The sequence below is a fragment of the Oncorhynchus gorbuscha genome, linkage group LG16 (assembly GCF_021184085.1).
Source record: "Oncorhynchus gorbuscha isolate QuinsamMale2020 ecotype Even-year linkage group LG16, OgorEven_v1.0, whole genome shotgun sequence".
NCBI lineage: Eukaryota > Metazoa > Chordata > Actinopteri > Salmoniformes > Salmonidae > Oncorhynchus > Oncorhynchus gorbuscha.
In genome coordinates this window covers 14,555,379-14,627,011 of record NC_060188.1, presented here as the reverse complement: position 1 = coordinate 14,627,011, position 71,633 = coordinate 14,555,379, and the positions used below count along the sequence as shown (strand labels likewise).

The 71,633-nt window shown below is 43.5% G+C and overlaps 1 protein-coding gene across 1 annotated transcript; it reads right to left on the bottom strand.

The window, feature by feature from the left end:
* Positions 1-20,991: 20,991 nt before the first annotated feature.
* On the bottom strand, positions 20,992-68,275 carry LOC123999525 (forkhead box protein K2-like). The gene is made up of 9 exons (XM_046305402.1): positions 67,762-68,275; positions 50,049-50,237; positions 46,519-46,669; positions 35,703-35,849; positions 34,171-34,364; positions 24,755-24,951; positions 24,357-24,638; positions 23,927-24,124; positions 20,992-22,869 (listed from the first exon to the last, which is right to left on the bottom strand). Exons 1-9 carry the CDS (start codon positions 68,052-68,054, stop codon positions 22,655-22,657), a joined length of 1,866 nt encoding a protein of 621 aa, XP_046161358.1. The 5' UTR covers positions 68,055-68,275; the 3' UTR covers positions 20,992-22,654.
* Positions 68,276-71,633: the final 3,358 nt, after the last annotated feature.

Below are 71,633 nucleotides of genomic sequence, written 5' to 3'. Positions count from 1 at the left end.
CTGGATGTGGAGTGGGTGAACTGTGATAGGCCACTGTGTCATCGGTCTGTCACTGTCAAAGCCCCCTGCTACTGTCCTCATAGTAAAGGGAAACCCTAGCAGGCCTATCCCTAACCTCCTCACATGTAGTACTATATCAGGGCCAGGAGTTTTTCCTGCTCAAGACTCATGTCACATTTGAGAGATACTGTACCTGCTAGAGATACTGTACCTGCTAGAGATACTGTACCTGCTAGAGATTTTAATTTTAATTTTATTTTATTTCACCTTTATTTAACCAGGTAGGCAAGTTGAGAACAAGTTCTCATTTACAATTGCGACCTGGCCAAGATAAAGCAAAGCAGTTCGACACATACAACGACACAGAGTTACACATGGAGTAAAACAAACATACAGTCAATAATACAGTATGAACAAGTCTATATACGATGTGAGCAAATGAGGTGAGATAAGGGAGGTAAAGGCAAAAAAGGCCATGGTGGTGAAGTAAATACAATATAGCAAGTAAAACACTGGAATGGTAGATTTGCAGTGGAAGAATGTGCAAAGTAGAAATAAAGATAATGGGGTGCAAAGGAGCAAAATAAATAAATAAATACATTAAATACAGTAGGGAAAGAGGTAGTTGTTTGGGCTAAATTATAGGTGGGCTATGTACAGGTGCAGTAATCTGTAAGCTGCTCTGACAGTTGGTGCTTAAAGCTAGTGAGGGAGATAAGTGTTTCCAGTTTCAGAGATTTTTGCAGTTTGTTCCAGTCATTGGCAGCAGAGAACTGGAACGAGAGGCGGCCAAAGAAAGAATTGGTTTTGGGGGTGACGAGAGATATACCTGCTGGAGCATGTGCTACAGGTGGGAGATGCTATGGTGACCAGAGAGCTGAGATAAGGGGGGACTTTGCCTAGCAGGGTCTTGTAGATGACATGGAGCCAGTGGGTTTGGCGACGAATATGAAGCGAGGGCCAGCCAACGAGAGAGTACAGGTCGCAATGGTGGGTAGTATATGGGCCTTTGGTGACAAAACGGATTGCACTGTGATAGACTGCATCCAATTTGTTGAGTAGGGTATTGCAGGCTATTTTGTAAATGACATCGCCGAAGTCGAGGATTGGTAGGATGGTCAGTTTTACAAGGGTATGTTTGGCAGCATGAGTGAAGGATGCTTTGTTGCGAAATAGGAAGCCAATTATAGATTTAACTTTGGATTGGAGATGTTTGATATGGGTCTGGAAAGAGAGTTTAGAGTCTAACCAGACACCTAAGTATTTGTAGTTGTCCACGTATTCTAAGTCAGAGCCGTCCAGAGTAGTGATGTTGGACAGGCGGGCAGGTGCAGGTAGCGATCGGTTGAAGAGCATGCATTTAGTTTTACTTGTATTTAAGAGAAATTGGAGGCCACAGAAGGAGAGTTGTATGGCATTGAAGCTTGCTTGGAGGGTTGTTAACCTGTTACTCCTACCCCCTACTTTTTAGAACATTCTGTTAAAAATCGCGCAACATTTCAGCGCCCTGCTGCTCATGCCAGGATATAGTATATGCATATGATTAGTATGTGTGGATAGAAAACACTCAGACGTTTATAAAACTGGTTAAATCACGGCTGTGACTATAACAGAACGTGCGTTTCATCGAAAAGCGCAGGAAAATCTGATCACTGAAAATGGGAAAATATATCAATGCGCCACTTTCATGTATTGTCTATGGGAAAGCAAATTACCTGGAGCCGACTATACTAGTTATTTTGTTTACGTCCCCTGCGGGTCTTTTGGGGTGTTACATGCTATCAGATAATAGCTTCTCATGCTTTCGCCGAAAAGCATTTAAAAAATCTGACTTGTTGCCTGGATTCACAACGAGTGTAGCTTTAATTCAATACCCTGCATGTGTATTTTAATGAACATTTGAGTTTTAACTAGTACTATTAGCATTTAGCGTAGCGCATTTGCATTTCCAGATGTCTAGATGGGACGCCTGCGTGTCAGGTAGGAGCAAGAGGTTAAGACTGTGTCCAAAGAAGGGCCAGAAGTATACAGAATGGTGTCGTCTGCGTAGAGGTGGATCAGAGACTCACCAGCAGCAAGAGCGACATCATTGATGTATACAGAGAAGAGAGTCGGTCCAAGAATTGAACCCTGTGGCACCCCCATAGAGACTGCCAGAGGTCCGGACAGCAGACCCTCCGATTTGACACACTGCACTCTATCAGCGAAGTAGTTGGTGAACCAGGCGAGGCAATCATTTGAGAAACCAAGGCTGTCGAGTCTGCCGATGAGGATGTGGTGATTGACCGAGTCGAAAGCCTTGGCCAGATCAATGAATACGGCTGCACAGTAATGTTTCGTATCGATGGCGGTTAAGATGTCGTTTAGGACCTTGAGCGTGGCTGAGGTGCACCCATGACCAGCTCTGAAACCAGATTGCATAGCAGAGAAGGTATGGTGAGATTCGAAATGGTCAGTAATCTGTTTGTTGACTTGGCTTTCGAAGACCTTAGAAAGGCATGGTAGGATAGATATAGGTCGGTAGCAGTTTGGGTCAAGAGCGTCCCCCCCTTTGAAGAGGGGGATGACCGCAGCTGCTTTCCAATCTTTGGGAATCTCAGACGACAAGAAAGAGAGGGTGAACAGGCTAGTAATAGGGGAGGCAACAATTTCGGCAGATAATTTTAGAAAGGGTCCAGATTGTCTAGCCCGGCTGATTTGTAGGGGTCCAGATTTTGCAGCTCTTTTAGAACATCAGCTGAATGGATTTGGGAGAAGGAGAAATGGGGAAGGCTTGGGCGAGTTGCTGTGGGGGTTGCAGTGCTGTTGACCGGGGTAGGAGTAGTCAGGTGGAAAGCATGGCCAGCCGTAGAAAAATGCTTATTGAAATTCTCAATTATGGTGGATTTATCAGTGGTGACAGTGTTTCCTATCTTCAGTGCAGTGGGCAGCTGGGAGGAGGTGTTCTTATTCTCCATGGACTTTACAGTGTCCCAGAACTTTTTTGAGTTAGTGTTGCAGGAAGCAAATTTCTGCTTGAAAAAGCTTGCCTTGGCTTTTCTAACTGCCTGTGTATAATGGTTTCTAGCTTTCCTGAACAGCTGCATATCACGGGGGCTGTTCGGTGCTAATGCAGAACACCATAGGATGTTTTTGTGTTGGTTAAGGGCAGTCAGTTCTGGGGAGAACCAAGGGCTATATCTGTTCCCGGTTCTAAATTTATTGAATGGGGCATGCTTATTTAAGATGGTTAGGAAGGCATTTAAAAAAAAATATCCAGGCATCCTCAACTGACGGGATGAGATCAATATCCTTCCAGGACACCCCGGCCAGGTCGATTAGAAAGGCCTGCTCGCTGAAGTGTCTCAGGGAGCGTTTGACAGTGATGAGTGGAGGTCGTTTGACCGCTGACCCATTACGGATGCAGGCAATGAGGCAGTGATCGCTGAGATCTTGGTTGAAGACAGCAGAGGTGTATTTAGAGGGCAAGTTGGTTAGGATGATATCTATGAGGGTGCCCATGTTTAAGGCTTTGGCGAGGTACCTGGTAGGTTCATTGATAATTTGTGTGAGATTGAGGGCATCAAGCTTAGATTGCAGGATGGCTGGGTTGTTAAGCATGTTCCAGTTTAGGTCGACTAGCAGCACGAGCTCTGAAGATAGATGGGGGGCAATCAGTTCACATATGGTGTCCAGAGCACAGCTGGGGGCAGAGGATGGTCTATAGCAGGCGGCAACGGTGAGAGACTTGTTTTTAGAGAGGTGGATTTTTAAAAGTAGAAGTTCAAATTGTTTGGGTACAGACCTGGATAGTAGGACAGAACTCTGCAGGCTATCTTTGCAGTAGATAGCAACACCGCCCCCTTTGGCAGTTCTAACTTGTCTGAAAATGTTGTAGTTTGGGATTAAAATTTCAGAATTTTTGGTGGTCTTCCTAAGCCAGGATTCAGACACAGCTAGAACATGCGGGTTGGCAGAGTATGCTAAAGCAGTGAATAGAACAAACTTAGGGAGGAGGCTTCTAATGTTAACATGCATGAAACCAAGGCTATTACGGTTACAGAAGTCATCAAAAGAGAGCGCCTGGGGAATAGGAGTGGAGCTAGGCACTGCAGGGCCTGGATTCTCCTCTACATCTCCTCTACATCGCCAGAGGAACAGAGGAGGAGTAGGATAAGGGATAAGGATAACAGCTAAAAGCAATAAGAATTGGTCGTCTAGAACGTCTGGAACAGAGAGTAAAAGGAGGTTTCTGGGGGCGATAAAATAGCTTCAAGGTATAATGTACAGACAAAGGTATGGTAGGATGTGAATACAGTGGAGGTAAACCTAGGTATTGAGTGATGAAGAGAGAGATATTGTCTCTAGAAACATAATTGAACCCAGGAGATGTCATCGCATGTATGGGTGGTGGAACTAATAGTTTGGATAAGGTATAGTGAGCAGGACTAGAGGCTCTACAGTGAAATAAGCCAATAAACACTAACCAGAACAGCAATGGACAAGGTATATTCACAATAAGGAGAGGCATGCTTAGTCGAGTGATCGAAAGGGTCCAGTGAGTAGAGAGGTTGGTTGGGGTCACGGCGATTTAGACAGCTAGCCGGGCCATCGGTAGCAAGCTAGCATAGGATGGAGGTCTGTTATTAGCCACCTCGTGCGTTTCCGTCGGTAGGATTCGTGGGGTTCCGTGTGGTAGAGGGGATGAATCCAAATCACACAAAAAACAATAGATATGGTTACAGAGGCCCAAGAAAAAATTGAATAAATCAAATAAATAAATTGTCCGATAAGTCTATTCAGATAGCAGCCGATAAGACCGCAGATGGGCGTTCAGGTAACGTCGCGACGGAGGAGCCAGCCGGATAACTCCTTCGGTAGATAACGTCGGTAGTCCAGTTGTGAAGGCCTGTTCGGTCTCCGCATTGGCAGTAAAAAGGGTCCGGATAGGTGATTGTAGCCCAGGAGTGATTGATGGAACTCTTCAGGTGTCTAGCTCCAGAATAATTGATGTTGGCTCCGGAATTGACGAAAGCCGATAGTCACACAGATAGCAGCTTGCTAGCTGCGAGATCCAGGTATGAATGTCCAGAGTTAGCGATACAGTACCTGATAGAGATACTGTAGCTGGTAGAGTAAGTAGGCTAAAAATCAGTCGATCCTGCACAAATCATTTGATCACAAAATGGTACATCCTGTACAAATGTATGTTCTGACCTGACGAAGAACAATCCTCAGACATCTCCCAGGTGGTATTACAAATGTTATAGTGTGCCAGCTTTTTTGTCTTCTTCAAATCCTTTTCTCTATTCACAAAGATGTAAGACACCTCAGACTATAGACTTAGACTTGTGTTGAGGAACCCTGGTGTTCCTCAAGGTTCCGGTTTAGGACCACTATTGTTTTCATGATATATTTTACCTCTTGGGGATGTCATTCGAAAACATAATGTTAACTTTCACTGCTATGCGGATGACACACAGCTGTACATTTCAATGAAACATGGTGAAGCCCCAAAATTGCCCTCACTAGAAGCATGTGTTTCAGACATAAGGAAGTGGATGGCTGCAAACTTTCTACTTTTAAACAGAGATGCTTGTTCTCGGTCCCAAGAAACAAAGAGATCTTCTGTTGAATCTGACAATTAATCTTAATAGTTGTACAGTCGTCTCAAATGAAACTGTGAAGGACCTTGGCGTTACTCTGGACCCTGATCTCTCTTTTGAAGAACATATCAAGACCATTTCAAGGACAGCTTTTTTCCATCTACGTAACATTGCAAAAATCAGAAACTTTCTGACCAAAAATTATGCAGAAAAATTAATCCATGCTTTTGTCACTTCCAGGTTAGACTACTGCAGTGCTCTACTTTCTGGCTACCCGGATAAAGCACTAAATAAACTTCAGTTAGTGCTAAATACGGCTGCTAGAATCCTGACTAGAACCAAAAAATTGGATCATATTACTCCAGTGCGAGCCTGCCTAAACTGGCTTCCTGTCAAGGCAAGAGCTGATTTCAAGGTTTTACTGCTAACCTACATAGCATTACATGGGCTTGCTCCTACCTATCTCTCTGATATGGTCCTGCCGTACATACCTACACGTACGCTATGGTCACAAATAAACTGCAGTTAGTGCTAAATACGGCTGCTAGAATCCTGACTAGAACCAAAAAATTGGATCATATTACTCCAGTGCGAGCCTGCCCACACTGGCTTCCTGTCAAGGCAAGAGCTGATTTCAAGGTTTTACTGCTAACCTACATAGCATTACATGGGCTTGCTCCTACCTATCTCTCTGATATGGTCCTGCCGTACATACCTACACGTACGCTATGGTCACAAGACGCAGGCCTCCTAATTGTCCCTAGAATTTCTAAGCAAACAACTGGAGGCAGGGCTTTCTCCTATAGAGCTCCATTTTTATGGAATAGTCTGCATACCCATGTAAGAGGCGCAAACTCGGTCTCAACATTTAAGTCTTTACTGAAGACTCATCTCTTCAGTGGGTCATATGATTGAGTGTAGTCTGGCCCAGGAGTGGGAAGGTGAACGGAAAGGCTCTGGAGCAACAAACCGCCCTTGCGGTCTCTGCCTGGCCCGTTCCCCTCTTTCCACTGGGATTCTCTGCCTCTAACCCTATTACAGGGCCTGAGTCACTGGCTTAGTGGGGGTCTTTTATACCGTCCCTAGGAGGGGTGCGTCACTTGAGTGGGTTGAGTCACTGATGTGATCTTCCTGTCTGGGTTGCCACACCCCCCCCCCCCTTGGGTTGTTCTGTGGCGGAGATCTTTGTGGGCTATTCTCGGCCTTGTCTCAGGATGGTAGGTTGGTGGTTGAAGATATCCCTCTAGTGGTGTGGGGGCTGTGCTTTGGCAAAGTGGGTGGGGTTATATCCCTCCTGTTTGGCCCTGTCTGGGGGTGTCCTCGGATGGGGCCACAGTGTCTCCTGACCCCTCCTGTCTCAGCCTCCAGTATTTATGCTGCAGTAGTTTATGTGTCGGGGTCAGTTTGTTATATCTGGAGTACTTCCCCTGTCCTATTCGGTGTCCTGTGTGAATTTAAGTATGCTCTCTCTAATTCTCTCTTTCTCTCTTTCTTTCTCTCTCTCGGAGGACCTGCGCCCTAGGACCATGCCTCAGGACTATCTGACATGATGACTCCTTGCTGTCCCCAGTCCACCTGGCCATGCTGCTGCTCCAGTTTCAACTGTTCTGCCTTATTATTACTGGACCATGCTGGTCATTTATGAACATTTGAACATCTTGGCCATGTTCTGTTATAATCTCCACCCGGCACAGCCAGAAGAGGACTGGCCACCCCACATAGCCTGGTTCCTCTCTTGGTTTCTTCCTAGGTTTTGGCCTTTCTAGGGAGTTTTTCCTAGCCACCATGCTTCTACACCTGCATTGCTTGCTGTATGGAGTTTTAGGCTGGGTTTCTGTACAGCACACAGATATCAGCTGATGTACGAAGGGCTATATAAATACATTTGATTTGATTTGATTTGACTGGAGATGATTGTCTGAACTCACTAACCAAGGGACCAGCTGCTGAATAAGATGACCACCAGACTAGGTCTGAACCATGGAGGAATAGGGCCTAGTGTGTCACTGAGGGATATACAAGTCAAGGACAAGTTTCATTAGTCACATGCACCGAATACAACAGATGTAGCCCTTACCGTGAAATGCTTACTTACAAACCCTAAACCAACAGTGCAGTTCAAGAAATACAGTTATAAAAAAATATTTACTAAATAAACTAAAGTTTTAAAAAATCCAGTCAATCAAAAGGTAACACAAAATATGTACATACTGTACATACTGTAACAATAACAAGGCTATATACGGGGGGTCCCGGTACCGAGTCAATGTGCAGGGGTACAGGTTAGTCGAGGTCATTTGTGACTACGCATAGATAAATAAACAGCGAGTAGAAGCAGTGGAAAAACAAAGGGTCAATGTAAATAGTCCGGGTGGCCATTTAAAAACTGATTCAGAACACTTCCCAGTGTGTGGTGGGAGCTCAAGGGCTCTCTAGGGCGGACTGTGAATATCATTAAAATACACACAGAGTGGAATGCTACCCAATGATGAAAGGGGGGCATGAGTGAAAAGGTTTGGTAAAAACTGACCTAATGTACTGTAATGTTAATGAACATAATTGCAAAGATTGACGCCCTGACTATGGCAAGATTTTCTGATAAGGTAGAGGGTAACATTATTTTTTATTTTATTTATTTTATTTCACCTTTATTTAACCAGGTAGGCTAGTTGAGAACAAGTTCTCATTTGCAACTGCGACCTGGCCAAGATAAAGCATAGCAGTGTGAACAGACAACACAGTTACACATGGAGTAAACAATTAACAAGTCAATAACACAATAGGAAAAAAAAGGGGGGGAGTCTATATACAATGTGTGCAAAAGGCATGAGGAGGTAGGCGAATAATTACAATTTTGCAGATTAACACTGGAGTGATAAATGATCAGATGGTCATGTACAGGTAGAGATATTGGTGTGCAAAAGAGCAGAAAAGTAAATAAATAAAAACAGTATGGGGATGAGGTAGGTAAAAATGGGTGGGCTATTTGCCGATAAGACTATGTACAGCTGCAACGATCGGTTAGCTGCTCAGATAGCTGATGTTTGAAGTTGGTGAGGGAGATAAAAGTATCCAACTTCAGCGATTTTTGCAATTCGTTCCAGTCACAGGCAGCAGAGAACTGGAACGAAAGGCGGCCAAATGAGGTGTTGGCTTTAGGGATGATCAGTGAGATACACCTGCTGGAGCGCGTGCTACGGATGGGTGTTGCCATCGTGACCAGTGAACTGAGACTAGTTGTTTGCAGTCAGGCACAGTCAGGTGTGGTCTAAACTCTCCTGCTATAAAAGGTACAGTGATATTATATGGCTTTACTGAGATAAGGACGGGTAGCCCTGGAGACATGATGGCACAAACTCAGGTCCATGCGGCCATGTAACCCTGTGGTTACTCAGTTTTCCTCAACTGAGCAATAATAGGACGTTTTCTGTGTGGGAAAAGCCTCTACCGTCTCCAAGCAGTGTTCTGAATCAGTTCATGGAGGGCATTGATTCTACACTGAAGAAAAATATAAATGCAACATGCATTTATATCACAGTTCATATTAGGAAATCAGTCAACTGAAATACATTCATTAGGCGCTAATCTATGGATTTCACATGACTGGGAATACAGATATGCATCTGTTGGTCACAGATTCCTTAGAAAAAAAGGCAGGGGTGTGAATCAGAAAACCGGTCAGTATCTGGTGTGACCACCATTTGCCTTATGCAGTGCGACACATCTCCTTCACATTAAGTGGATCAGGCTGTTGGTTGTGTCCTGTGGAATGTTGTCCCACTCCTCTTCAATGGCTGTGCGAAGTTGCTGGGGGGATTGGAATACGCTGTCATACACGTCAATCCAGAGCATCCCAAACATGCTCAATGGGTGACATGTCTGGCAAGTATGCAGGCTATGGAAGAACTGGGACATTTTCAGCTTCCAGGAATTGTTTACAGACCATTGCGACATGGAGCCATGCATATGCCATATGCTGAAACATGATGTGATGACGGCGGACGAATGGCACTACAATGGGCCTCAATATCTCGTCACGGTATCTCACATCTCATCATGGTATCTCTGTGCTTTTAAATTGCCATTGATTAAATGAAATTGTGTTCGTTGTCCGTAGCTTATGCCTGTACATACCATAACCCCATTGCCACCATGGGGCACTCTGTTCACAACGTTGACATCAGCAAACCGCTCGCCCACATGACGCCATATACACTGTCTGCCATCTGCCTGGTGTAGTTGAAACTGGGATTCATCCATGAAGAGCACACTTATCCAGCGTGTCAGTGGCCATCGAAGGTGAGCATTTGCCCACTGAAGTCGGTTACGCCGCCAAACTGCAGTCAGGTCAAGACCCTTGTGAAGACGGCGAGCATGCAGATGAGCCTCCCTGAGACGGTTTCTGACAGTTTGTGCAGACATTGTGTAAATCAATAGTTACATCAGCTGACCGGTTGTGTAAACCCATAGTTAACATCAGCTGTTCGGGTGGCTGGTCTCAGACGAAGTCGGATGTGGAGGTCCTGGGCTGGCGTGGTTACACGTGGTCTGGATTTGTGAGGCCGGTTGGACAAACTACCAAATTCTCTAAAATGACATTGGAGGCGGTTTATGGTAGAGAAATTCGCATTAAATTATCTGGCAAAAGCTCTGGTGGACATTCCTGCAGTCAGCATGCCAATTGCCCGCTCCCTCAAAACTTGAGATATCTGTGGCATTGTGTTGTGTGACAAAACTGCACATTTTAGAGTGCCATTTTATTGTCCTCAGTACAAGGTGCACCTGTGTAATGATCATGCAGTCTAATCAGCTTCTTGATATGTCACACCTGTCAGATGGATGGATTATCTTGGCAAAGGAGGAATGCTCACTAACAGGGATGTAAACAAATTTGTGCACAAAATTTGAGGGAAATAAGCTTTTTGTGCATGTGGAACATTTCTGGAATCTTTTATTTCAGCTCATGAAACATAAGACCAACACTTTACATGTTGCGTTTATATTTTTCTTCAGTATATATTTACTATATGGCAGATTGTTATCAAGATCATTCACCAACCAGCCAGAGTGTAGAACAATTGTTTTTCCAATTCCACTTCATCTACAGTGTGAAACATGGGAGACTAAGAGTGCTACCTTGGCGTTAGCTACAAGAGGCTGTTGCAGTGTGAAATAGGTCTTACTGTTTCCTTGGGAACAGTAGACAGGCTTTCCATCTGTAAGGCCTGTCAGAAGCAGAGTGGTGGGGGAATAAAACTGATAACCAATTAGAACACTGAAGGACTGGTGGCTTTGTGCCTCTCAGACGCCCTGCACAAATGACCCAGCATAAAGCCTTTTCAATCACTTTACTGAAGAATGCAATTAAAATGCATGCAGAGAATTTGACACAAAATATTAACCATTGGAGATTTTGATGGCTTTTATTGTGCACAAGAATATCCAAATATTTAAGTACCACTTTTTTTGAACCACTTGTGCATAATGAATGCTCTATTCTATTCTATCACCTCATGCATTTACCCACAGGTTGAGTTGAACATTACAAAACTCGCTATGAGCGTACGTAAGAGTTTATAATCACATCACACACAGGTCGCTCATAAAATAGCTACCAATATTTCTCTAGTCTACAGAGACAATTTGTCCAGGTAAAACATTAATAAAAAGTACAATGATGACATATTTGGAAAATATTCTAATGAGAGTAGCTACTATACTTGAAAGGTAGCCTAACTAACAACACAAAGACAGTTGTGAAAGCCTCCTCCAGTAATTAACCCAGCAGGAAACAGCTCTCACAACATGAGATGAGGCAAAATCAGCAATATCTCCCACTGCTCTTTTTATGTTGTGTGACTTTATGTAATTCTAACCAGAATCAATTACAGCTAATGAGATCTGTCATTCCCTACCACCAAACAGTCTTTCGTTGAGTCATTAGAAAAAGCATCCACAAATATCCAACTAAACAGGTATTTTTGTCAGGTTCTTGATTTGAAGTGAAGTACATTCGATCGATCAGGATGCAGGGGCAACATCTGCAACACTGCTGCCAATCCAAAAAATGACTAGCAGGAACCTCTTGTTAACTTTCTCATAATGTGTCTATACCCACATGGTGAGACATTGCTGTCCTCAGTACACCAACACAAGCTTTCACCCACAGCACCTTGCACCTGCAGCACCTGTCAGGAGTCATTTACTCTCAGTCAAAACACCACTTCCTAACCTTGGTATGCACTGTACTGTTCTTATGGTACAGATTCCAGCCTGTTCTTGTGCATGGGCAAATACACTGAGTGTACAAAACATGAAGGACACCTGCTCTTTCCATCACATAGACTGACCAGGTGAATCCAGGTGAAAGCTATGATCTCTTGTTGATGTCACTTGTTAAATCTACTTCAATCCGTGTAGATGAAGGAGAAATTGAGGATTTTTAAGCCTTTAGACAATTGAGACATGCATTGTGTAAATGTGCCATCCAGAGGGTGAATGGGCAAGAATGGTGCAACTCAATATTAGGAAAGGGTTCATGTTTTGTATACTCAGTGTATTTGTGAATGGGCCAAGACATGGGGTGCTGCTGGTTAGTGGTCAGTTTTGATATTTTGACAGGGATGTTTCTGGCCACAGGGGACTATGTGTCCCCTCCCTACAACATTCCTCTCTGGCTGTTGCCTGTAGTTCTCATGCCGTGGCTAGAGGAGTGGACACAGCCCCTATGCTTCTGTCCAACCCAGAGATGAAAGCTCCAGGCCTTTCTGCTGCACACACTCACTGAGGGCTAGGTGTATGTGTTGGGGGGGGGGGGGGGCTAACATGATTGAGAGTAGTGACAAAATAAATGGTGGGGAATAGCCATGATTTAGTCATTCTAAACCACTTCTTCACCCATGACACGGTCCTCTTTCTCTCTAATAATCTATTGATAAATAGCACACCCATTTTCACCTACCTCATCCCCACAGTTTTTATTTATTTACTTTTCTGCTCTTTTGCACACCAATATCTCTACCTGTACATGATCATCTGATCATTTATCACTCCAGTGTTAATCTGCAATATTGTCATTATTCGCCTACCTTTTGCACACATTGTATATAGACTCCCCTTTTTTTCTCTGTGTTATTGACTTGTTAATTGTTTACTCCATGTGTAACTCTGTGTTGTCTGTTCACACTGCTATGCTTTATCTTGGCCAGGTCGCAGTTGCAAATGAGAACCTGTTCTCAACTAGCCTATCTGGTTAAATAAAGGTGAAATAAAAAATAAAAAAAAATAAAAAAATACTTTACAAGGGTTTTCTGTGACATTGGAGTTATTTGAGTTATTGCCCTAACAAACAGAGTAGTGATACTTTGAATTTTTTTTTTTGACATGGTTATGGTTCACAAAAGTAAATAAAAACAGGTTGTTTTATTGTCACGTTGTTTTACAGGGTCAACTATAGTAGTACGGCACCCCTGGAGCAAATTAGGGGACACTGGGAAACATTCCACAAAGTAATTATACTGAACAAAAATATAAACGCAACATGTAAAGTGTTGGTATCATGTTTCATGAGCTGAAACAAAAGATCCCAGAAATGTTCCATGCGCACAAAAGGCTTATTTCTCTCAAATGTTGTGCACAAATGTGTTTACGTCCCTGTTAGTATTTCTCATTTGCCAAGATAATCCATCCACCTGAGAGATGTGGGATTTCAAGAAGCTGATTAGACAGCACAATTCCTGGAAGGCATCACCTCATGTCTCATCATGTTTCAGCATGTAAATGCACAGCCCCATGTCACAATGATCTGTACACGATTCCTGGAAGCTGAAAATGTCCCAGTTCTTTCATGGCCTGAATACTCACCAGACATGTTACCGATTGAGCATGTTTGGGATGCCCTGAATCAACATGTATGACAGTGTGTTCCAGTTCCTGCCAAAATCCAGATACTGACTGGTTTTCTGATCCACATCCCTACTTTCTTTTTAAAGCTATCTGTGACCAACATATGCATATCTGTATTCCCAGTCATGGGAAATCTATAGATTAGGGCCAAATGAATTTATTTCAGTTGACTGATATCCTTATATTAACTGTAACTCAGTAACATCTTTGAAATTGTTGCACATTCCAAAAGGATTGTAAGAGGTTGTTCTGTGTTTTACACAGTGGTGCCTTTACATTTTCACAGTCAGTGTATTCGCGGTTTTTCATTGTTGTTACTCTAATAGTCACAGACCCAATGCATTCTGTGAGCATTACAAAAGAGCATAAAAACGTTATAAGAGCCTGACTAACAGGCCCATGTGGAGCTCGTAATGTTCAGACCGTGATGACCCAGAAGCACTGCTTGACAGACAGCCTTCCAGTAGAGCGCAGACAGCCTTCCAGTAGAGCGCAGGATGCTGCAGAGCGCATGTCAGAACCTAGTCAACCATGCTCCCCATTACCAAGAGAGGACCAGAATGACTCAGCCAGTAAAGCACTACAATGTGGAGTCAGTCAAAACATGGTAACAAACCTCCTCATACTTCACATTTCTAGTGTAAAGGGCTCCACTATAACATGGTTGGTCTAATACAGAGTACACTCAATACATTACTCAAGGCCCTTAGGCTCATTGAGGGATGGTCATTGAGTTCTCTTAGTGCCCATCTCTGGGTGTTGTGAGGGCATATTTAAACTCAGAGATGTATGCAATCCTGCATCTAGGGCTTTAGGATTTTGTCCAGGTCAGTTGGAGAGTCGCCTTTTTACCCAGGGCCCGTAAAACAAGATCAGAGGCAGCCATCTACTCTAATCTCCAAACCGGTTTCTGGCAGGGTTCTTCAGAGGGCTTGATGACCGAGCACACCCACACAAACTCCCCATCTCTCCACTGCATCTCTACCCACTCACCGATCTCTCCCTCTGTTTCTCATGGGTGAAAGACATGTATCGAGGATCTAAATACAATTTTGAGATTAGGCTGAGATACATGTTCTTGGCACTTTCACTGTGGGTGATGTGTTCTAAGCACTGTCTATATGCTGTTATTTGGGTGTATGTGAGTGTGTGTCAATGGGTTTGAGAAAGACAGAGTGCACACAGCATGATAGATATTGTGACTCTGCACATGGATGTAGGTCAGACAGGCGTTTGTGTACCTTGCTCTGCACTGCCACCATGTGGTACAGGGAGGAACTGCAGCCCGATAGACCCTGTGCTGTGAGGTTGCCCTCAAATCAGGGAGAATGCATTATAAAAATCCAACAAGTGGTTGCAAAGAAAGTTGACTTTCTCTAATGACAAGAACAAACAAAAAAACTTAAATGCCAGGTGCCAAAACCAGTTAGCATGAACTTATCCTCATAATAGCTTAAATCTGTTATGTAATCTCAACAACATCCATTTGAACAACCAACTAGTCTTGACCAGTTGGTTCTCTGATCTTGGAGCTCTCTGAATGCCGTCTCTCGCTGTGAATTCCAGAGAATTACATGGCGCTCACAAAAGGGATTATTGTTCTGCATTCGTTACCTCACAACAAGAACCCCAAGTGAATAATTGGATTGTATTTTAAAATAGCAGGATCACAATGAAAACTCCATGAAGCTGATAGTGCTTCTACCATTACAAACACATCGAACAGTAAATCATTCGTCTGAATGCTGGATGTGATTATTTGTTTAATTAATCCTATCACCGTTGGTTTAGAACCATTGTGCATAACAAGGTTTTATTTTCCACCATAATTTGCAAATAAATTAATTTAAAATCCTACAATGTGATTTCTGGATTTTTTTTCTCATTTTGTATGTCATAGTTGAAGTGTACCTGTGATGAAAATTACAGGGCTCCCTCACCTTTTTAAGTGTAAGAACTTGCACAATTGGTGGCTGACTAAATACTTTTTTGCCCCACTGTAGGTGAATCTGACTTCCAGGATCTATTTTTCAGACGACTTCCCTCCATCAATCAAATCCCATATCCATCCCCCAACTAAAATGACAGTGGATCACATGTTCAATAAAGCAATTCCTCCAAGCTCCCGGTTTCTATGGAAACACCTCCTCCACAGCCAGCTGAAGCACAGAGATGTGTTGATTAAACTGTAACTCTGTTGCTTTGAATGCCCTTGGTGCCCACCCGTCTCTGCACTGACATTTGACAAACACTGCCAACCTATAGTGCTAATTAAAAAGTAGTTTATTTGTCACGTGCGCTGAACCTTACAGTGAAATGCTTACTTACAGGCTCTAACCAATGGCGGAAAAAAGGTGTGTTTGTGTGTGTGTGTGTGTGTGTGTGTGTGTGTGTGTGTGGGTAAGTAAAGGAATAAAACAGTAAAAAGACATTTGAAAAAAGATAAGCAAGGCTATATACAGACACCTGATAGTCAGGCTTATTGAGGTAGTTATACAATAGTTAGATGATTATCACCATAGGCAATTATATACAGACTATTACACCTGATTGGATTTCATTTGAATTACTGGGGAGCTCTGTGTCAAAGACATTCATAACTGCACTCCACCTTTTGGTCTACACATTTGTGAACTCTCTCTTTCCTTAGGAGGCAGAACCAGAGGATGTGATCTCTGGTCTGGTGCTCATGCTCATTAAACAACCTAGCAAAACTAGGATAGGCCTATGGTATAACATTTGTTCCGACATCATAAAATGATCAAGTAACTTTGTGTCAATCCTTTCTTGAATAGAGATAATACTCATTAAAAGATATATATATTATGAAGTTATCAAAATGTTAGTTTGTTTTATTCAGATGCAGATTGTCTTTTGCCAAAGCAACAGTTATTGTTCCTGGGGTGCACACCTAGTTACTTACACCACAGCTCTCTCTGCCTAACCTGAAAAAGGCCTATTCTGGGAGGCCTGGTTTGCATTACGTGAAATGAAACCACTGACATACACATGGACAATCAAGAAGTGCAACTCCGAACACAACAGCCATTACCCTCCTAAAATCATTGGGTCACATTTGATAAGACAACATTCCAGGATAGTGAAATGCAGTTTGTTCTCTTTTTCATTGAATTATCAGTGACCTTTAAGGTTATGAGTCCCAAAAAGACCAAACCGACTTGTTTTGTTCTCTCTGAGCCCTCAGTAGACTATGTATACAAAAGTAACATTTTGCATCACAAGGACATATCTAAGCTCATTGTTTTCTTTTTATCATTTCATGAGGTTGTTAGTTTGTAAACAGCATCTGTTAACACTGCCTATTAAATTACAAGCGTTACAGCTGAGGAAACACTGCGGTCCCAGCAGCCTAAACGATCACAGTCACAATCCTTTTACAGCAATGAGTGCTTTTACCAGTTGGTAGTATGTACATGAAGCCCATATCCTCATGTTGTTTTGACCACTGCATCTTCAAGACAAACCACTTTTTTTTGAGACAGCTAATCATTTGAGATTAGTAGTGCTATTTGTATGAAAATGTGAGTAGCTAGAGGTTCACTCACATCACTGAACCAACTATTCCTTTCAGTGTGTTTCACCATAAATAAGTTCAGTAGTGTTAGCCTGTGTGCCAGTCAGATGTGCTCTTACCAACTACATTGCTGAAATTGTAAAGCCAAAGTTTGGCATGACAATTATTGACAGGGAGTTGGCATGATAGCACAAAAACACTGGCACTCAGGCTATAGTAGTGTCATGTCAACAGTAAGAGTTGATAGAAGAATGTGTATGTTTAAGATAATGACTAAAGTATTCCACCCTGAAACCATATAATTGTATGAAATGTGTTAGTCATAATCCAATAATGTGTGTGACTAGGCCATTGTGTTACTATTTCACAATATGAGCTGGGTATAGTTGAGACATTCAAGGACAACTGAACTATCGACTTGTGATAACGGCGAAACTAATACCTGGAAAGAGAACTCCCCACCCTAGGGAGGAGAAAAAAAACTGTTAGAAATGGCTTGCAGAAGATGAAACATGTGGCAGAAGGGTGATAAACAATGCATGTGAACTCTGGAAAAATACAGCCCACCTAAAGAGAGGTGGAGTTTCTACTGATGTGAGTTAATTTGTGTGTGTGTGTGCTACAAAAAGATTGTGTTCTCCTTTTGAAGACAGAGCGCTCTCTGAATAAAGTATTGATCTATTGCAGAATCTGAGACTTTGTCTAATTCTTCATTAACCAGAGCCTTACAACCTCTGGGAATTGGTAAAAGCTATAAAATAGTTTAGAACATTGGGATAGAAATTATCGTAACAGTCTTCTAGAATCCCTGTGTTCTATGTGGAATCATCCATAGATTCAGCTCCATGTCTGTTTTATCATGCAAATCAGTCTTCTCATGAGGTCATTAATAAGTAACATTTTTACATAGTACCTGTGTTGTGATGGTGTGCTGCAGGCAGAGGGGTGTACTAGACCAAAATCAGGCAAACAGGGAACATCATCTCAAGTCATGACGTCCGATCTGTGGGAATGCCACTTACAGTGCATTCAGAAAGTATTCATACCCTTGGACTTTTTCTACATTTTGTTACGTTACATCCTTATACTAAAATGTATTAAATGGTTATTTTCTCTCGTTAATCTACACACAATACCCATAGTGACAAAGCAAAAACATTTTTGCAAATCTATTAACCCCCCAAAAAATGAAATATCACTTATTTTACTTTATTCAGACTCTTTACTCAGTACTTTGTTAATGCACCTTTGACAACAATTACAGCCTCGAGTCTTCTTGGGTATGATCCTACAAACTTCGCACACCTGTATTTGGGGAGTTTCTTCCATTCTTCTCTACAGATCCACTCAAGCTTTGTCAGGTTGGATAGGGAGTGTCGCCGCACAGCAATTTTCAGGTCTCTCTAGAGATGTTCGATCAGGTTCAAGTCCGGGCTCTGGCTGGGCTATTCAAGGATATTCAGAGACTTGTCCCAAAGCCACTCCTTAGTTGTCCTGGTGAATCTTCTCCCCAGTCTGAGGTCCTGAACGCTCTGGAGCAGGTTTTCATGAAGAATCTCTTTGTACTTTGCTCCTTTCATCTTTCTCTCGAACCTGACTAGTCTCCCAGTCCCTGCCGCTGAAAAGCATCCCCACACCATGATTCACCATAGGAATGGTGACAGGTTTCCTCCAGAAGTGACGCTTGGCATTCAGGCCAAAGAGTTCAATCTTGGTTCCATTAGACCAGATAATGTTTCTCATTGTCCGAGAGTGCTTGAGGTTCTTTTGGCAAACTCCAAGTGGGCTGTCATGTGCCTTTTACTGAAGAGTGGCTTCCATCTGGCCAATCTACCATAAAGATCTGATTGGTGAAGTGCAGCAGAGATGGTTGTCCTTCTGGAAGGTTCTCCCATCTCCACAGAGGAACTCTGGAGCTCTGTCAGTGACCATCGGGTGACCAATTCCTTCGACCTCTTGGCTCGGTTTGTGCTCTGACATGCACTGTCAACTGTGGGACCTTATATAGACAGGACATTAATTGGAAAGACACACCTATCAATTGAATTTACTGCAGGTGGACTCCAGTCAAGTCATAGAAACATCAAGGACTATCAATGGAAACAATATACACCTGAGCTCAATTTAGATTGCTATTACAAAGGGTCTGAATACTTACGTAAATAAGGTATTTCAAAAAAATGTTTTTTTGCTTTGTCATTATGGGGTAGTGTGTGTAGATTGATGAGGGGGAAAAATGATTTAATCAATTTTAGAATGAAGCTGTAACGTAACAAATGTGGACAAAGTCGAGGTCTGAATACTTTCCGAATGCTTTCACTGTATGTAGGTAAATATTCTCTTCAATTCACTAAAATGTCTAAAAACAACAACAAAAAAAAAATCCATTTTGAATCAACTCAAAATGTGGACTAAGTCAAGGGGCATGAATACTTTGAAGGCACAGTATCTAGAACCTGCTTGATAACCTATATTTCCAACTTGCACTCCTGTTTGAGTTGGCTTTGCTATTAGGATGATTTCATTTAGCATGAGTGTCATGACTGCATTAACTGTTGCTTGTGAAGTCATACAAATCGGACACGAGCATTCTGGGGGCATATGGTCAGAAAGAAAGTAAAGCTAAATAGAAATCACAAACACACACACACACACCTAATACCAAGCTGGAATTCTAACAAACCCCGGCTATGACAATGGAACAATGTCATGCCAAATAGAGTATGACAGAATCATACTAATGAGTGCAGCATTTTAGTCCAGCATGCAAATGTTGCTTGTTTTACATGTTTGACACCAGGTCACACAGTGTGTACATATCCTTAGGAACATCTGCTCTTTCCATTACAGACTGACCAGGTGAATCCAGCTGAAAGCTAAAATTCATTAATTGAGGTCACTTGTCATCTACTTCAAATCAGTGTAGATTAAGGGGAGGTGACAGGTTAAATAATATTTTTTAAGCCTCGAATCAATTGTGACACAGATTGTGTATGTGTGCCATTGAGGGTGAATGGGCAAGACAAAATAATTAGTGCCTTTGAACAGGTTATGGTAGTAAGTGCTAGGTTTGGCTACCAGTTTGTCAAGAACTGCAACGCTGCTTGGTTTTTCACACTCAATTTCCCATGTGTATCAAGACTAGTCCACCCCCAAAAGGACATTCAGTCAACTTGACACAACTGTGGGAAGCAACTGTGGAGTCAACATGGGCCAAATCAAATCGTATTGGTCACATACAAATTTAGCAGATGTTATTGCGGGTGTAGCGAAATGCTTGTGGAACCCCTGTGGAACGCCTTCGATGCCTTGTAGAGTGCATGCCCTAATGAATTGAGTCTGTTCTGAAGGCAAAGTGCTGGGAGGGGGTTCCGCAACGCAGTATTAGGAAGGCGATCTTGTTTTGTGCACACTTATGTGAAGACAGGTTTGGCTTACCATGCCAATAACACCCCTCGGTGGTCAACAGGGGCACTTTCAAAATCCTAATTCACACAATGACCAATACAATAAAAGGGGTTTAAAAGAAAGCATGTCTAATTTTGCAGATGTTGAATTTCCCTACGGAAGCTGTCAAAAGGCAACAAAATAACTCTTCAATCACAAGTGAATGTCTGGTGTGCTAAATGGCAGATCCTCAGCAAAAGAGGCCATGGTGTTACATTCTCTAGTTATATTGTTAGGGGGGGAGGGGGCACCAGAAAGATTAAGGGCTAAAAGGAACGGGTGGCATGATCTGTTAGCAATCACCTGCTAGGTGTTGATGAAAAGCAGCGATTCAACATGTATAACTGGAGGACAATCTGGTCAGAGGAAATAGAATGGCCATGAGGTGCTTCTAAGTAGTCTGCCATCAGCTGCTCTAGCGTGTTGTCTCTGAAACATCTGTGAATTAAATGCATACTGAGAGCAGAAGATCTGATCACTGTTGTGGTGAAATCTTTGGACAAGTAAAATAGAGAGTGAAAGGTTTTAAATTAATTTATATAAAATAAAAAAAAGCATTTATCCACTGAAGCGGAACAAATATCCATCACTTGTATCTTCTTTAGTTTGGAACATATACCATCTGAAGACAGACTCGTCAGGTTGTTGGAACAGAATTCAATAATCAAGCAAAGGGTCTGTCCACACACCGAAGTCACCACAGCCAAGGATAAGAACAAAAAAAACATTTTACCAACTGCAGATGTAGTCTGGTTTTAAGCAGCTCTTTTCTTCTGTTAAATGTACAGTTAAAGCTAGAATCCTTAGTTGCTACATCCATTTTCTGACTTAAATAAATGATATATACCCATCTAATCTTGAATAATAACTTAAACGCCTAATGAGCTTACTTCAACTCTCGTACCCCATCAAAATATAAACTTGTTCTTACGCCAATGTTTGTAAACAATGTAAATGTAAAGCACGGTATAGTCTCAAAACATGGTTAAAACCACAATTCTGATATCATGGATAATCAGTCCTTGATGTCAATCTGAGAGTGGTTACATTTCTCCAGGCCCATCCCTCAGCTTTTGACCAAACACAGGCGGAGTGACCACTTTTGGTACAGTTTCAACTAAGGATTCAAGCGTTAACGGCTCGGGTACTTTTCTGTAGTCTGTTACATGAAAGCTCGATGAGGAGGCATCTGACCAACTACACATGGAATTAATATGTTTATATCTTACTGGTTATCTGTGCAAGTATGAAAATATGTAAGTGTAACAAAGGAAATGGATTTGGATATGACAGAACGTGGATTTGACAGGGGGGGGACACACACACACACATGACGGAGGGGGGGACACACACACACACATGACGGAGGGGGGGGACACTCCATTGATAGAATTGTGAAAAGAAACGACACTGAACAGAAAAAAAGTCCACATACAAAGTAACAGCGAGAATGTTGAAGTTCAGGTGGAGTGATTGAAATGTCAGACCCCACTGCTGTAATGCTTTCTTTATTTCAATTATTAGCACTTTTTTTAACCTATATAAATGAAAATACATCCAAAACAGATCCTATGGTCCACATATGAACAAAATACTGCATTTCTACTTACAGCAGCAGTAAGGCTAGGTCAGTATATGAAAGGCTAGCTGCCAAAGGTCCAGGAATTGTCATGTTTGGGTCAAATGCTTCTCATGCTGCTAGTTGGTCACTTCGTCCAGTCATCCCATGGGTCCGTTGAGTGGTGCCCTTGACCGTGGCCCCCAATCTGCACTGAGGTAGTTGAGACAGAGGTACCGTGCGACCGCCGGGCTAACATGGGCCTCAGTTAAACTGCTCGCTGCAGGTGGTCAAAGTTCAGCTCATCATGTTAAAGGTTAATTGTTGTTAAGGCTTCCTGTGGTCTTGGAGTAGTCGTCATCCTCCTCCGTGGCGATGTCTCACAGGGGACCTTCAAATTAGAGTTCTACTTTGTCCTAGTGGTCCTTTTTTCAAATCTCAACTAAATATTCTCTTCAGTCTTTTTTTTTTATTTTTTAAAGGGGTGGTCAATATTTTCCATTCCTCTACAATGGTTAAACCAACTGAAAATCCTCTCCTTTTGGCACCTTGGGAGTCAATGGAAGAAGGGGGAAATAAATGGTAGGAAAGGAGAAAAGAACAAGATGGTGGTGTTGTAGAAGACTAGTTGTGGTGGCTGGCTTGGTCATTGGCTGCCGACGAGTCCGTATCTGCTACGCGTGTTGCGGTGGGGGTGGCGCTGGCCCCCTCTGTTTTGATGCGCTTAGCGTTGGGCTGATCGCTGGCCGTCTGGGCTCCGTTCTGTCGTTTGGTCGGGAGGGAGGCTGAAGCAGAGGCGTGAGTGGCCAGCAAGTGGAGAGGACTCGCAACAGCTGTGGCTGAACATAGGGAGGAAGAAGAGGAGAAAAATAGAAATATTTCAGTGCCGGAATTGATGGAATACTCTGCTAAGTAATCTAACGTCTTAGAACATATGCCAAAAAAAGTGTACTTTTCAAAACAGTGTAGGAAACTCCAGCCAGACAGGGATTCATATGGCCCTTCGAGATACACAAACACACTGCAGAGCAGGACTGACAAGTATGCTGCATGAATTCTAGTTAATTAAACAAACAGGGACTACTCACAACAGTGGTAGACTAACTACAGATGGTGCCAGAGCAGTGGTAGACTAACTACAGATGGGGCCAGAGCAGTGGTAGACCAACTACTGAAGGGGGAAAGAAGGGGTAGATTGCAGATGCGGATAGAGCAGTGGTAGGCTACGGATGGGGTCAGAGAGGGGTAGGCTAACTACAGATGGGGCCAGAGCAGTGGCAGACTACGGATGGGGCCAGAGAAGTGGCAGACTACGGATGGGGCCAGAGAAGTGGCAGACTACAGATGGGGCCAGAGCAGTGGCAGACTACGGATGGGGCCAGAGCAGTGGCAGACTACGGATGGGGCCAGAACAGTGGCAGACTACGGATGGGGCCAGAGCAGTGGCAGACTACAGATGGGGCCAGAGCAGTGGCAGACTACGGATGGGGCCAGAGCAGTGGCAGACTACGGATGGGGCCAGAACAGTGGCAGACTACGGATGGGGCCAGAGCAGTGGCAGACTACGGATGGGGCCAGAACAGTGGCAGACTACAGATGGGGCCAGAGCAGTGGTAGGCTACGGATGGGGTCAGAGCAGTGGTAGGCTACGGATGGGGTCAGAGCAGTGGTAGGCTACGGATGGGGTCAGAGCAGTGGTAGGCTACGGATGGGGTCAGAGCAGTGGTAGGCTACGGATGGGGTCAGAGCAGTGGTAGGCTACGGATGGGGTCAGAGCAGTGGTAGGCTACGGATGGGGTCAGAGCAGTGGTAGGCTACGGATGGGGCCAGAGCAGTGGTAGACTACAGATGCGGATAAAGTGCTTTGACCGGATCCATTCTAAGCCAGTGTCTCACCTGCAGCGGCCTGCATTGGCATCAGGTGGGTGCCGTTCTGAGCGATGGTCTTTATGGGGAGCTGGTGCTGGCCCAGGGCCGGCTGCTGCTGCACTAAGGTCAGCGTCTTAAAGGGCGTGGCCGACTGGGTCGTCTGGATGATGCGACTGCCACCGACCATAGAGGCGTGGGAGATGGTTGGAACAGATTCTACTTTTACTAGAGACAAACAGAGGAAAATAAGATGTCAATGACCTCTAATAACATAACACCAAGCAAGCACTACAATAACTGATCAACATGAGATACATTTCACATTTACTAAGACAACACATATACACAGGTGCCTTGGTCAAGGGTAAAACAGACCTATGTAAACCTGGCTGAAACCACTACTACCTTGAGTCAACACAATCTGTCCATCTACACATACACTACACCATCCCCTCACCTTTGGCCTCTGAGTAGTCTCCGTTCTCCTGGGGCTCAGTCTGGAGGGTGACCATGGTGGGGGTGGCCACTGTGTAGGTGTTGGCGGTGCTGAGCCCGGCCACGCTAGTGACAGACATGGCAGGGATCTGGTGGACAACGTGCACCGTCTGCATGACGGGCTGCTGGTTCTGGTTGGTGCTGGTAGTCACAGGCGTTGCCATGGCATAGGTCACCGGCTTTATGGTCTGAGGTAACTGACGCTGAACTGTGATGAGCACCGGCTGGCTGTTGAGAGGGGAGCCTGGAAAAACAATAGCTTTCTTTAACGGAGGATCCACATGTGACAACTGCACATTTGTACATAGGATTGGAGAAGACTCCCAACAATGTGATTGGACAAGAATGGGCGTCTCTCACCTGGTGTACTCTGTGCAAAGCGGGCCTCCTGGATGACAGCTAGTTTGGGCTGGACTGCCGTGCCAGGGGGCAGGGCCGGAGCGGGCTCTGGTTCCATGGGGACAGGGGAACCCTCTCGGGATAGGCTGTCAGGGGTCTGCACCCCACTCGAGTGGGCCGAGAGCACCCCAGAGTGATTAGGGGAGACTGGGGCACTCCTGTGAAAGGGAAAAGCAGATAGGCTTTAAAAATGCTCTAGATTTACATATGCATTGAAATTTACCACCCAAATCACACTTTCCCAATGGGAATATTATAGTGACCACATATGGCCACAAGGTGATGGCACAAACATGCCAATCTAACAATAAAGCTGAGGTGTTCAACCTTTTATATCATGTGAGCTACTTTAAATTATGAAACGTATCGCAAAATACAAAAATTCCTTGCTTCAAATACACAGTATTTTCCCGAATTCAGTCCCGTTATATTTTTCCCGGTTTGAGATTTATAGTTTTTCACTCAAAATTACAATTATTCTTAGAGAAACAATGAAATGTGATGTTCTGAGTCCACACCAATACTAAAAATCACATTTGAAGACCATTTTTGGGTCCTGGATTTTTATTTATTTTTATTTGCATGCAATACCACTTTAATTGAGAATTTTGCACGAAAAAAAAAAGCCCATCCGATTGATCAAATAATCATGATAGAACTCTGCCAGGTAAGCCTGTTTTGCTGTTAACATTTAATTGAGAAGGTTTTGGGGAAAGTATTTTTTTGTCTCCTAGAGTTGGGCGGTATCCATACTTTCACATTGTCATACCGTCTTGATTGCATCCCGGGATATACGGTATTACCGGCTTAGTAAACAAGGCCGCAAAAAACAACAACTATTGGCCGTCTATTAATAGAATGCTAACAAAATTTGCACAATAGAACATTTCCATGGAGGATGCCAACTAAATACGCTAAAGAGTGCAAACTAATATAAACAAATTGCAAAGACCTGCACGTATAACTTTATGAGCTGGATTTCCTAGATAGGAGCTACTGAATGGCATTTTTGGTGAGTTTGGACATTTAAAAGCAAATGTAAATGCAAATTAAGAAAGTTTTGAAACATGCTTGTCTGAAGAACAAACAGTACTGGCTCTGCTGCAGCATGTGTACATGCTGTGTCTGTGTGGAGTCTGGAGTCACTAGGGCAACGGGCCTGGGGAGGAGAAGACGGCCCAAGAATGGAGAGGAGAAAAGGCACAGGGAAATCAAGATAGTGGCAGCTGTACAAATAACTTATCCAAAGGGCTTTGAGTTGAGTTCTCAATCACGGGAGAAAGCTAACACTATATGATGCCCAGTCACCCTATTAATTCTGCCACATACTTTGATAACTAGCAAATTAAACATAGTATTGTGCTTTAACGCAGAATTTTGCTTTTTCTCACACTGGAAAAAAATAGTGTTATCTTGCTGCATTTTGTAAACGCAGATGTAATACGCTTCTTATTGTAATTTCTGCTCAGCATCACACATTTTGTGCTTCAGCTGCATTTCTCCACTCGGATGAGAATTCATAGAAAACCTATCAGCAGACAGCACTGACTGATGTTGAGCTACTTTTCTCCAGTACTTTACTCAGTGTAGCCAGACTCCTTTTCTCCAGTAAAATGCAAGATGAACTAACTTTAAGCAAAACATTAGGAAATGTAGCAGCTTTTTTTTTGCAAAAAATACCTTGCTTTTTCATTGTAAGCCCATTTACTTGCTAAATAGCGCTGCACTTTGGTTGTCATCTGATGAAAATGAAGCTATTTTCTGCTGAATGTGTTTTCTGTGAAGGAAAACTATAGTTGCACGTCCCTGATCCCTCTATTGGAAAAAACAAACAAACACTTGACTGGCAATATAAAACACGACCCGTCAATACACAACTGCTCACGCTTTCTCCCATTGTGCTATTTACAAACAAACACATTTTTAAAAATGTCATTTAACATTTATTTGACTAGGTAAGTCAGTTAACTTCTTATGGCTGGGAGGTGCTGTTTCCACATTCAGATGAAAAGCGTGCCCAGAGTAAACTGCCTGCTACTCAGGCCCAGAAGCTATTAGTAGATTTGGATAGAAAACGCTCTGAAGTTTCTAAAACTGTTTGAATGATGTCTGAGTATAACAGAACCCATATGGCAGGCAAAAACCTGAGAAAAATCCAACCAGGAAGTGGGAAATCTGAGGTTTGTAGTTTTTCCAAGTCATTGCCTATCCAATAAACAGTGTAAATTTGATCCGATTGCACTTCCTAAGACTTCCGCTAGATGTCAACAGTCTTTAGAACTTTGTTTAAGGCTTCTACTCTGAAGGGGGAGATAATGAGAGCTGTTTGAACCAGTGGTCTGGTTGAAAGCCTTTAGTTTAGTCACGCGCACAGCCGTGAGCACGAGCTCCGTTCCTTTTCATTTCTATAGACAAAGGAATTGTTGAAACATTATTGAAGATTTCTGATAAAAACATCCTAAAGATTGATTCTGTACATCGTTTGACATGTTTCTACAAACTGTAATATAACTTTTTTGACTTTTTCTGGATTTAGTGCACTGACTGATGTTGAGCACGCATTGTGCATTTGGATTACTGGACTAAACGCACAAACAAAAAGGAGCCGTTTGGACATAAAAATGATGGACTTAAACATTTATTGTGGAATTGGGATTCCTGGGAGTTCATTCCGATGAAGATCATCAAAAGGTAAGTGAATATTTATAATGCTATTTCTGACTTTTGTTGACTCCACAACATGGTGGGTATCTGTATGGTGGCTGAGCGCTATACTCAGATTATCGCATGGTGTGCTTTTTCCGTAAAGCTTTTTTGAAATCTGACACAGTGGTTGCATTAAGGAGAAGAATATCTTTAATTCTATGCATAACACTTGTATCTTTAAATCAACATTTATGATGAGTATTCCTGTAAATTAATGTGGCTCTGCAAAATCACCCGGATGTTTTGGAGGCAAAACATTACTGAACATAATGTGCCAATGTAAACTGAGATATAAATATGAACTTTATCAAACAAAACATACATGTGTTGTGTAACATGAAGTCCTATGAGTGCCATCTGATGAAGATCAAAGATTTGTGATTAATTTTCATCTCCATTTATGCTTTTTGTGACTCCTCTCTTTGGCTGGAGAATGGCTGTTTTTTTTGTGACTAGGCGCTGACCTAACATATACTTTCGTCGTAAAGCCTTTTTGAAATCGGACACTGTGGTGGGATTAATAACAAGTTTCTTTAAAATGTGGTATAATACTTGTATGTTTGAGCTATTTTAATTATGAGATTTGTTTGAATTTGGCGCCCTGCACTGTCACTGGCTGTTGTCAAATCGATCCCGTTAACGGGATTTCAGCCGTAAGAAGTTGAGAACAAATTCTTATTTACAATGATGGCTTAATAACCTCTTGAACGTCTGGGGGCAGTATTTCATTTTTGGATTAAAAACGTTCATTTTAAATAAGATATTTTGTCACGAAAAGATGCTCAACTAAGCATCTAATTGACAGCTTTGGAAAGAAAACACTGACGTTTTCAAAACTGCAAAGATATTGTCTATGAATGCCACAGAACTAATGCTACAGGCAAAACCAAGATGTGAGCCAGATTTTGAATGTGTTCCAATGTCTCCTTATATGGCTATGAATGCGCAAGGAATGAGCCTACACTTTGTCGTTTCGCTAAGATGTCTGCAGCATTGTGGCGTATTTGTAGGCATATCATTGGAAAATAGACCATAGATTCCAAGAACACAGGATGAGATGTTACTATCCTTTGTGCAAGCACTTCCAAGAGTTAATGAACAGTGAGCGTGGTGAAATTTGGGGAGCGCATCGTCAGTAGTGTACCTTTGGTTCCTAGGGTGTTTCGGCCTTTCACACTATACACCCTCCTCAAAGGCGGCCAGCGACAGGGTGATCAATCCTACGCTTGCGTCCCATTCCCAATTAGTCATAGGAGTTGCCTTGTTGTTGATAGCAAACATCCCATGGGACTATGCATGGCAGGGGCGTCCTCCTCCCTGAGTCAATCATTGTTGACCGCATACCTCCTGGCCCTCTCACTTCGGGGCCCAGCTGGGGTCTTTCCTCTTCATCCAGAGCCACTGACTGCTGCCTTCTGCCGCCTCTGATACAGCTTTGATTGCCGAACGCTGGCTCTGGCCCTTAATTCCCAGGTCTCTAAGCAGTCTGGTTGTAGATGTTGCCACAAAACCTCTGCAGCCCACCTCCACTGGTCGGACTTCTGTGTTCCAGCCATGATGCCGTGCTTCGGCAGCTAGATCAGCATAGCGCAGATGTTTTCGCTCATAAGCCTCATCTACTGAGTTTTCCCAGGGTACTGTGAGCTCAATGATGAAGACCTTATTGAGTGAACGGGACCAGAGCACCATGTCAGGTCTTAGGGTGGTGGTTGATCTCCGGAGGAAACACAAGTTGCCGGCCAATGTCAGCTAGCATTTTCCAGTCGCGGGCCAAGCGCAGCTGGTCTCGCTCTAATGGTGTAGAGCCGCTCTTCGGTGGTTTAGCCCCTTCGCGGACAAAGTTTGTCCGTAAGGAGTGTGATGCTGCTGTGGGTGGTAGGGAGTTGGTGGCAGCTCGCTTGTCCTCCAGGGCGGACGCAAGGTTTTTAAGGACTTGGTTGTGACGCCAAGTGTAGCGTCCTTGGGCGAGGCTTGTTTTACAGCCTGTGAGAATGTGCCTGAGGTTGGCTGGCATGGAACAGAGGGCACAGTCCGGATCTTCACCATACCATTGGTGAAGATTAACTGGTGTTGGAAGGACGTCATATGTTGCTCTGATGGAAAAGCTCAACCGCCTCGCTTCCATGGCCCACAGATCCTTCCAGCTGATCTTCCTCTTCTCCACACTGTCCCATCGAGTCCACTGTCCCTGTTTGGCAAGAGAGACTGCCTTGGCCCACCTTGCAGCCTCCTCCTGATGGCGTACTTCCTGCACTACCATCTTCCGCCGCTCTGGTGCAGTGGCCTTACTCCAAGCAGCACGGCTAGTTAGCCCAAGGCCTCCTCTCCCTTGCTGAACATGACCCACAATGTCAGCATGTCTGAGGGCTGCTGTTGCCTCCTGGACTGCTTTTCCTGGCCTCCATTTGCGCCCAGTTGCCAAGGTCGGCGCGTTGTTGCTCACCACTGGGTCTCGAGATTCATTCAGTGTCATTTGGAGCCTGGTTTTTGCACACTTGAATTCCTCTGTTAGACTGGTGAGGGGCAGCTTGAGGACACCATCTCCATAGAGGCCTATGGTGGTAAGGCATCGTGGAACTCCAAGCCACTTCTTTAAGTAGCCTGTGACTCCTCTTTCCATCTTCTCCACTGTTGAGATTGGAACCTCATACAGTGCTAAGGGCCACAACACCCGGGGTAGGAGTCCAAACTGCAGACACCAGGCCTTTAACTTTCCAGGTAGCTGGGTGTTGTCGATGGACTGTAGGCTACTACTGATGTCTTTGCGCAGCTGTTGCACCTGGTCTTTGTCCTTCAGGCTTGCATCATACCACCTTCCAAGGCTTTTTACCGGCTGCTCAGACACTGTTGGGATTTGGTCATCTCCGATGAAGAATTTCAGGTCAGAGAGTACTCCCTTCACAATCGAGATGCTGCGTGACTTGGATGGTTTAATCTTCATACGGGCCCAGCTGATGTTCTCCTCAAGTTTTCTGAGCAGTCTCCTGGTGCATGGGACAGTGGTGGTCAATGTTGTAATGTCGTCCATGTAGGCTCTGAGTGGAGGGAGGCGGAAACCAGAACTCGCTGTCCACCAGCAACCCATTTTGAGGATCTGATGATAACCTCCATTGCCATTGTGAATGCCAACGGAGAAATGGTACATCCCGCCATTATTACATTCAGGCACTGCCATGAGGTGGTGAACTCTGAGGTGGTGAAGCAGAACTGCAGATCCTGGAAGTACGACTTCACCAGGTTTGTGATGGTGTCCGGTATGTGGAAAAATCTGAAGGCAGACCACAGGAGTTCATGGGGCACAGAGCCAAATGCATTGGCGAGGTCGAGGAAGACTACATGGAGGTCCCTTTTCTCCACCTTGGCCATTTGGATCTGATGCCAGATCATGCTGGAATGTTCCAAGCAGCCAGAGAACCCTGATATTCCTGCCTTCTGTACAGATGCATCGACGTACGTATTCCTTTGTAGGTACTCAGCCATCCTCTGGGCAATGACCCTAAAGAAGATTTTTCCCTCGACATTCAGTAAGGAGATTGGGCGGAATTGGCTGATGTTCACTGCATCCTTCTCCTTAGGGATCAGGACCCCGCCTGCCCTACGCCACACTTTGGGTATTATCTTCTTCTGCCAAGCTGTTCTCATAAGCCTCCAGAGGAACCTCAGGACGTCTGGTGTGTTCTTATACACTTTGTACGGGACTCCATTTGGCCCCGGGCCTGATGCTGTTCTTGCCCGTCGAACTGTGTCTTCCACCTCTTTCCATGTCGGAGGGCTGGTCTCAATATGATGTTCCGGGGTTCAATGGGTGGGATATCTGATGGGATGGCCAGATGTTCATGTCGCTTTGAGTCAACGTTTGTTATTCTCAGGTGCTCCTCTAGGTCTTTCTTTGTTGTTTTTAGAGCTCCACTTTTTCTTTTGTGAAGAGACTTTTAAGGAACTTGAAGGGATCTTTATAGAATCGAGTTCTAGTTTGTTCTTTTTCCTTCTGCGTTTCCGTAGGTTCTCTGCTCTACGGAGGGATGCCAACCGGGTTTTGATGTCAGCTTGAAGTGCCTCTATGCCCTCCTTTTCCACTTCCGAGGCCTTCTTCCACTGTTTCTTAAGCTGCCGCCTTTCTTGAACGAGGCGCTTGATTTCTTGTTGCCTTCTGGAAACTGGTGGGGTTGGAACCTTTCTCCCGCCTTTTGCCTCTTCCACTCCAAATCTTTCTGTCCCGTACTCATAGATGATGTCCCCCATCCTCTCCAACTTCTTCTCCACTGTGCCTCGAAGTTTCTCGAGGGTCAAGGTAAGGTCAGTATTCACTGTTTCCCACAACTTCTTGTCACTGGCGCCAGGCCACTTCACATACGGTCTGTGCCCTGGTAGTCTCCTCTCGACTGCAGGTCTGGGAGGCTGGGTGAGTTCCACTCCTGTTGTTGGTTCCACCTCAGTTGCTACTTCGGTGCTTGAGTTTACGTCCTCCATGACAGTGGTACTGATGCACTGCAAACTATGGTTTGCGTCCAGTTGCTGTGCTTCATTCGACTGATTTGATCGCTTTCGCAGAAAGTAATCAATGCGAGTTCTCTGTCTCTCTTTACCCAAACACCCCTTCTTCCCCTGGTGGATCCTCAACCCATGGTGTGATGTAACTTTCCTCCAACCACAGACACATACCTGCATCTGTTTATGGCCCACTGTTGCAGCAGAACTTGTGACAGTTGCTGTGGTGTTCTCTTGTGCTGTGCTCTCATTACTCGTAGTCGTTTCCAGTCCAGTCGTTACCATGTTGTCAGCCGATGAGTCATCTTCCGCCCCCGCTCTCGCAGACTCTAGGGGTATTCTCGTATTTTGACTTTCTGTAGCTAAAGCGGGTGTTTCCAACATACTGCGAAGCATGGGAAACTACAGAAATGGGAAGCTACCCCATGACTGTCCCAGTGGGGTCTATTCCCTCCTGTCAGCCGTCTCTCCGTGCCGCCACAAGGACTTTCCCCTGTTGTCAGCTGATCTTTCTCAGCAGTCACTGGACAAGTCCAGATATTCAGATTCCAAGAACACAGGATGAGATGTTACTATCCTTTGTGCAAGCACTTCCAAGAGTTAATGAACAGTGAGCGTGGTGAAATTTGGGGAGCGCATCGTCAGTAGTGTACCTTTGGTTCCTAGGGTGTTTCGGCCTTTCACACTATACACCCTCCTCAAAGGCGGCCAGCGACAGGGTGATCAATCCTACGCTTGCGTCCCATTCCCAATTAGTCATAGGAGTTGCCTTGTTGTTGATAGCAAACATCCCATGGGACTATGCATGGCAGGGGCGTCCTCCTCCCTGAGTCAATCATTGTTGACCGCATACCTCCTGGCCCTCTCACTTCGGGGCCCAGCTGAGACTACATTTACCAGGTGTCCGCTCGGTGTCCTCCGTCGAAACTATTGCGTAATCTCCAGGTGCGTGCATTTTTCCATTTTGTTCTGAGGAGAAACCAAACTGCCACGAGTGATTTATCATCAATAGATATGTGAAAAACACCTTGAGGATTGATTCTAAACAACGTTTTCCATGTTTCTGTCGATATTATGGAGTTCATTTGGAAAAAAGTTCGCCGTTGTAATGACTGAATTTTCGGGGGGTTTTCTTAGCCAAACGTGATGAACAAAACGGAGCGATTTCTCCTACACAAATAATATTTTTGGAAAAACTGAACATTTGCTATCTAACTGAGAGTCTCCTCATTGAAAACATCCGAAGTTCTTCAAAGGTAAATTATTTTATTTGAATGGTTTTCTTGTTTTTGTGAAAATGTTGCCTGCTGAATGCTAGGCTTAATGCTATGCTAGCTATCAATACTCTTACACAAATGCTTGCGTAGCTATGGTTGAAAAATATTTTTTGAATATCTGAGATGACAGTGTTGTTAACAAAAGGCTAAGCTTGTGAGCCAATATATTTATTACATTTGCGATTTTCATGAACAGTTAACGTTGCGTTATGGTAATGTGCTTGAGGCTATAATTACGCTCCCGGATACGGGATTGCTCGTCGCAACAGGTTAAGAACAGTTGGTACCTGCCTTGTTCAGGAGCAGAACAGATTTTTACCTTGGCAGCTCAGGGATTCGATCTAGCAACCTTTCGGTTACTTGCCCAACTCTAACCACCTACCTGCCGCCCCACATGACTGGCTCAACTGTTCTGGGAACTATGCTTCATAATGTAGAATAATGAAATTAAGAAAACAATATGCTTCATCTCCTAACATATTACTTTTTAAGTAAATACCTGCAGTCAGTTTGTGTAACAAAATATAAAAAACATATTGAAAAACTTAAAAGTTTCAATGGTATTGAAAAACCATGCCATGGCTGTTTCCAAATACCCCGGTATACGGTATGCCGCCCAAACCTGCCATCTACCCTGAAGACAGTTATCATTCTGTCTTACTGGCTACACAAAGTGAATGGAAGAGAAATGTGTGCACTACACAGACATACAGGGGAACTATTGCTGGAAATTAATTGGCAGATAGTGTTACATTTGGCTTTTTTAGGCCAACTGGAACTATCTAGGGATGGGATAATGTCAATGTGGATAGATAGTCTGCGAGCGACTGGATGGAGACCCCTGCAGTAAAGCATGCAGCGAGCTCATCGTGTGACTGAAACCTGAGACAGTGAGTAGGTCCATACCTGGAGGAGAGGGGTCCGAGGGGGGTCCTGAAGCAGGGCACACCCCGCGGCCTTCGTTTCCTGAAGGCCTGCTCCATGAGCTTGCCCTCTGAGGACGGGTCTATCCTCCAGAACGAGCCCTTGCCTGGTTCCTCCTGCGATCTGGCTACTTTAATAAAGTAGCGGTTCAGTGACAGATTGTGACGGATCGAGTTCTACAACAGAATACGCCGTCGTGTTAGTACGAACACACTGCAGCCAAGGCTGTTATTCACGTCACAGTTCATCAATGGCACATGCTCAAAAACAACAAGGAAACAGATGGGATAAGCCATGTTCCGCCCTTCAGTTTGAAGCCAAAGTGAATGTGTACTTTTACAAGGTTGCATATTAGTCAAAGCACATCTTAATATACAATGCCCTCAGAAAGTATTCATACCCCTTTACTTTTCCACGTTTTGTTGTGTTACAGCTTGAATTCAAAATGTATTTAAAAAGTCTCACCCATCTACACACAATAAACCGTTTTTTAGAAATATTTGCTAACAGATTGAAAATTAAATAGTAATCAAATTGACATAATTATTCACAAGCGAGTTAATACTTTGGCAGCAATTAAGGCTTTGAGTCTTTCTGGGTACGTCTCTAAGAACTTTCCACACCTGGATTGTGCAACACTTGCCCATTATTATTTTCAAAATCCTTCAAGCTCTGTCAAAATTGGTTGTTGATCATTGCTAGACAACCATTTTCAGGTCTTGCCATAGATTCTAAAGCAGATTTAAGTCAAAACTGTAACTCCACCACATTCACAGACTACTTGGTAAGCAACTCCAGTGAAGATTTGGCCTTGTTTTAGATTACTATCCTGCTGAAAGGTGAATTCATCTCCCAGTGTCGGAGAGAAACAGGTTTTCCTCAAAGACCCTCGACCTCAAAACCAGTTCCACTGCATTTTTTCCATCGTTCCCCTCTAATCAGGAACTGATTTAGACATGGGCAATTAATTATCACGTAGAACTGTAAACCAGGAGGCTCTGGAACTCATAAGGTAAGAGTAGAGTACCCCTGCTCTAGGATTATGCCTGTGTTTAGCTCCATTCCATTTATTCAGCAGTTCTTAACAATTACAATCATACCCATAATATGATGCAGCCACCACTATGCTTGAAAATATAGAGTGTGGTACTCAGTAATGTGGTGTATTGGATTTGCCCCAAACACTTTGTATTCAGGACAAAAAGTGAATTGCTTTGGCAAGTATTACTTTAGTACCTATTTGAAAACAGGATGCATGTTCTGGTATATTTTCTATTCTGTACAGACATCTTTTCCCTCTGTCAATTAAGTTATTATTGTGGAGTAACTACAATGTTGATCCATGTTGAAACAAGAAAATGAGGAAAAAAATCAAGGGGCTATGCTCTGGTTGAGATATTTCAAATAAAACGATGTGGTGGAATCCTAATGCTATTCAAAACAGGTTCAGATCTTTTCCCTCACATGCACCATTTTCAATGAAATTATTTGTATTGAAAGACGCCATTTCTCACCTGCCAGCCTTTGTCTGCAGTCCTGTAGTAGGGGTAGTTTTTGGTGATGTGAGTGTATATTCCATTTAGTGTGAGCTGCTTGTCCTGTGCCATTGTAATGGCTTGGACAATCAGTTGTGCATATGAGTATGGCGGTTTGGAATCATCCTAAAGGGAAGAAGAGGATGGAAGAAAGGGTGTCATTTACTTGGTAGCATAGCACATATTGTGAGCAATGGCACTGGAGGGAATAGTAACAGGCTCCTGGCCAATTGAACTATTTTGTGTTTTTGGGCGTTAATCTTTAACTTTTTGGTACATAATGTTTACGTTAATGTTTACACCATCATTTCCTATGACTGAAAAGAGCTTCTGGAAACCAGAAAATCAATCACCAACCTCGATTTGGATGAGGACTTTTAGTGCAATGAGTTGAAGGACATATTGATTATCCAAGACAAGGCCTAAATCTCTGACACTAAGAAGTAGGTGGCGCTACTGGCAAACATGCAATCACTGGACGAGCTCTCTTTGAGACTATCCCATCAACGTGATCTGAAAAACGAATATCCTGTGTTTCTGTGGAAAGAACTAAACACTGCTGTTCACAAATGCTCTCCATCCAACCTCACTGAGCTCGAGCTGTTTTGCAAGGAGGAATGGGAAAAATTCAGTCTCTCGATGTGAAAAACTGATAGACATACCCCAAGCGACTTACAGCTGTAATCGCAGCAAAAGGTGGCGCTACAAAGTATTAATTTAAGGGGGCTGAATAATTTTGCACGCCCAATTTTTCAGTTTTCGATTTGTTAAAAAAGTTTGAAATATCCAATAAATGTCGTTCCACTTCATGATTGTGTCCCACTTGTTGTTGATTCTTCACAATAAAAATACAGTTTTATATCTTTATGTTTGAAGCCTGAAATGTGGCAAAAGGTCGCAAAGTTCAAGGGGGCCAAATACTTTCGCAAGGTACTGTACATCCCCCTCTCCATTTAGCAAATCTGACCATACCTCTATCCTCTTGATTCCTGCTTACAAGCAAAAGCTCACTCAAGTGACCGGAAGTGGTCCGTGAAGCAGATGCTAAGCTACAGGACTGTTTTGAAGGCACAGACTGGAATATGTACCATGATTCAGCCGATGGCATCAGTCACTGGCATCATTAATAAGTGCATCGACAATCTTCCCAGGGACTGCGGTTGAAAATTTGCCGACTGGCTAAAACCGGCACTTTGACTGAAACGTTGATTAATGTGCACTGTCCCTGTAAAAATAAAACAAACTCAAAACGACTTGCCCACAGTGACGTACGTAAAAATCCCAACCAGAAGACATGGATTACTGGCAACATCAGCACTGAGCTAAAGGCGAGAGTTGCTGCTTCAGGGAGTGGGACACAAACCCAAATGCTTTTAAGGAATTTCACTACACCCTTCGATAAACCATCAAACAAGCAAAGCGTCAATACAGAACTAAGATCAAATCGTACTACACCAGCTCTGACACACGTCGGATGTGGTAGGGCTTACAAACTATCACAGGTTACGAAGGGGAAAGCTAGCCATGAGCTGCCCAGTGATATGAGCCTACCAGACGAGCTAAATGCTTTCTATGCTTGCTTTGAGGCAAGATGTGTTACTTCCGGCGCCGACAGAGATGGCCGCCTCGCTTCGCGTTCCTAGGAAACTATGCAGTTTTTTTTTTACGTGTTATTTCTTACATTAGTACCCCAGGTCATCTTAGGTTTCATTACATACAGTCGAGAAGAACTACTGAATATAAGATCAGCGTCAACTCACCATCAGTACGACCAAGAATATGTTTTCCGCGACGCGGATCCTGTGTTCTGCCTTACAAACAGGACAACGGAATGGATCGCATGCAGCGACCCAAAAAAACGACTCCGAAAAAGAGGGAAACGTAGCGGTCTTCTGGTCAGACTCCGGACAAGGGCACATCGCGCACCACTCCCCAGCATTCTTCTTGCCAATGTCCAGTCTCTTGACAACAAGGTTGATGAAATCCAGGCAAGGGTAGCATTCCAGAGGGACATCAGAGACTGCAACGTTCTCTGCTTCACGGAAACATGGCTTACTGGGAAGACGCTATCCGATGCGGTGCAGCCAACGGGTTTCTCCACGCATCGCGCCGACAGAAACAAACATCTTTTTGGTAAGAAGAGTGGCGGGGGCGTATGCCTCATGACTAACGAGACATGGTGTGATGAAAGAAACATACAGGAACTCAAATCCTTCTGTTCACCTGATTTAGAATTCCTCAATCAACTGTAGACCGCATTATCTTCCAAGAGAATTCTCTTCGATTATAATCACAGCCGTATATATCCCCCCCCAAGCAGACACATCGATGGCTCTGAACGAACTTTATTTAACTCTTTGCAAACCGGAAACCATTTATCCGGAGGCTGCATTCATTGTAGCTGGGGATTTTAACAAAGCTAATCTGAAAACAAGACTCCCTAAATTTTATCAGCATATCGATTGCGCAACCAGGGGTGGTAAAACCTTGGATCATTGTTACTCTAACTTCCGCGACGCATATAAGGCCCTGCCCCGCCCCCCTTTCGGAAAAGCTGACCACGACTCCATTTTGTTGATCCCTGCCTACAGGCAGAAACTAAAACAAGAGGCTCCCATGCTGAGGTCTGTCCAAAGCTGGTCCGACCAAGCGGACTCCACACTCCAAGACTGCTTCCATCACGTGGACTGGGACATGTTTCGTATTGCGTCAGATAAAAATATTGACGAATACACTGATTAGGTGTGCGAGTTCATTAGAACTTGCGTTGAAGATGTCGTTCCCATAGCAACGATAAAAACATTCCCTAACCAGAAACCGTGGATTGATGGCAGCATTCGCGTGAAACTGAAAGCGCGAACCACTGCTTTTAATCAGGGCAAGGTGTCTGGCAACATGACCGAATACAAACAGTGCAGCTATTCCCTCGGCAAGGCTATTAAACAAGCTAAGCGTCAGTACAGAGACAAAGTAGAATCTCAATTCAACGGCTCAGACACAAGAGGCATGTGGCAGGGTCGACAGTCAATCACGGACTACAAGAAGAAATCCAGCCCAGTCACGGACCAGGATGTCTTGCTCCCAGGCAGACTAAATAACTTTTTTGCCCGCTTTGAGGACAATACAGTGCCACTGACACGGCCTGCAACGAAAACATGCGGTCTCTCCTTCACTGCAGCCGAGGTGAGTAAGACATTTAAACGTGTTAACCCTCGCAAGGCTGCAGGCCCAGACGGCATCCCCAGCCGCGCCCTCAGAGCATGCGCAGACCAGCTGGCCGGTGTGTTTACGGACATATTCAATCAATCCCTATACCAGTCTGCTGTTCCCACATGCTTCAAGAGGGCCACCATTGTTCCTGTTCCCAAGAAAGCTAAGGTAACTGAGCTAAACGACTACCGCCCTGTAGCACTCACTTCCATCATCATGAAGTGCTTTGAGAGACTAGTCAAGGACCATATCACCTCCACACTACCCGACACCCTAGACCCACTCCAATTTGCTTACCGCCCAAATAGGTCCACAGACGATGCAATCTCAACCACACTGCACACTGCCCTAACCCACCTGGACAAGCGGAATACCTATGTGAGAATGCTGTTCATCGACTACAGCTCGGCATTCAACACCATAGTACCCTCCAAGCTCGTCATCAAGCTCGAGACCCTGGGTCTCGACCCCGCCCTGTGCAACTGGGTACTGGACTTCCCGACGGGCCACCCCCAGGTGGTGAGGGTAGGCAACAACATCTCCTCCCCGCTGATCCTCAACACGGGGGCCCCACAAGGGTGCATTCTGAGCCCTCTCCTGTACTCCCTGTTCACCCACGACTGCGTGGCCACGCACGCCTCCAACTCAATCATCAAGTTTCGGACGACACAACAGTGGTAGGCTTGATTACCAACAACGACGAGATGGGGAGACAGGGAGGAGGTGAGGGCCCTCGGAGTGTGGTGTCAGGAAAATAACCTCGCACTCAACGTCAACAAAACTAAGGAGATGATTGTGGACTTCAGGAAACAGCAGAGGGAACACCCCCCTATCCACATCGATGGAACAGTAGTGGAGAGGGTAGCAAGTTTTACGTTCCTCGGCATACACATCACAGACAAACTGAATTGGTCCACTCACACTGACAGCGTCGTGAAGAAGGCGCAGCAGCGCCTCTTCAACCTCAGGAGGCTGAAGAAATTCGGCTTGTCACCAAAAGCGCACACAAACTTCTACAGATGCACAATCGAGAGCATCCTAGAGGGCTGTATCACCGCCTGGTACGGCAACTGCTCCGCCCTCAACCGTAAGGCTCTCCAGAGGGTAGTGAGGTCTGCACAACGCATCACCGGGGGCAAACTACCTGCCCTCCCGATGTTACAGTAAGGCCATAAAGATCATCAAGGACATCAACCACCCGAGCCACTGCCTGTTCACCCCGCTATCATCCAGAAGGCGAGGTCAGTACAGGTGCATCAAAGCTGGGACCGAGAGACTGAAAAACAGCTTCTATCTCAAGGCCATCAGACTAAACAGCCACCACTAAAATTGAGTGGCTGCTGCCAACACACTGTCATTGACACTGACCCAACTCCAGCCACTATAATAATGGGAATTGATGGGAAATATCACTCATTCATATATCCTTATGTACATATTCTTTATCCCCTTACACTGTGTATAAGACAGTAGTTTTGGAATTGTTAGTTAGATTACTTGTTGGTTATCACTGCATTGTCGGAACTAGAAGCACAAGCATTTCGCTACACTCGCATTAACATCTGCTAACCATGTGTATGTGACAAATAAAATTTGATTTGATTTGATTTAGATACACTGAACCATCTGTTCCAAATGACTGTGTGATCACACTCCATAGCAAATGTGAGTAAGACCTTTAAACAGGGAAACATTCACAAGGCCAGACAGATTTACCAGGACACGTCCTCAGAGCATGAGCTGTCAAGCAGGAACGGGTCTTCACTGATATGTTCAACCTCTCTCTGTAATACATGCACGTTTCAAGCAGACCACAATTCTGCCCTACCAATCAAAAAGGCAGTAACTGCTCATTTGGTCAAAAATGAGTTAGCGTAATTTCCGGACTATAAACCGCTACTTTATTCCCACGATTTGAACCTCGCGGTTTATACAATGACGCAGCTAATTTATGGATTTTTCCCGCTTTCACAAGATTCATGCCACCAAAAAACTGAGCACCGTCACATAATATGACGCAAATCGAGCACGCTCAAACTTCCCATCATTCTGATTATGGTAGTAATCTTGTCACCCTCATCATGGCAAAGAGACGGAGAAATGCATATGATGCAGCTTTCAAGTTGAAGGCGATCGATCTGGCTGTTGGAAAAGGAAATAGAGCAGCTGCACGGGAGCTTGGCCTTAATGAGTCGATGATAAGACGTTGGAAAGCAGCGTGAGGAACTGATTCAGTGCAAAAAGACAACAGCTTTCAGAGGGACGAAAAGCAGATGGCCGAAAGTATTTGCAGCCACTCGACATCAGTGTAAATTGTGCATTTAAGGTGGCACTCCTTGTTCAGTGGGAGGCTTGGATGACAAGTGGGGAGAAATCCTTCACTAAAACGGGCCGCATGCGAAGAGCAACTTATGGTCAAGTCTGCCAGTGGGTCCTGACAGCGTGGAGCATTGTCAAAAAATCCACTATCATCAAAGGGTTTCGAAAGGCTGGACTGCTGCGTGTTGAAGGGGCAGCATGAGCTCAGCGGGGTATTTACCTCCGGATGAAAGTGACGAGAGCGACAATGAAAACGATCCAACATCGGATTAAGCAATTCTGAGGCTATTCAACTCCGACACCGAAGGAGATGGCTTCAGTGGTTTCAGTGCACAGGAGGAGGAAGATAGTGACCAATGACTTTCTTGGTAGGCCACTGTTTAATTTTTGTTACAAGCCGTGTTTCGTTTAAAGGCTGTGTAAAGTTCATTTGTTTCAATGTACCGGTAGGCACCTGCGGCTTATAGACATGTGCGGCTTATTTATGTACAAAGTACATATTTTTTAATAATTCAGTGGGTGCGGTTTATATTCAGGTGCGCTTAATAATTCAGGTGCGCTTAATAGTCCAGCAATTACGGTAGTCATTTTTTGCTACATTAAATATATGCTTAATCATGTGGACAAGTATCCTGCCTCTATTGTATTGTGTTTTGGAGAAAATGTGGGTCATGTTAGCAGTCACTGCATAAAGTTACTGTGAAACCAACAACCTTTCCCTCAACATCTAAGACAAATGAGTTGATCGTGGACTAGAGGAAACGTAGAGGTGAGCACACTCCCATTCGCATCGACAGGGCTGTAGTGGAGTGGACCGAGAGGTTCAAGTTCATCTGTGTCCACATCACGAAGGATCTATCATCATCCAAACACACCAACAGTCGTGAAGAGGGCACGACAACGCCTCATCCCCAATCAGGAGGCCGAAAAGATTTAGCATGGGCCCTCAGATCCTCTAAAAGTTCTACAGCTGCACCATCAACAGCATCTTGACTCACTTGGGGCCTCTCTACCAGGCTGTGTCAGAGGAAGGCCCAAAACATTGTCAAAGACAGCCACCCACCCAAGCCAGACTTGTTCTCTCTGCTACTGCACGGCAAGCAGTACCGATGCACCAAGTCTGACATCAACAGGACCTTTCTACCCCGAGACATAAGACATCTAAACAAGACAGGACTAACTGCATTCACCCTTTTTTGCACATCTGCTGCTGCCCATTATCTAACCTGTTGCCAAGTCACTTTATCCCTACCGGTGTGTACATTACATAGCTACCTCAATTACCTCGTACGACTCAGTACGGGTACTCCCTATATGTATAGCCATGCTATTTCTAATTCACTGGGTTTTTATTCTTCGTGTCTCAATTTTGTATATTATTTTTCCTCTCATCTTTAACTCTGCATTATTGGAAAAGAATCCATAAGTAAGCATATCACTGTTAGTCTACGAAGCATGTGACAAATTACATTTGATGACAACCATGGGTTTGTTGTCACATGCATCAGTTAAATTGCCAAAACAGGCAGACACATGACGACCTTTCCTCTCCAATTAATTCAAGTGTGTACTTATTTAAAAAGGGCAATCTGCAGTTGCAGTACCCATTAATTCTTGAATATAACTTCTAAATGCCTCGAGCTTAGTTCAACTGTCATACCCCATCCAAACAAACTTGTTTAACTCCAATGTTTGTAAACAAAGTAGTGTTGAGCAATTAACCGAAACAGATATTTTTTGTTTTTTTACCAATAGAGATATCAGATCAAGTCCAAACTGTGTGATATGGTAGTTGTAGTTTCCAACAAGACAGTAATTAACCAACATGACCATAAACTATTTAACGCCTACTTGTCCAGTCTGTGTGGGGCACACAGAGGGAGAGAAGAGACAGAAGACATGTGAGTGAGAGGCATAGGGAGCAGTTGCTTTGGGAGGTATCTCTACCTGAAAATAAATGCTCTAAGTGATTGATAGTTGATATTCAGAAGTTGTAAAAGTATGCCTTATTTACTCAAGAACTTTTCAAATACATTGTCAAACAGCAGCTCTATCGAGATGACTTGGAATAAAAAAAGTCAAATAAAACAAAATGTAATATACCCAACAACTGAACTATTTTAAATATTTATAAAGTAAATATAAAGTGATTATTTTTTAATAATAGAACCAAAAACGAAAAGCACTAATCACTCAGCACTAGAGTTGCAAAGCGGCAGAAACTTTCCAGAAATTTTCCATGGGAAGTTATGCCCAGGAATTTTGCTTCAATTATTTTTTTCCTTTAAAAAAAGTTAACTTATAACAGTGAACCTTTGAGAGATACACATAAGGCAATTCTAGGTCTTGTGGCATATTTTGGTTAAACTATCCCCAATTCAATGGAGTTGCAACCCTCTGCATGCACAGTGCATTCTTCCATCACATGTACAGCTGATTCTCAAGATCTTGCACACTAATGAGATGCTACTGAGCCCACACTACTACACTGTATGAGCCAAGGACTACATGCTTTCTGGTAAGTTTTTATTACAATACTGGGTGAGGTCAGTATATTTTATATGACACATTATTTTTTTGTTAACTAGTAAACAGTAGCCTAGAGCAAAGTGTTTAAATAATTTCTAACTTGTTAACAATTTCTGCTAGTTAGTTTTTGCTACCATGTGGGTTTTAGCTTGCTTGGAGCCTGCTAACTGAGGAGTGTTAATTCACTTGTTTCCATGTATGTTTAATTTTAAAACATCTCACAAAGGAGTTGTTTAATCTAACTGCTTAACTATTTATCTGTACATGGAATTGTATGTTTTTTTTACTCATTTTTTCCTAATCTTTACAGGAAAATGCCACGGGCACTATCTGATGTGTGGAGACATTTCACTGCAGCTAATGTAGAAGGAAAAGCTGTGTACATTTGCAAATACTGTGTCAAATCGTACGTGAAGAATTTACCAGAAGCAGAATCATCTGGCCAAGTGCATAAAATTCTCAGTGATCACAAACAACCTCTGACAAAAGTCCCTCTACTTCTATTTGAGGTGAAAATGATGATTCAGACACCTTAACACAATTCCTCCTGGAGTCAGTATTTTTTACTCAATGGAGGAACGTAGTCAGTGAAATGCTGATTAATGTCTTGCTCGAGCTGTGTAACGCAACTAGTGCTCACAGGCTATGTGTATTGGAAGAGATTTCTGAATGTTTGTCGCCCAGCATACACCCCTCCAACCAGACATGCTTTATCTACTCATTTGCTGGATGCAGAGATCAGAGTTCAAGTGAAGGTCAAGCAAATCATAGAGAAAGCAGACTATTTCAATCATCTCTGATGGGTGGTGGAATGTTCAAGGGCAAGGAAATCTCCATCCCTCAACCAGTATTCTACAAGAGCACAGACACAAGGGACAACAAACACACTGTTATCTACATTGCAGATGAGCTGAAGGCAGTCATCAATGACCTTGGACCACAGAAGGTATTTGCACTGGTGACAGACAATGCTGCGAACATGAAGGCTGCTTGGTCGAAAGTGGAGAGTCCTACCCTCACATCACACCCATTGGCTGTGCTGCTCATGCATTGATGAATCTGCTCCTCAAGGACATCATAGCACTGAAAACAATGGATACACACTACAAGAGAGCCAAAGAAATGGTTAGGTATGTGAAGGGTCATCAAGTTGTAGCAGCAATCTACCTCACCAAGCAAAGTTAGAAGAATAAGAGCACCACATTGAAGCTGCCCAACATGTCATCATGTTTGACAGTCTCCTGGAGGGGAAGGAGTCTCTCCAAGAACATATCACAGTCTGCCGATATAGACAGCCCCTTCAAGAGGATCCTCCTGGGTAATGTATTTTGGGGGAGAGTGGTAAGCAACCTAAAACAGTAGCCATTGCACGGATTGAGCGAGACAATGCCCTCCTGTCTGATGTTCAGACTCTGCTTGCAGATGTAAGAGAAGAAATCCGTACTGCCCTGCCCACTTCACTGTTGCTCCAAGCAGAGGAAAATGCAGTTCTGAAATACATCAGAAAGCGTGAAGACTACTGCCTGAAGCCCATACACACCAACGCATACGTTGGACCCCAAGTATGCCAGCAAGAGCATCCTGTCGGGTGCAGAGATCAACACAGCCTATGGTGTCATCACTACCGTGTCTCGCCACCGTGGCCTTGATGAGGGCAAGGTTATTTGCAGTCTAGCGAGCTAAACTTCCAAGCAAGGGTTTTGGCATGGAGAAGCAGTCATGCCAACATATCTCATCAGCCACCTGGTGGAAAGGACTTTGTGGATATGAGGCTCTTTCCCCTGTTGCCTCCATCATACTCCAAATCCCACCAACATCAGCCGCCTCAGAGCGCAACTGGTCCTTGTTTGGGAACACACACCAAAGCACACAACAGGCTGACCAATACAAGGGTTGAAAAAAATTGGTGACCATCCAGGCAAATTTGAGGCTTCTTGAGCCTGACAACAAGTCATCCTCAACAAGGTTGGAAAGTGACAGTGAAGATGAGGCCTCAGATTCTGATGTTCAAGAGGTGGGCATTGAGGAGATCCAGGAAGAAGACAGAGAAGCCTGAGAGGAAGACAACCAAAGCTTTAGTTTCTAGACTATCATTTTACAGATGTATGATGAAAAAGTTGTTTGGGAGATACAATGGATCATTGGAGATCATTCAATATTCCCTTTCTTTTGTTGTTCAGTGAAATCATCCCATGTGAAAAGTCATTTAAAGTTCAATTTATTGAATAAAATTCTCTATCGGAAAGATTTAAACATTTGCTATGTCTACTTATGATAAGGTAAAGGGTTTATGTTTCTGTCTCCATATGATATGGTAAATATATCCAAAGCAAAAAAACAACATTTAAATGGCATTAATATTAATTTGCATAGATCTCCGTTAATTACCATATAGTCCCGTTAATTCCCACAGAAAGTTTCCACTTCTGAATATTCCCCAAAATGGGCAACCCTACTCAGCACCAAAAAAGTAAATGTAAACAAACACTGTAGACCCTCATAACATTAAAGCTATATTGATATCATGGTTGGTCAATTCTTGCATCCATAGCTCCATCTATAAATTTGAGAGTGGTTACATTTCTCCAGCTCCATCCCTCCAGTGGCAGGGATAACATTTTATGTTTTCAACTGCTGATTGCCACTAAATTAAAAATGCCAGTTTCAGACACAGAATTTAAGCCTAGCCTTAGACTAAAAGCATGTTCAATGGAGATGCTCTGTATGTGGTGCTCACCTTGGGGCTGTCCCCTCCTGAGGCCTCCTTGTCGTTCTCTGACTGGGAGTTGTCGTTTATGAGCTGTAGCTCTGCAGAGCTGACGATGCGACCCATCCTGTAGCCGGAAAAGCCCGCTCCCCTGGGACTGGAGGGGCACGAGTTGGCAGCACTGTGGGGAAGAAGAGGACCAGGCTGTTCTGTCAGTCTCTGTCAGCATGATGACAAACACAGTACATATCAAATTATCTGACTTAGAATAATGCAATACTTTTAGGCTACAAACAAAACTGCATAATTGATCCACTGATGACCTCAGTTGCTTTTTTAGAAATCAAGCAATGGTTTACAATTAGCCAAGCTATTCTGAGGAATAGGGGGCCCCACTAAAATAAATATCTTGGCTCAGCTTATCTGTACCCTTTCCTGCAGTAGCCTGCAGTCAGACTGGTACACACCACCTATGCAAATACTCACATTATCTAACCCATATTGAAAGGAGAGCAAAACTGTTTCATGAGGCATTGAGTTGAGAGTTAAAACAGCAGAAAAAGCTTAAGGATTTGTCATTAGCTGAAGCAAACATGAATAATCTGGAGATACACACTGATGATTGGTTAGAATCAAATGAAAACATCAATATTATTTTTTCCATTCTTCACTGTATCTGGAGCAGTTCCATCATCGGTGCAATGCGCCGTAGCTGATTGGCAGATGTGCTAGTAGGAATTCATGGGTGATTCGCACTTGAGGTCGACCAAGTAATCGTAATGGCAAATGAATTGGGGCCGATTTCAAGTGTTCATAATAAATCGGTAATCGGCATTTTTGGACGCCAACTATATTGCAATCCGCGAGGAGACTGCATGGCAGGCTGACCACCTGTTACGCGAGTGCAGGCAGCAAGGATCCATGGTAAGTTGCTAGCTAGCATTAAACTTATATTTAAAAAAAATTCTTAACATAATCACTAGTTAACTACACATGGTTGATGACATTACTAGTTTAACAAGCTTGTCCTGTGTTACATATAATCAATGCGGTGGCTGAAATTGTGTCACTTCTCTTGCGTTCAGTGGAAGCAGAGTCAGGGTATATGCAGCAGTTTGGGACACATGGGGGGGGAAAGTTCTTAATGTTTAAACAGCAATTTTTATCATCGGTTTTCTGTTAAAACGATAGGAAAAAAATAATTCCACGTGAATTCAGCTGCGCTGCTGCTAAAACCATTTGGGGTCTCACGGTGTGCCCCTTTCAGATGGTTAAGCACTGCACCTGTACTGCCATTACTGTACTTCAATTCCACCTCACAAAATGTGCATTTCCTTCTCATTCACTTCTCAAAATATTGCCATACAGGGCTTCAGTGCTGTCGCTTGCCTTTCTCTGCCATTTATCCAACTGTTAACGATGATGACGCAGTGGTGGACAGTTGCCGCCGAAATAATTGACTCAGACTTGCACGTCAACTCCCCATTTCTGGAAAGTTAAGATTCAATTCCGCTAAGAATTTGATTACAACTGAGCACAATTAACAATATTTGAGATATTAAATCTAGAATCCTTCAAATGTTCCAGGCGCTCCTAAACAAAATGGCCAGGTCACACAGAAAAATATTTAGGCGCATATGCGCACTGTAGAGCCCTGGATTAGTTACCATACTTCAGAGAACAGAATCACTTGAATCTTTCATAGAGAGTTAGCGAGGGACGGAGAGAGGGGAGGAGCACAGTATTGGCAGGTCAGCCACTAGGCAGAAAGAGGACAAAAACAGCTGAGAAGTTGAGCCAAGCACGCACTTCAAAACTCTTCGATGTTGCGGATATTTACCCACTATGCAGTTTACTTTCTGCAGCTAAGTCATATCGTTGAGTCAACCTTTACACAACTTTCCCCATGTTTCCTAACATTAAGGATCCCAATTTTCATTTAAACGTTCACACCCCTAGTGTTGATTTAGTTATTGTTGGCTAAATTAACAACCTACTTTTCCTGTGTAAAACTACTACGATAATGAAATGCACTGGAAAAAACTATAACAAATCAATTTTCATTTTAGTCTACAAAAATGTGAAGAGAAGAATTCCACATCCATTCGTCTCACATTTCATTTCCCATGAAGCTCCTTTTCAACTGTTTTGCATGCATGCGTGCAGAATATTTCATTCAATCCTCTCATTACATATTTGAGCTGCACGGTCTGATTAAGTTGATCTGCCAGGCTCTCCCACAGTTTCCAGGTGGTCACTTCAGCCACTCGTTCAATCTTTTAAAATGATGCGAAGCCAGGACAGTAGGCTTGTGCGGTATACAGATTTTCATTGTCATACAGTCCTTTTCTCGTTCTAGGACTTACAGTATTACCAGCATAGCACAGGTGCTACAAACAAGAAAATTCAACTGGGCTTCTTACCAGAATGCTAACAAAAATTAGCAAACTAATTGCGAAATGCCAACGAGCAAAACAAACTAATTACAAAGACCAGCAAATACAGATCATAAAGTTAAACAAAAGTAGCTACCGAATGTCATTTTTGATCTGTATGGACATTTACAAGTGAAAGCGAACGAGAGAAACTGTGCAAATGAACAAAGTTGGGGTGCATGCTTTCCAAAGGAAGAGAAGCATGTGTACATGGACCAGATGGGGAAAAATAAAAAAACACTAGTAGAAAACACAGGGAGAAAATGGCAGCTGTACAGACCTCATCTAGCGTTCTGACTTCTGTCAGAAAGCCATTATAATCTGATGGCTTCGTCACCTCATGTGCGCCGCACAACAGACACTCGGCAATCGATATAGAATGCTGTGGACTCACCACATGGCCTTCTCCTATTGTGCTACTTACAAACACATGACTGGCTCAACTGTTCTGGGGAACTACGGTAAGCTTCATCACGTAAAATAATGTTTTGAAAATTCCCCCCGTGGCTTCTTCCAAATACCACCCAAGCCTACAGGACACTTGACTTGTAACTAACCTTTCCTATGGAAAAAAAAAATGCTATTTGTTGAATATTAGTAGTACAGTAGTACTCCTGGCATTTTTGTAAAGCTCAATTTCCCCCCTTTAAGGACTATGCACATGACGGAAGTTAGAGGTAGCCTAAATATTCATAATTTAAAACGGGAAAAAAATGCACTTACTATGTGACCTAAATGGCTGTGACTTAAAATAGACAAACTGCCCAGAGTTTTAGTCGACTAATAATAACTAACAAAGGGTGAAATTACTAAAAATGTGACTGAGAATAAAAGGTATTAAAACTAAAACAGCTGTCAAAATTAACATTGCTAGGAGCTATGTATTTTCAGTCAACACGCACACAGCAGCTAAGTGAAGACTGCCAATGACTACACACAGACTAGGCTTAACAAGTACACACAGCTGTGTTGGACAGATTGTGTGGGTTAGGAGGTGACCTAAGCTGCAAGCTGAGCCTGGTTCACAGCTTCCCCTAGAGTTCAATAAACTAAGCATTAGCCGCCAGGCCAGTATGATAATAAGTTCTCAAGGTTAACTGAGGCCCAGGCCTACTGTTACTGTACCTGATGGTGCCAGTGGGTGAGGGCAGAGGGCTTATGAGGTGGGCGATGTTGTCTGGAATGTTTATGGTGAGTGGAGAGATGTGGACTGGTTTTACTGGAGACTCAGGCGCCTCACGCTTCTCCCTCTTTCCACTGGACAGGGCTGTGAATGTGATCTTGATATTTGTGCTGGGAAACCTGAAAGTGCACCTGCAGAGAAAGAGACAAAAGGTTCAAATTCACCTACCACACAATGTAATGCAACCTTCCAGTCTGGCCTCTGAGCATCCACACACTACATGTTAATGTTTTTAAATGTATGTAAACTGTAAAAAACATTTTGTATGTAATCTCTTTTTCGTTATACACTACATTATATGGACACCTGCACATCGAACATCTTATTCCAAAATCATGGACATTAATATAGAGTTGGTTCCCCTTTTGCTGCTATAACCTGTTTGGGATAGGGGGCAGTATTTTTACGTTCGGATGAAAACCGTGCCCAGAGTAAACTGCTACTCAGGCCCATAAGCGAATATATGCATATTATTAGTAGATTTGGATAGTAAACACTAAAACTGTTTGAATGATGTCTGTGAGAATAACATAACTAACATGGCAGGCGAAAACCTGAGAAAAATCCAACCAGAAAGTGGGAAATCTGAGGTTTGTATTATTTCAAGTCATTGCCTTTCGAACAGAAAGTGCAATCCTTCCTAAGGATTCCACTAGATGTCAACAGTCTTTAGAACCTTGTTTCAGGCTTCTACTATGAAGGGGGAGCAAATAAGAGCTGTTTGAATCAGGTGTCTGGCAGAATGCCTTGAGCTGTCACGCGCGTGGCCGTGAGAGCGAGCTGTGTTCCTTTTAATTTCTAAAGACAAAGGAATTGTCCGGTTGGAATATTATTGAAGATTTATTATAAAAACATCCTAAAGATTGATTCTATACATCGCTTGACTTGTTTCTACGAACTGTAATATAACCGTTTGACTTTGTCTGGACTTGCCGCACCTTGTGAATTTCGATTGGTGAACTAAACATGCAAAAAAGGGAGGTATTTGGACATAAAGATGAACTTTATCAAACGTTTGTGGAACTGGGAGTGCATTCTGATGAAGATCAAAGGTAAGTGAATATTTATAACACTATTTCTGCCTCCACAACATTGCAGGTATTTGTATGGCTTGTTTTTGTGGCTGAGCACTGTGCTTGCATGGTGTGCTTTTTCCGTAAACCTTGTTGAAATCTGACACAGCGGTTGCAACCTCCCTAGGATATGTGGGACGCTAGGATCTCACCTGGCCAAAAGCCAGGGAAAATGCAGAGCGCCAAATTCAAATAAATTACTATAAAAATCAAACTTACATTAAATCACACATGCAAGATAGCAAATTAAAGCTACACTTGTTGTGAATCCAGCCAACATGTTAGATTTCAAAAAGTATTTTTGGCGAAAGCAAACGATTCTATTATGTGAGGATAGCACCTCCGTAAACCAAGAGAGAAACCATATTTCACCCTGCAGGTGCGACACAAAACACAGAAATAAAAAATATAATTCATGCCTTACCTTTGACGCACTTCTTTTGTTGGCACTCCAATATGTCCCATAAACATCACAAATGGTCCTTTTGTTTGATTAATTCCGTCGATATATATCCAAAATGTCAATTTATTTGCCACATTTGATCCAGAAAATCCGGTTCCAACTTGCTCAATGTGACTACAAAATATCTCAAATGTTACCTGTAAACTTTTCCAAAACATTTCAAACTACTTTTGTAACACAACTTTAGGTATTTTTTTACATAAATAATGGATAAGATTGAAGACTGGATGATCTGTGTTCAATACAGGAAGAAAACAAACTGAAGCATGCTTTCTGATCATGCGACGAACAGTACACTTCAAGTGACCCTCGTTCAAGATGGCCATACTTCTTCATTACACAAAGGAATAACCTCAACCAATTTCTAAAGACTGTTGACATCCAGTGGAAGCAATAGGAACTGCAAGAAGGTCCCTTATAAATATGGATTCCCAATGAAAACCCATTGAAGAGAGTGACCTCAAAACGAAATCTTAATGGTTTGTCCTCGGGGTTCCACCTGCTAATTAAGTTCTGTTATACACAGACATGATTCAAATAGTTTTAGGAACTTCAGTGTTTTCTATCCAAATCTACTAATAATATGCATATCTTATCTTCTGGGGATGAGTAGCAGGCAGTTGAATTTGGGCATTTCATCCGGACGTGAAAATACTGCCCCGCCACCAAGACGTATATCTTTAATTCTATGCATAACACTTGTATATTTTATTACATTTTATGAGTATTTCTGTAAATTGCTGCGGCTCTCTGCAAATTCGACAGATGTTTGAGGCACAACATTACTGAACATAATGCGCCAATGTAAACAGATTTTTGGATATAAATATGAACTTTATCAAACAAAACACACATGTATTGTGTAACATTAAGTCCTATGAGTGCCATCTGGTGAAGAGCAAAGGTTAGTGATTAATTTTCTCTCTATTTGTGCTTTTTGTGACTCCTCTCTTTGGCTGGAAAATGGCTGTGTTTTTTTGTGACTAGGCGCTGACCTAACAATCGTATGGTGTGCTTTCCCTGTAAAGCATTTTTTTTTAAATTGGACACTGTGGCTAGATTTACAAGTTAAGCTTCAATTTGGTATATTGCACTTGTGAATGTATGAAAGTTACATTTTTCTCAAATATATTTTTGAATTTCACGCTCTGCCATTTTAGCGGATGATGTCGAGGGGGTTCCGCTAGCTAGCCTTAAGTAGATAACAGCCTCCACTCTTCGTGGAAAGCCTTCCCATAGATGTTGGAACATTGCTGCGGGGACTTGCATCTATTGAGCCACAAAAGCATTACTGAGGCCGGGCACTGATGTTGGGCAATTAGGCCTGGCTCGCAGTCGTCGTTTCAATTCATCCCAAAGGTGATTCATGGGGTTGAGGTCAGGGTTCTGTAAAGGCCAGTCAAGTTCGTCCACATCGATCGACAAATCATTTCTATATGGACCTCGCATTGTGCATGGGAGCATTGTCATGCTGAAACAGGAAAGGGCCTTCCTCAAACTCTTGCCACAAAGATGGAAGCACAGAAGTCTAGAATGTCATTGTATGCTGTAACATTAAGATCTCCCTTCACTGGAACTAAGGGGCCTAGCCCGAACCATGAATAACAGCCCAAGACCATTATTCCTCCACCAAAGTTTAAAGTTGGCACTATGCATTAGGACAGGTCGTGTTCTCCTGGCATCAACCAAACCCAGATTTGTCCGTCGGACTGCCAGATCGTGAAGTGTGATTCATCACTCCAGAGAACAAGTTTCCACTGCTCCAGAGTACAATGGCGGCGAGCTTCACTCCAGCCGACACTTGGCATTGGGAATGGTGATCTTAGGCTTGTGTAAGGCTGCTCGGTCATGGAAACACATTTTATGAAGCTCCTGACGAACAGTTCTTGTGCTGACGTTGCTTCCAGAGGCTCAGGCTAAATTCAGTGTGAATTCCTAGAATGGAGGAGATGTCCATATACACCAAGTTTCAATCAGTGCAGGATCAGGATCCATCACCACACCCCAAAGAGAGATGGAGGCCCAGATTGTTATGCCAGCACTGCTTCCTTTTGGTCCGGATGCCAGGTGCTGCAGCACTTGTTGCCAAGCCCCAACAGAGCTGGCATAGAGCACATTCAGAGAGAACAGTGTCCCTGACACCCAAGTCTCAAATTAGCATTGCTACTCAGAGGGTGAAAAACTGCTGGGAACCAGCCTTGTGAAGACAGACACTTCAATTATGCATATGCACTCCAACACCCTTTCAGGATCAATGTAACACCCCTGTCAACAAAGAGCATGGGAAACTAAATTATTTGATGAAATAGGGGGATGTTGATGACCTCATTATGCAGACCACACGTAGCTAGTGTCTAGTGGGAAAACATGTTTTTTCAAAACTAGTTACCAGCATGATACAGGGATGCAAACTGGTGAGGGCCCAAAAAGGTGACACTTTTTTTTTGCACTGAAATATGCAAAAGATCCCTGCTAGGGGGAAATGCAGGTTTTAACTAATTAAACAAAGAATATGATCTACATGATCAGTCTCAGTATAAAATAAAGTGGTTAATGTGAACCTAACTTACAGCTAAATAAAATGTAAAAAAAGCAATCCAATGTTATTTGTTGCCTAGACTTCACTACAAGTGACACTCAAGTTGAGAAAAAAAACAATACACTAATATTGCAGTTAGCCATGACAGCCTTTATAATAGAACACTTGTGACCACACATACACATATTGCACTTGGGAAAAGTACATTTTAAAGTAGAATTCTAATTAAACAAACAGGCATTCTATTTTTGCTCTATTATAGTGGTCACTATAGACATCGATCAAGTGCACAAGGCTACATGTGTCCAAAAATAACATTCACTGAGTTAAGTTATTATCCCCCTCACACGTGTCGCTGTCAAGTTCAACACAACAAAAACAATATATTTGGGCTGCACTGCACATTATTACATTGTACACTGCTTGTGGACATCTGTTCTACAATGTGCCAGCAAAAGTGAGAAAGAGGGAAAGTGTGTGGTGTTCCTTTCACCTCTACAGTGCTATCCAGTTTAAGCCAGGCCCAGCTCCACACCCTGAATGTACTTGTTTAACAAGCAACGCCTCATTTTCACCTAATTCTCTCATTCTGAAAAATGAACCACATACTGTAGAGGGGAAACATTAGTTAACAGATCGTGGTTAGTTCTTCAGCTAGTTAACATTTTACACAGGATTGCCAGGGTCCAGTAAGCAACTAACGCGTTATAACTTGAGGAACGGCAAGGAGTCATACACCAGTTAATACTATAGAGAATTGGTTAGGTTACTAACGTTAGCTCATATGATATTGTAACATTAGCTGTCTACTTTATTAGCAAGCTAATTTTCACACCGTAAACTCAATTATTTGATCAGATAAGTTGGCTAATGTTGCTCAACATTTCTCTGGCTAGCTAACTGAGAATTCAATCCAGCTAGCAAGATACTTAACAATGCTAATACCAGTTCCACACGTTCTCCCTCACCACAAACTTTTCAAATGCCATTAGTTTTTCGGTTACAGCTCATGAAGTACACTTCATGACCTTCTCACCCGTCTCCATGGTCAGGCTTCTCATCTAATGTTACCTCTTCGTTATCGTTCAGGGGATGCGCTGCTGTAACAGGCAAGCTCCCTTTCCAGAGCGCTCGCTGATGCTGTAACTAGTAAGTTGGTTCTTTCTTCAGTCGCGTGCTGCGCTGCATTCTTTTATGTAAACGATTGGCTGAGGCTTTGATACAGCCAGTATTGCTCCAAACTTGCATCACTCGTTCCCTTACAGCCAGTAGTGATCCAACCCCCCCCCCAAAAAAAAACATTTATCATTGGATCTATACGAATCACGTAGGTCACCTAATTTGGATTCAAAAAACGGGCCAAAAGGTGACTAGTTTGCATCCCTGGTGGTAGAGGCAGGTAGCAATATTCAATAGGTCTAATGATGCCTTTGGATCATTCAAACTTAAAAATCACAAGAGAGGTTTGACACCCACCATCTCAGATTGTTCTGAAATCATTTCTGTTAGATAAGATTAGCATTCCTGCAACATTGAGCTAATCGATTGAACCCAACTGGCCATTTTAATTTAGAGGATTCATATAATATTCAATAAATATAGCACCTAAGATTTGACTTGGATCAAACTTTTTTCTAACAATGAGTTCGACATGAGGAATCCAAAGAAATGGTGTAAAGCCACCAAGGACCCGACCCCCCCCACACACACACACACACACACACACACACAGATCCCACTCAACAACTACTATACATGATTCCTTCTCGGTGGAGTAAGGGGCTGAGGATCGGCATATTGTTTCTTCGTCCTATTGGCCTTTTTGGGTGCCGATTACATTGCAATCCAAGAGGATGCGTGGCAGGCTAACCACCTGTTATGCGAGCGCAGCATCAAAAGGACCTTGTGGCTGCAAGGATCCAAGTTAAGTTTAATGCTAGCTAGAAACTTATCTTAGAAAAAAAACAATCAATCTTCACAATCACTAGTTAACCTAGTAATATAAACAACCATGTGTAGTTAACTAGCTTGCTCTGCGTTGCATATAATCAATGCGGTGCCTGTAAATTTATCATCAAATCACAGCCTACTTCAACTTGATAATGTAACAAAAGTGCATTCGTGGAAAAAAGCACAATCGTTGCAATAACGTACCTAACCATCAATCCCTTTCTTAAAATCAATACACAAGTATTTATACATTTTTTAAACTTGCATATATAGTTAAAATAAATCCATATTTAGCAGGCAATATTAACTAGGGAAATTGTGTCACTTCTCTTGCGTACACTGCAAGCGAGTCAGAGTATATGCAGCAGTTTGGGCAGGCTGGTTCTTTGCGTACCGTTGGAAGTCCATTTATTCCTAACAAAGACAGTAATTACTTTGCCAGAATTGTACATAATTATGACATACATTGAAGGTTGTGCAATGTAACAGTAATATTTAGACTTAGGGTTGCCACACTTTCAATAAAATACAGACCTCTAGTTCAGAGAAATGTGTCATTGAAGTTGTTTGGTTTATGTGCCATCTTACATCCTGATATTACTTGGTTCTGACCACTGTTGGTGTTGTTCCTGCTATTGAGGGGAAAATCACCTAATAGCAAGAACAGCACCATCAACATTGTACTCAGCAGCACACTCACGTGGCAACTGTAATATTTGTGTTGTGGAGAAATGACCAGGCAGGAGACGGGAGTACAGTTAGTTGTCGTTTAGTCAAAAACCCCTCGCGCTCTACAGTTTACGGCATTCCAGTGTGCATGTGCATTTCCTATTAGGTGTAGTAACGTAACACTGCCGTAATGCATTACTGCTTAGTAACAACACAGTAACTAATATAAACAGATGTAGATCCCAGATACGACACTCCTCCCCCATAGTGTTTAACTCCCAGAGAACAAGGTAAATATGTTAGGTAACTACTAATGCAATATCTGAACAATGCATTCTTAAACATTTTTCAATTACTGGGTTGAAACAGACTTTTCACAGCCCAGCACAAATCCAGGGGATTATTCTGCCCCGAAGATGAAGTTTGTGTCCTAATAACTAACACAGGTAATGTCCTTTTATCTAGGACATATTAAAGTGTTTGTTTTACTGTCCGTTACCTCCTTAACCAGCTCAACTCACAGGTCAAGCTTTTGAGGTGCCCTTCGCTGTCGAATAGGATATCTCCGCTCCTCCTGGGCTTCCTGTGGTGGGCCAGGTTCGGGTGGAAGGTCAGGCTATTTGTGTATTTGTATTTGTGAAACTTCACTCCGAATATTATGCTCAGGGCTTCCTTCTCAATTTGAGCATAATTTCTCTCACTTGGTGACAGAGTCCGTGATGCAAATGCAATAGAGTGTTCTTCACCTGACGGTAGAACATGCGAGATGACGGCTCCTACTCCGTATGGAGATGCATCACACGTGAGTCTCAGCTTCATCTCTGTGTTATAGTGGGCAAGCCACTTGCTCTTTAGCAGATGCTGTTTGCAAGTCTTGAATGCTTCTTCGCATTGTGGGGACCAATTCCACTTTGTATCGGCCTGCAGCAGTTGGTGAAGCGGATGCAACAATGTGGACAAGTTTGCCACAAACTTTCCGTAATAGTTCAGAAGCCCCAAAAATGACCTCAGCTCTGAGATATTTGTGGGTGCTGGTGCATTTACGATTGCGTCCGCCTTGCTGTTGGTTGGGTGCAGGCCTTGTGCATCAATCTTGTATCCGAGATACTCCACTGAGTCCTGGAGGAACTCACACTTGCTGCGTTTCATTCTCACTCCGTATTTCTCCAGTCTTGACATCACTTTGTCCAGCACTACAAGGTGCTCGTGCTCTCCAATGGTTGGTGCTGACACGAGGATGTCGTCCATGAAGCACACAACATGGTCTATACCGTCCAAGATCTGATCCATTGTTTGTTGGAATATCGCTGGAGCTGTCGAGATTCCATAGGCCAAGCGATTGAATCTGAATAGCCCCTTATTGATGGTCAGATACTGTTCTGACTCCGGATCCAGCTTCAGTTGCTGATAAGCGAATGCCAGGTCCAGCTTACTGAAAACCTTCCCACCAGCTAGAGTGGCAAACAGATCTTCAGGTTTTGGTAGTGGATATTCCTCTGGTAGTATGCAGCGATTTACTGTGACCTTGTAGTCACCGCACATTCGGACGGTCTTGTCTTTCTTTGGGACTACAACAATCGGAGCGGCCCAGTCGCTCCTTTCGTTATTATGTTATTCTTCTGTAGGCGGTCCAATTCCTTCTCTACTGCTTCCTTAAGAGCATAGGGAACTGGACGTGGTTTGTGAAAGATAGGCTTGGTTCCTTCTTGCACTCTGACTTTTGCTGTGAAGTCTTGTATTTCACCGTAGCCATCTTTGAAAAGTTCTTTGTGCTTCTCCAGCATGTTAGTGAGTGTAGCCTGACTCACTGGTTTGTCATTTCTCAGACTGAAGATTTCTCCCCAGTTCAACTTGATCTTTTGTAGCCAGTTTCTGCCTAGCAAGGCTGATTTTTCTCCTTTAACAATGACAAGCGGTAGCGTCCACTCCTTCCCCTCATACCGGACTGGTACCTGGATCTGCCCTAACACATGAATAGTGTCACCAGTGTATGAAGAAAGGCAGATTGACGCGGGCACTCTTAGTTTTTCTTTGTAGAGTCTCTCTGGAACCAGGGATACAGACGCTCCGGTGTCCAGCTGCATTTTTACTGGTTTTCCCGCTAACTCCATGTTGAGATAGATTCCATATTTTAATTGTTGAGCTGTGTACACTGTGAACAGTTCCAATACTGTTTCAGTTGTACCTTCCTCATCTTGTGCTGAGTCTGACACTTTGTGCTCTCTTGCCGTGCGTTGAGGCTTTACACACTCTCTGTAAATGTCCAACCTTTCCATAATTGTGGCACTTTTCCTTTTGGAATCGACATTCACTATGCTGATGATCATCTCCCCCACATCTGTAGCAACTTGGCTTAGACCTATGAGATGTGGGCTGCTTTGTTCTTGTGTAACCTTGAGGACGGGACTGAAAAAAAGTGTGACTTTTGTGAGCTTTTTTCACCACGTGCATCACTGACCTTGTGAACACCTTTCTGACGTTCTGCATGTCCCGATAGCTCAATAGTATCCCTGTGGGCAAGCTCGAGTCCAAGTGCTATACCTGTGAGACCACATACAAACTTGTCTCTGAGAGCATCATCAAGAAATTGTGCAAACTCACATGTACTTGCCAGCCTTTTCAAAGCAAGGATGTAGTCAGCCACGGTTTCCCCTTGACTCTGGTGACGTTGGTAAAATCTGAAACGTTCTGCAATGAGAATTGGCTTAGGCATGAAATACCTTGAAAGAGTTTCAGTCAGTTCTGCATAGTTCAACTCCACTGCTTTCATTGGTTCAACGAGACCTTTCAGCAATCCATACTCAGTTGGACCCAAAACACTGAGAAATACATCTGCTTTCTTTCCATCTTTGATTTCATTTGCAGCCAGCCAACGCTCAAAACGCTCCAAATAGGATTCAAAAATCCTCTTTTGTAGCCTCAAACTCTGGTACTCAACCAATGGTTGCCATTTTGACAGTTAATTGTTCAGTTTCCTTATATTCCTTAATTTTCAGAATATTCATCTACTTCTTCACCTCAGAGGTTTCTGCAATTACTTCATTCACTGCACTCATTTGTATTACGTCCCTTCTTTTTTTCCCTTGACAATATTTCTCCACTGAGATCGCCTAATTTCAATGGGTTCAATGACAGTTTTTTTTATTTAACCACCAGAGGGCAGTGTCGCTATTATGAACTCCAATAGTCTTGCTACTTGGCAGCTCCTGAATACTGTACTAGCAGTACTAGCAGTGCTAGCAGTGCTTAGCCCTCTACTGGTGAAAGAAAATTAAAAATAACTGATGAATTACATAATTATTTTGAGTTTCATTACTCACGCAACATTCTTCCCTTCAAGCAATGTCCGTTTATGTAGTTTAATCACCTCGTCGCCATTAATATTTGTGTTGTGGAGAAATGACCAGGCAGGAGACAGGAGTACAGTTAGTTGTCGTTTAGTCAAAAAACCCTCGTGCTCTACAGTTTACGGCATTCCAGTGCGCATGTGCATTTCCTATTAGGTGTAGTAACGTAACACTGCCGTAATGCATTACTGCTTAGTAACAACACAGTAACTAATATAAACAGATGTAGATCCCAGATACTACAGCAACCATCAGGGTGTCTTCGATACAGGAACACTGAGCTCTGAGATATCACATTCCTCACAGAGAGCTGCGTGTGACCAAAGGCAACACACATTACTTTTACAACGTTGGGTTTGTGTGTGTGTGTGTTGGGGGCTCACTGATCCTTTCAGTCAGGCACATACAAACAAACAGAATGTATTTTGCCACCAGACCCCCAATCTCTACTACCTGAGGTAAAGAATTCCACTAGACCACAAAACCCACCCCCCTACCAGACAATTAATATTATTATATAGTCTACCATCTGCTTCAATCAATTCATACTTAAATGTTTTCAACAAAAAAAGAAGCTTGGTTAAGAGGATAAGCGTGTATGGAAATCCCAAATCATTTTGCAAAGAGCTGGGTTTTCCCACAGCCTCAATGCATTTTAACATTCAGGCTCCTTTGCCAATTTCCCTCCTTGCTCAATGAGAGCAAACATTTTTTTTAAAGCAAATGCACAGTTGCTATGTTATGCCAGGAGGTAGAACACAATGGACCCTCAAAATATCAAAAAGTATCCAAGCTCAGGGCAGCAGAGACAAGAAGTCTTCTCCATTAATTTCACTTTTTTTGCCCAAAATAATCATCATCCCTGCAGATTATCCTAAAAACACAACATCCCAATGACAGAAAACAATTAGCATCAAACTAATATAACTGCTTTACACTGATTCATTTAGGATGTAAGCAGTCATGGCAAGACTATGCTATGGAGTAATTATGTGGGCGTGTGAGAGCAACAACATGGAGGGCTGGGTAGCAGTGACTGCTTCATTCTGGCAAGTTGTGTCATTCTGTTGGAATCAAGGAGACATAAAGAACCCCAGTCCAGAGCTCTCCAAGCCAAGACTGTCTGTCCACTTCCCTGATCATTCTTTGCCTTAAGTAGGGTAAAGCTAAAGCTCAATTCAAAAATAAGGATATCACAAGGTTTTTTTGAAGCTCTAGATGTGAGCGTATAAAAATACACCCCTGATTTAAATCTCTTTAGTCACGTCAACCTAATCGATAAGGGAATTTGAGCCCACTGTTTCTTAGTTAGGAATCAACATCTCTTCAGTCTAAACATACTTCCGGCGCCGACAGAGATGGCCGCCTCGCTTCGCGTTCCTAGGAAACTATGCAGTATTTTGTTTTTATTACTGAATTGTCAGAACTAGAAGTACAATAATTTCGCTACACTCACATTAACATCTGCTAACCATGTGTATGTGACAAATAAATTTGATTTGAAGTGCTGTGATAGAGTGAATGAATGGGTAAGAAGACTGGGTGGTCAGTTATAGGGGCAATGAGCAGTTGCTACATCAATTTCTGGACGTATAAATTAATTATATGTACCTCACCGATTCTTGAATAATATAACTTGTCTCATGTCGTACCCCATCACAACCCAAAATATAAACATGTTTTACTCCAATGTTTGTCAAAGTAAATGCAAACAAACACCATATAGGGTGCATTTGTAAATTCACTCTGGCTGTCTATGCAGATTTCAGAGCACGCTCATCTGAGTGTAACAGAGTGCAGAATAACTAATGAATTTACAAACAGTGCAACACCAGTTGAAAATGACATGTCAGTAAACATTGGCAAAAAAATGTTTTAAATTGTTGCCAGCAGCAGTTACAGTCACCGACCCTACTCCTCGGGCAGAGCGTCCAGTGTGCGCTGACAACCCTCTGAACTTGTGCGCACTCTGGCACTCCATACGAACACACCCATAGCCTCAAAACATGTTTAAAACTATCATTTTGGGTGGTCCTTACATCCATAGCTCTATATATGAATTTGAGAGTGGTTACATTTCTCCAGCACCATCCTTTAGCTTTTTACCGAAACAGGGTTGGGGAGGCCGCTTTATTATTGTTTCTACTGCTGACTGCTTCCATCACGTGGACTGGGACATGTTTCGTATTGCGTCAGATGGGAATATTGACGAATACGCTGATTCGGTGTGCGAGTTCATTAGAACGTGCGTCGAAGATGTCGTTCCCATAGCAACGATAAAAACATTCCCTAACCAGAAACCGTGGATTGATGGCAGCATTCGCGTGAAACTGAAAGCGCGAACCACTGCTTTTAATCATGGCAAGGTGTCTGGCAACATGACTGAATACAAACAGTGCAGCTATTCCCTCCGTAAGGCTATTAAACAAGCTAAGCGTCAGTACAGAGACAAAGTGGAATCTCAATTCAATGGCTCAGACACAAGAGGCATGTGGCAGGGTCTACAGTCAATCACGGACTACAAGATGAAATCCAGCCCAGTCACGGACCAGGATGTCTTGCTCCCAGGCAGACTAAATAACTTTTTTGCCCGCTTTGAGGACAATACAGTGCCACTGACACGGCCTGCAACGGAAACATTCGGTCTCTCCTTCACTGCAGCCGAGGTGAGTAAGACATTTAAACGTGTTAACCCTCGCAAGGCTGCAGGCCCAGACGGCATCCCCAGCCGCGCCCTCAGAGCATGCGCAGACCAGCTGGCCGGTGTGTTTACGGACATATTCAATCAATCCCTATACCAGTCTGCTGTTCCCACATGCTTCAAGAGGGCCACCATTGTTCCTGTTCCCAAGAAAGCTAAGGTAACTGAGCTAAACGACTACCGCCCCGTAGCACTCACTTCCGTCATCATGAAGTGCTTTGAGAGACTAGTCAAGGACCATATCACCTCCACCCTACCTGACACCCTAGACCCACTCCAATTTGCTTACCGCCCAAATAGGTCCACAGACGATGCAATCTCAACCACACTGCACACTGCCCTAACCCACCTGGACAAGAGGAATACCTATGTGAGAATGCTGTTCATCAACTACAGCTCGGCATTCAACACCATAGTACCCTCCAAGCTCGTCATCAAGCTCGAGACCCTGGGTCTCGACCCCGCCCTGTGCAACTGGGTACTGGACTTCCTGACGGGCCGCCCCCAGGTGGTGAGGGTAGGCAACAACATCTCCTCCCCGCTGATCCTCAACACGGGGGCCCCACAAGGGTGCGTTCTGAGCCCTCTCCTGTACTCCCTGTTCACCCACGACTGCGTGGCCACGCACGCCTCCAACTCAATCATCAAGTTTGCGGACGACACAACAGTGGTAGGCTTGATTACCAACAACGACGAGACGGCCTACAGGGAGGAGGTGAGGGCCCTCGGAGTGTGGTGTCAGGAAAATAACCTCACACTCAACGTCAACAAAACTAAGGAGATGATTGTAGACTTCAGGAAACAGCAGAGGGAACACCCCCCTATCCACATCGATGGAACAGTAGTGGAGAGGGTAGCTAGTTTTAAGTTCCTCGGCATACACATCACAGACAAACTGAATTGGTCCACTCACACTGACAGCGTCGTGAAGAAGGCGCAGCAGCGCCTATTCAACCTCAGGAGGCTGAAGAAATTCAGCTTGTCACCAAAAGCACTCACAAACTTCTACAGATGCACAATCGAGAGCATCCTGGCGGGCTGTATCACCGCCTGGTACGGCAACTGCTCCGCCCTCAACCGTAAGGCTCTCCAGAGGGTAGTGAGGACTGCACAACGCATCACCGGGGGCAAACTACCTGCCCTCCAGGACACCTACACCACCCGTTGTTACAGGAAGGCCATAAAGATCATCAAGGACATCAACCACCCGAACCACTGCCTGTTCACCCCGCTATCATCCAGAAGGCGAGGTCAGTACAGGTGCATCAAAGCTGGGACCGAGAGACTGAAAAACAGCTTCTATCTCAAGGCCATCAGACTGTTAAACAGCCACCACTAACACTGAGTGGCTGCTGCCAACACACTGTCATTGACACTGACCCAACTCCAGCCATTTTAATAATGGGAATTGATGGGAAATGATGTAAATATATCACTAGCCACTTTAAACAATGCTACCTTATATAATGTTACTTACCCTACATTATTCATCTCATATGGATATGTATATACTGTACTCTACATCATCGACTGCATCCTTATGTAACACATGTATCACTAGCCACTTTAACTATGCCACTTTGTTTACTTTGTCTACACACTCATCTCATAGGGGCTCCGGGCAGCCGAGCGGAAATGGAGGAAAACTCGCCTCCCTGCGGACCTGGCATCCTTTCACTCCCTCCTCTCTACATTTTCCTCCTCTGTCTCTGCTGCTAAAGCCACTTTCTACCACGCTAAATTCCAAGCATCTGCCTCTAACCCTAGGAAGCTCTTTGCCACCTTCTCCTCCCTCCTGAATCCTCCGCCCCCTCCCCCCCCCCTCCTCCCTCTCTGCAGATGACTTCGTCAACCATTTTGAAAAGAAGGTCGACGACATCCGATCCTCGTTTGCTAAGTCAAACGACACCGCTGGTTCTGCTCACACTGCCCTACCCTGTGCTCTGACCTCTTTCTCCCCTCTCTCTCCAGATGAAATCTCGCGTCTTGTGACGGCCGGCCGCCCAACAACCTGCCCGCTTGACCCTATCCCCTCCTCTCTTCTCCAGACCATTTCCGGAGACCTTCTCCCTTACCTCACCTCGCTCATCAACTCATCCCTGACCGCTGGCTACGTCCCTTCCGTCTTCAAGAGAGCGAGAGTTGCACCCCTTCTGAAAAAACCTACACTCGATCCCTCCGATGTCAACAATTACAGACCAGTATCCCTTCTTTCTTTTCTCTCCAAAACTCTTGAACGTGCTGTCCTTGGCCAGCTCTCCCGCTATCTCTCTCTGAATGACCTTCTTGATCCAAATCAGTCAGGTTTCAAGACTAGTCATTCAACTGAGACTGCTCTCCTCTGTATCACGGAGGCGCTCCGCACTGCTAAAGCTAACTCTCTCTCCTCTGCTCTCATCCTTCTAGATCTGTCGGCTGCCTTCGATACTGTGAACCATCAGATCCTCCTCTCCACCCTCTCCGAGTTGGGCATCTCCGGCGCGGCCCACGCTTGGATTGCGTCCTACCTGACAGGTCGCTCCTACCAGGTGGCGTGGCGAGAATCTGTCTCCTCACCACGCGCTCTCACCACTGGTGTCCCCCAGGGCTCTGTTCTTGGCCCTCTCCTATTCTCGCTATACACCAAGTCACTTGGCTCTGTCATAACCTCACATGGTCTCTCTTATCATTGCTATGCAGACGACACACAATTAATCTTCTCCTTTCCCCCTTCTGATGACCAGGTGGCGAATCGCATCTCTGCATGTCTGGCAGACATATCAGTGTGGATGACGGATCACCACCTCAAGCTGAACCTCGGCAAGACGGAGCTGCTCTTCCTGCCCGTTCCATGATCTCGCCATCACGGTTGACAACTCCATTGTGTCCTCCTCCCAGAGCGCCAAGAACCTTGGCGTGATCCTGGACAACACCCTGTCGTTCTCAACCAACATCAAGGCGGTGGCCCGTTCCTGTAGGTTCATGCTCTACAACATCCGCAGAGTACGACCCTGCCTCACACAGGAAGCGGCGCAGGTCCTAATCCAGGCACTTGTCATCTCCCGTCTGGATTACTGCAACTCGCTGTTGGCTGGGCTCCCTGCCTGTGCCATTAAACCCCTTCAACTCATCCAGAACGCCGCAGCCCGTCTGGTGTTCAACCTTCCCAAGTTCTCTCACGTCACCCCGCTCCTCCGTTCTCTCCACTGGCTTCCAGTTGAAGCTCGCATCTGCTACAAGACCATGGTGCTTGCCTACGGAGCTGTGAGGGGAACGGCACCTCAGTACCTCCAGGCTCTGATCAGGCCCTACACCCAAACAAGGGCACTGCGTTCATCCACCTCTGGCCTGCTCGCCTCCCTACCACTGAGGAAGTACAGCTCCCGCTCAGCCCAGTCAAAACTGTTCGCTGCCCTGGCCCCCAATGGTGGAACAAACTCCTCACGACGCCAGGACAGCGGAGTCAATCACCACCTTCCGGAGACACCTGAAACCCCACCTCTTTAAGGAATACCTAGGATAGGATAAGTAATCCCTCTCACCCCCCCCCCTAGTTTTAGATGCACTATTGTTAAGTGACTGTCCCACTGGATGTCATAAGGTGAATGCACCAATTTGTAAGTCGCTCTGGATAAGAGTGTCTGCTAAATGACTTAAATGTAATGTAAATGTATATACTGTACTCGATACCATCTACTGTATCTTGCCTATGCTGCTCTGTACCATCACTCATTCATATATCCTTATGTACATGTTCCTTATCCCCTTACACTGTGTATAAGACAGTAGTTTTGGAATTGTTAGTTAGATTACTTGTTGGTTATCACTGCATTGTCGGAACTAGAAGCACAAGCATTTCGCTACACTCGCATTAACATCTGCTAACCATGTGTATGTGACAAATAAAATTTGATTTGATTTGATTTGCTGCTTTAATAATCCAGCTTTGTGTTTGTTTGTCACTGAGGCAACTGACCAATCAATGAATGAGCACCAGCAGCCCACTAAATTTTGTTGTGAATTATACATCAAATATTAACATTCAAAAGTGGATTATGGCACAATAGTGACTTTTCCTAAATAAATACAGGGTTGTCTTCAGATATACTGGTTGAGTTGGATTAGAGTGTATGTTGCAAGTTTCTTTAGAATAAAATTAGGCAAATCTGACAAAACAACCTATGCATAGCGGGAATTTGGCATAGAATCTAATTTTAGTATTATGGAATTCAAATCGGTCTATGAGAATAGAGTAATATTACCGTGATGGCAAGAGGACAATAATGGTCAGTGAATATTTTGAGGAGACTATTTCTTATGTATTGTAACGTTAGCATTGGCCTTTGTGACCTGCCATTATAATTTTGTGAATGGAGCAAACTGAACCAAAACATTATCTTCAGAGTTGTGCAAAGCTGACCCGTATCAGAAATGTTCAATTGAGTGATGGCCTAGTGATGAACATCACACGTTATAAAGATACAGGCCTACACGCAACGTAGCCATTCACAAACTTAAATATAAACAAAACATCGATCATATCCATATGACTAACAAAACACTTGCACAGAACTATATGACATTGTTTACCTGTATGACCAAGTACACAGCTAGCTAGTTACAATAATAACCCCCAAGTGATAGCAATTCAACTGAAAGCTGGCCGACAGACAGTGTGCTTTAGAATCACGAATCTACATTTGTCTGTCTTAATTCAGAAGATATTTTATGACAATGGGAGGGCAGTTCATAACATGTAGCTACTAGTTTCTGACAAACACTGTCTAGCTGGCGTTAATTAGCTAGTAAAGATGAACCTACATGGCAAACACCACCCCTTAGTCTTGCTGCAACAGCAAAAGCTTTGTGGTAATTCAAAACAAAGATAAGATAGCTAGCTAGTTATTCTAAACACAGATACATGTTGAACTTACATTCGTGGTAGTTGTAGAGGAGGGGCACCCCGTCTGAGGAACACTCCATCCACGAACACCCCATTTTTGCCGAGGCATCGCAAGTAGAAGTCTCCACCACCAGTGCTATCGTCACTAACAGTAAATATTTCGAGATGTCTTCGAGAAATAAAACTGGAATGACCCATGCTCACATCCACCGAGCCCTGAGACGAGTTCCTACCGATAGTCGCCGAGCGCTTTTTCATCAAGTATTCGAATTCACGGCCCTCAAGCCGGGCAACCGGCCCAGACGACCCGCTTAACACCGCCATTTTACAGGATAAATGGTATATTTGACAAATGCTTATAAAAAAGAAACACCGGTACGGAGATGCCCGTGTATGTATTTTAAATGCCGTCGCAACTGGTCGAATCTAAATAAAAGGGGGGCATCAAATTTAACACAAAAAATTAAGGGAACGTGCCAGACCAGGGATAGCGGCTCCAACCCAACGCCGCGACACAGAGAGAAAGGATAGGAGAAGGCTCCAACCAAACTACACAACATGTGGATATACCACGATTGACAATCCAATAACCCAATAAAAAATGAACAGGCAGTTGTCGCTACAAAGAGAAGACCAATCAGGCACAAGAAACAGCTGATAATTGACTCAAGGTTGGTTGAACTGTAGCGTAAGCGCATTGTGTTGTCAATATTTACCACATACAGAAAGTCAAAATTGGCTATATCTTAAAAAATAATGAAAAATAAAATTTAAGGTTACGGTTAGGCATACGGTTAACAGTGTGGTTAGGTTTAAAATCACATAAAAAAAGAAAATTGTAGAAATGGGCGGGGCTTATGACTTTGTGGCTGTGGTATGTAGTGACGACCCGTATTATGGCGAGATGTAAGTCCCCGCACTATCGTTTAAAAAAATAAAATAAATAAAACGATGCCATTGCCAAGATGACAAGGATTTGTTATTTTTGTTACCACATAATTGTATTATTCGTAAAACATTTATGTTGATGATGACGTTGTGATTTTGCACTGCATGTTTACATATTCAAAGCAACATGTCCCGTATAATGATGACATGATGAACAAGCTTGACATTTTCGATGAACACATTGCCAATCGGAAGAATGGCTGGTATAGGCCGAGAATAAAGACTTGAGACAATTTCCACAATAGTCACCATCCAACGCCTATACATGATGATCCACCACCAGGACGACTACGGATTCCATGTCTGGTATTGGATAGGACACCGTTTGCAGCAGCTTTCCGGTTTGTGTTATGGTACCCAGAATGCCCTGAGACCCCGCTCAGAAATTATAGAGGTCATAGTAGTCTAAGAGCTTTAACATCATTTTAGAAACATTAATTACGAAAAGACAATGTATAATTTCGACCCAACCACCAGGTACGGAGACTGGACCGAATACTCGTTTATTTTACTGCAAATAACCAACGTCTTTTGGGACTCGCTGTGGCCTTGCAGCATGGAAACATGTGCGTTTCACGATGCCGTCACCAATTGGAATCAATGCCCCTCCCAGTCCAGGGTTGTTTGTAAACAGGATGGTGGTGGAGGGGAGGGTGAAGACATCAACACCTCTTTGCAAGAAGACCATGATCACACCTCTAGTGGCATTAATTTGAACAGGCTATGCCAGTGTGGCTTTGGATTGCATATCTACCTTGTCCTTCACCAGTCCAAACGAGAGACAAATATATTTTTCGAGCATCAGCTTACATCAGAAATTATGTTTGATTTGTCAGACAACCCTACACACAATTTCTTGGCTCTTTGTACAAATTAATGGAAGGGGATAATAATTTGTTTATATATTTTTTTTTTAACACTCCTGCACACTCTAGAACATGTAAAACTAGATAGAAAGTATGTAGGAATTGTAATGGATTTATATATTTTCAAATAGGCCTAACTGCCTTTTTTTCTGGCCCCCGAATTGCTTTTGACAAACAAATTGGGTAAAAAAAAAAATATGTGCGGTCCTCCGTTGAATTTTGAATTCCCATTGTGGCCCTGGAGTCAAAATTATTGCCCACCCCTGCTTTATACTGAATTATACCTTGTGTAACATATCTTTCTAAACTGGCATTTTACATGATCACCTTGGAACACCATTCCCGGGGTCTATCGGAGTATACTATAGTGGCTTTCCTTATCCCTCATCTCCTTGTTTAAAACAGTGTCGATTTTAGCATGTAAATCTTGGTGGGGCAAACTCCCAAATGTGTTTTTAGATACAGGCCAGCAAAGCCACTACACAACACTACACTAAACAATACATGAATTGCATTATAACGGTGACAAACTGTTTTCTTTTCAGCACCATGGGGTGAATCCTTACCACTGCTACACCTGGCTATCAGCAGAGACTTGTCTGGCAGCAAAACAGTTCATTCAGCCTCATTTACTGCCATTTTTAAAGACATAGCTGACTTTCTTAAGCAAATGTGCTTTCTACTGACAATTAAGATATTATTATTATATGCCATTTAGCAGACACTTTTATCCAAAGCGACTTACAGTCATGTGTGCATACATTCTACGTATGGGTGGTCCCGGGGATCGAACCCACTACCCTGGCGTTACAAGCGCCATGCTCTACCAACTGAGCTACAGAAGGACCACAGACAAAGGGACGACGAGTTGATAAGAGGCAATCCTTAATTTCGATTAAGACATGAATGAGCGAGCTAGAGTGGATGTAGTCAATATAATATAATATAAAAGTACTATTTGTTCAGTACTTTTGAAATGTACAGCGACAGAATTCAGAACATGGGCTGTTCTTACAGTATTCTCCCTGTACACCAAGTCAGAACCGTAGGCTAAGTTATGAGGGGGAAAGGGACCAAATTATTACAGCGAGGCACATGGGCTACTAACATCTTACAACACAACATATTTATGCAGCAGCATACAATACATTTTTGGACTCACCTTGTTGTGCTGTGCTCATTTGAACAGGAAGGTGGCGCTGCAGTCCTTGTGGGAAAATTTTGTCATCAAAGTCTGGCATTGTAGTGGAGGACCTGTTGGACTGTATATTCTTAGTGTTTTCTTAGCACTATGGCAGGTGCTTGTAAGGGCACAGATGACATCAACTTCCAACTTCCAGTTGAGGTAGTTTAATGACACTGATTCACATAGAGCAGGAACGGCACAGCACAGTGTATGGCTTGACAATTGTGTTAACCAAGCGTGTGTGTGGTTATTTCTGAAAGACACACAATGGCCTTGGCTAAAACAAAGAATGCTAACTAAAGGCAATCAGAGGAAATGGCTGGAACTTATCACTTGGCTTGTGTACTTTCTCTAGTTACTTCCTTCTCCTCTGTTAGAGATTGCCCAGCATACTCTGCTCCACATTACTGGTGGGCGGAGCTACAGTTCTCCTATGTCCTACTAAGATTTCGTCTTTCGTACAGGAATTCTCTGGATTTATGGTGCTTTCAAGACAACTGAGAACACTGAAAAAAAACAAAGTCGAATCATGACATCAGTGATCTTCAGGTCAGAGCTCTAGAAAGAGGCCAGAGTTCCCGACTTGGAATTTTGTGTTGGATGGCCGTTCAAAACGTATTTTCCCAGTCGGAGCTTGTGTTTTTCCCCCCTGAGTTACCAGTTGTCTTGAACTCACTGAAGTCTGAGATTACCCAGTTCTGAGTTTCCAATTTTGAACGCGACAGGATTGACAACATGGCCAATGTATTCAAACTTATCTGGCCCATGGTGTTCAATGTTTATCCTTTTAAGCTTGGAAGCGAGACCCTTAAACCCAGACTTGGACCACTCACCCACTCCACTGAATAGCAGGCTATTAATTGCTTTGCAGGGCTTGCAGTTAGCCACTGATTCCCTCCAAAC

Bases quoted from the DNA above. Each gene is read 5' to 3' on its own strand.
- LOC123999525 (XM_046305402.1), bottom strand. From the start codon at position 68,054: ATGGCGGTGTTAAGCGGGTCGTCTGGGCCGGTTGCCCGGCTTGAGGGC. The intron at 24,952-34,170 runs GTATGGACCTAC...TCCCTTTCACAG, and splicing joins CTCGGACCCCTCTCCTCCAG to GAGTGCCCCAGTCTCCCCTA. The intron at 24,639-24,754 runs GTGAGAGACGCC...TTGTTTTTCCAG, and splicing joins CTTTGCACAGAGTACACCAG to GCTCCCCTCTCAACAGCCAG.